This window comes from Ascidia mentula, chromosome 1 (genome assembly GCF_947561715.1).
Source record: "Ascidia mentula chromosome 1, kaAscMent1.1, whole genome shotgun sequence".
In the NCBI taxonomy this organism is placed as follows: Eukaryota; Metazoa; Chordata; class Ascidiacea; order Phlebobranchia; family Ascidiidae; genus Ascidia; species Ascidia mentula.
The window spans coordinates 19036219-19102666 of NC_138566.1; the positions used below are offsets into that span (position 1 = coordinate 19036219).

Sequence of the window (66448 nt, forward strand, 5' to 3'; positions counted from 1 at the left end):
GAACAAATATATTCAACCGTCAGTGTGCTGTAAGGGTGTGCGCCGTGAGACAAGGTTAGAGAAGACGTAATCTGCAATAATTAGGTGCCTGTATCTGACATGCCCTCGTGTTTGCTCAAATGGCTTTCTTATCTGCAACTGCTTATGACAGCATTTTTTAACCAGTGTTGCGAAGAATATGGAAAATGTGAATGTCAAAACCTATCCGATGTATATTTCGTTGTTAGTTGTACTACTCTGTCATAAGTTAAAACTGGCGTAAGCATTTGGCAGCAATCAATTTTTTTTGATTTGCCGTAAAGTCACAAGTTATGTGAAAAGGTTAAATGAGAAGGTTGATCACTGGTGTAAGTGTTAAATACGGGTTAAGCATCAATTTTACCTCTACGTAAGTGATTAACCTTTTGTTTTTTGTTAGAACACGCTTTAGGGGTTGGATACGGACAAGATGACAATTTAACTCGTAATACATTGCAACACAACTAATCACAGAATAAAATGTCTTGTCACACAAAGCAAAAAAAACCTAAAAATTATAAGATCACAAATCTTGAACCTGTGGCTCGTTCCTCCCAGAAAAACAAACTAACACCAGACAAAATTGCCAAAAAGTCTAACGAGTGACGATTAGTTGAGGTCATATCTGCACGTTTAACCCTTGGATGTCTAATGACAGCAATCAAAAAAACTAGGTAAGTGTTTATTAGTCAGCTTTATCCGTGACTTAAAATGAAAAAAGACGAAGGCATAATCATCAAAGGTATGCGTTACGAGTTTTAGTATAAACGACAGTGTTAACTTTACAGTAATCAATTTCAACCACGAGTGTAAGCGAACAGAAAAACAAATCTTGGACAGTGTCGTCAGAATTGCCATTTTCTGTAAACATGAATGACTACAAAAAACATGCATAACATATTTTTCATTAATAAGCTGGGGTACTAGTTACATAATACAAAAATCAGTAAATACTCATGCTGGAATAAAGGAGAAAATACACCGGACAGAAATATTTCCCTCAGTGAAGCCATTGGCTTCAAAGGTGGAGAAAGGCATTCTTTGGTATAAACGTGCGAATGTTGCACTTGAGTTCAAATTCTACCTCATAACTTGTTACGCATTGTCTTTCTTGCTTAGAATGAATAGCATAAGATCAATAACATTTAATGCAGGTTGTACTTTGGTGAATTTATCTGAGACGTCACCTGATTAAACCAGGAAATGTCGCAACAAAGTAAGTAAACAAGTGATCCATTTGACAGGACGAAGTTGCAGCCGTTCTGCATGACTAGTTGTAGCAGGGGCGGTGGTCGGTGGCGCCACGTAGTTGCAAAGCTCGCCCTTGCAGCAAGTCACTTGACAGTTTCTGTGATAATGGTATGTTAACCTTTGACAAAAACTACTTGGATTTGCGATTTCTTCCGTAGAGGCATCAACAGAAGTTCATCAATTACAAAGATATGAAGGAAACATACCCAGACTTTAACTACACGTTATCCTAAACATGGTACACAGCAACCATGCATCAGTAACAATGCTTCCTAGCCGTATTAGATTTGTGGTCGTACACAATACCCGAAATAAATTGGTTCCGACAAGGTTGAACACTTACAGAGCTTGTAAATTTAATGAGCCGACGACGTAGGTATTACAGTTCGCTTGGATATTGGTGCAGTTGGCTGGGCCACACTTGAAACTGTAAAACGTTTCGGGCAAACCTGCGGTAAAAAACAAACGCATTCTTAGCTCATGCTGGTTTAAAGCAAGCAGTATGATGGGGAAACCCACTTGACAAATATCAAATCTATCATTTGCTAATGCTTCGTCAGATGAAGAATGGAGGGAATTTCAACATTTAAGTTACGTTCGGTTCGGTTTATCGGACCGGTTGGGGGGAAACACTATGCACACAACGAACATATTATTAGAGTTCTGTTATAGATATTCCCTAATTTTTTTACACTTTCAAGACATACACACTTTAGGTTTTTATCAACTAATTTGTAATTTTCTAACAACTACGACTTATTTTACTTCTTGAAATATCTTGAAATGCATTCAAAAACACCTAGAAAGTGTTATTTGGTAACATAAGTCTTATAACAACATAAAGTTTCAAAGTTGAATAAACAGAGCCCATACCTGGATAGTTAAATGTTGCCGTGACACACTGAGAAGCTGTGCAGTTTATTTGTTTGACTTGGGATGACTTTTCACTTTGGGATCCCTCGTAACAACGTACTGCCTCGCACAATGTTGTTCCAAGGAGAATAAAGACCAGTGTCCGCGAAAGATTGTTCTTCGTCATCGTCATGTCAATTGCTTTTATGAAATCGCCTTTTTGACAAACGTACAGGTTTGTTTCGCGTTGTGTTTTACAAAATCAATACAGCACTACATAATATTACACCTGAGGAATGACTCCCAAGTGTTTAAAACGAAAACTGACAGAACCTTATCTACAACTTGCATATATAAAACCTGTGAGTCTATTTGATAAGGCTACTACGTCAGAGTTGACATTTTACCTGTGATAAACTTAGGACATCGAACTTTTAACCCTTTTGAAGCTATGTAAAGCACTGCTGGTGCAATTTCAACCTGTGATTATCATCAGTGTATCACACTGAACTATTGACAGCATCCTTTCCAAATTGCTTTTGTGTGAATCCACACACAAGGTACATTATCAGCAAACTGTAGATTGGATACGCCTCAACGTATTTAAGGTCACATGGATAATAACTTTCCATGGAATCCATAAGCTAACAGTAAAACAACAAGTGAGTGCACTGAGGCAACTGAAGGTGACAAATACTGCACTATCGCTGCCATGAGCTACTTCTGATAATTTATCACATAACTACCAATGGGAAGTCGCGTATAATTTCCTGACACCACATAATCCGTGCTTACGATCACCCGGTAGATTTCTGCGGTAAATGATGGCAGCTCAAATCATTTTGATTTTTTTTCAATTTTGCAACGTGCAGTTGGTTACCAGTAAAATATAAAAACAGATCACAAAGCAAAAGGGAACAAAACGCGTGCGAACACCAAATAACACAGTACACAATGTATGTAATAATAATTAAATAAAAATAGGTTTCAAGAAGCAGTACACTCATCTTTCCTCCTTTCCTCCTTATCACAACAGAGACTTAGATACACAGGCGAGCAAAACACAACATATTTTTTACACGATGACCTGTAATCTTTTTTGCTTTCTTTTGAACCTAGTCTTGTGGCAATCCAAATGCAAATCAACATTGGCAAAACGTAACACACTTAGCCCATGTTACTTGCCGCAACATCATTTTAGGCTAAACATGATCACTCGTCCACGCTCGAAAAACTTTACCCTACGTATCGGTGAATGACACACTTCCCCCACTCTTAACAGGACTAAAGGGAAAAAAATCGTTCTGTAAGTCATGTTTCACTAACTGCTTTTCGTTATTCATACCGGACCTGTCCATCAAATGACGCTTTATATACGCGTAGAATGACGGGCGCGGTTGTTTCAGTTTTGCTCAGACCATGTCAGTTACACATGGTTCTGATATGTCCATCGGTAGGTGAGTATTTGTCGCATGTCTACATATAAATTCTTGGGGTAAGTCTACATTCCGATGGTATCGTCATTTTTTTTCACTTCTCCCACTCAAACTGCAGCTTAAGTAACGTCCGTTTTAGCATCGACCAATTAGTTTATTGAAAAGTGGTTCAAAAACTTGATAAAAACGAACAAATCTACTGTCGTCTAATTTAACAGGGTCTTTAATGAGCCTGCTCCGTCGTCTGTATTGCTCTGATGACAATTCTTTTCGTATCGACATTGCCTCATAGCGAATAAAAAATATTTGTGCTAAAAATAAATTGTTAACGTCTGCAAGGAATTTGAGCAGGAAGATCACCAACGGGCACATCACTATACTTGATTCCAAGTAAGCATGAAAAGCTTCTTCTAGAACGCCAACACACTCCAATCAAACATCCATGCATCCTTCAGGCAGGCGCGGTTATTTCAGGTTAATTGTACCGATGGCTTACATTCCTTCACTTACCGACACAGGGCTTCAGGACCACGAAATCAGTTCCTTTTTGCGCCTGTGCGTTAAGGTTGTTTGTGGTAAGTTTACGGTGTTTTTGTACTTTGCATTTCCTTTCTTATTTTGGGCTTCCTTGGAAAAGTTTTCGTGTCTGCGCCGGAAAAGAAACAACTTGACAACATTGTGCGATGGATTCTTGGTAAGCAGCATTTGAGTTTCATAGTGTGACCTATAACACTGATAAACGTACAACAACGATACGCGCACACAGACTATATTTAAAACAACCTGAATCCTACGAAGTCCAAATGAACATGTTTTGGACAAATCTGTTAAAAGCGCATAAAGTGTTTACTGACTTGCAAAAAAGTGGTATGTTCTTTTAAAGGTTTTTGCCGTTCGTGCTGATTTTTCTGCTGGGCACCGAAAAAAGTAAGTTACATGACGGCACTCATAATATAAGAACTTAAATTTAAATTGATATCTTGAAGTATACTCTAGCCACCAGTAAGGAATGTTTATTTGTATTCCGAAGTCATGTTTTCCAGCAAATATTGAACTTAAACTAACAATCGTCGTTTCTGTCACAGAGATCTCCCAGGGACAAATGATCGATGTTGTTGAAAGGCGATCGTTGTACCGAAAGCAAATTGATCAACTCGAAATTGATAAAAATTGTAAGTCGTTTGTCATTATAGTTATGAGCAGTGGTGGGATTCAAATTTTTTGTCAGCCGGTTCTATCACAAAAGTCATATTTTTCAGCCAGTTTTGTTACAAAAATCCATTGACAGTAGCCAGTAATGCTAACCGGTTCGCTGATCTCAAAAATTTCGTGAGACGGTTCTATGTAGAACCGGTGCGAACCGGCTGAATCCCACCACTGGTTATAAGTATAGTTATAAGTATACTTCGCGTGTGGTCAAACCCGTGTTTGAATCAACATAACAATAGTTTTGATTTTCGCCACTGGTTATGTGCTTTGGTGAAGACGCCTTAAGTACAGTACTGTAAGTTACAAACGAATTGTATTGGTTATTTGAGTGGAAACACATCATGCTTGGTGGTTTATAAACACTCCTCTGACTCCCATAAACTGCCAAACAACTTTAAACCAAATGTATTTGAAACCAACGATAGCGAACCAACCAACAACTAAACAATTTGACTGTGGTAAAGCGCCAATCCAAGCACGTTGTCTCTTCCCGATTATTTCCTGTCTGCCTTTGCGGTTTTCTCCTCTTGGCGCTCACTGCTCTGGAAACGCATCATGCGTGGTGGTATTATTAACTTTCATATAACATGCTGGTATAGATTGTGTGGCTGCTGATAAGCTGTTGAACATCGCAATTTTGATGGACACGTCGATGTCCACCAATGGAGGTGTAGCAGGAGGCAATCACCAAGATTTCTTCAACACTGTTGATTACGCATTTCATTTGACTCGTGCTTTCGAATTAGATGCTGACAAAACACGGGTAAGTCATCGTAAACACGGCGTTCATGTTGACCATAGAAATCTAACTGTGTGGCATATTGTCCGCTGTTAAGGTGGCACTTGCTCGTTATGTGAACAAAACTGAAGTGATTTCCAACTTTAACGAGGGAACAAGTCACTCAGCTTTACAGCAAATATTCAGGCAACAATTGCCTCGGGTGTCCGGGAACCGTTTTAACACAGCAGAAGCTCTCACGTACGCTGCGGAAAAGATTTTTACAAGTCAAAACGGAGTGGTCGACAATGGCGCCACTAAGGTAAACAATTTAATGTTGAGATGGTGAGCTTAGTACTCATTTAAGCGAATAACTTTTAACTTCAAGTGGATGCTACAAATGCGTGGTTTAGATTTATCCCCGGCTTTCCAGATTCTTGTTCTGATCACGTTTACCAGAGTACAGAGCGATCTCCTTTTCATCAATGCAAGAAATAAAGTAGAGAATTCCGATTTGGTGGTATACGTAGCTGCAGTGGGAGAAGCGAGATTGTCGAGGGACCTGCTCATGTCGTTGGTGATCCAGGGTTTTACCGACTACATTGAGTTCGCCGTTTCGACGGAAATGGCCAGCAGCAACTCCATGAACATGGCTCTAATAGATTAGTGAGTTGCTTTAATTTTTTAAGCTTTAACTGCGGCAATATAGGAAACTTTGTCGACAAAATATTACAAGTCTCACTTTAGAAAAACTGTTTTTTGGACAAAACAGGTTTATATTGTTATAAGTAAAAGGTATATTTTAGTAAGACAACATGCAACAAAACCCTTGTTATATTCGATCAAAAAAATACGTTTTACCTTAACTATTCGTCGTCTCTTGTAGCCACGGAGGGTGTGACCAGTGTATTCCAAACCCGTGCGTGAACGGTACCTGCATGTCGCCCAAACGTTTTCAGTGCAAATGTGACGTTGGCTTTCAGGGATTGACATGCAATAGGACTGGTATGTTATTGTTCTTGTATTTGGAAGGTTCATTATATTTTACAAAAACCCAGTATGGAAAGAGCTTTAATCACATCGCCTTTATCAGCAGCTTAAAACGGCACAAAGTATACTTGAAAAAAACTTAACATTCGCTACTGGTTTGCAGATTATTGTATCCAGGCAAACCCATGTCACGGCGAAACATGTCACAACCCAGTCGACAAAATTATCGTCTGTACTTGCACTAAACCAGGCCGGTACGGAGAGTTTTGCCAGTTCGTTGATCACTGCGAAGCGGTACCGAATGCATGCCTAAACGGTGGCACATGTCAAACCAACAGATCCGTGCCAGTGACCACTTGCATGTGTGCAACAGGATATTATGGTAATCGTTGTGAGCATGAAGATCCTTGTGTATTGACCAACTACTGCCTAAACCAAGGAGCTTGTTCTCACGACATTAATACGCATCAAACTTCATGTACATGTGTGTTTCCTTTCAACGGTGCTAAATGCTCGAATTGCACGTGTCAGAACGGTGGCACTTGTACCTTGGCCGTTGCGTCTGGTCGCTGTCAGTGCCCGACAAATTGCAACGGAAGTTTATGCGAAAACTGCCTTCCCTACTGCACCATAAATCCGGGTGTGTGTCAGAACGGGGCAACCTGCAACAGCACGGGTCTGACGTACAAATGCTTGTGTCCAGCTAACTGCGTTGGAAGGCACTGTGAGACCTGCAGTGGCGGCACGTGCAATATGCCAAGCACACCTTGTCCTCTTGGTCACATTTGCCAAGACCTTCCCTCCGGCGGGTTTGTGTGCGCATGTCCCCAGGGCTGCTCCGGTCCGAACTGTCAGCAGTGCAGTTATTGCGCAACCCGGCCTTCGCCCTGTTTGAATGGGGGTACATGTGTCGACCGACCGCCGAACACTTTCGGTTGCATGTGCAAACCAAACTACTCCGGTCCTCTGTGCGAGGTTTACGTGTACTGTGAAAGCAACCCACAAGCATGCCGAAACGGTGGCACGTGTCAGAACGTGAATAACGACTTTGCATGTCAATGCCAACCTCACTGTAGCGGTCGCACATGTGACACGTGCCTTTTGCCGTGCGACCGGGATGCAAGTTTGTGTAAAAATGGAGCTGTATGTGAGAATATTCCGATGAGCTTGCGATATCCCCAAGGAGGGTTTGTGTGTCTGTGCACCCATGGATGTTCAGGGACGACATGTGAACATTGCAATAGTTCTTGTACAGGGGTGGTATGTCAGCATGGCGGTAATTGTATTTCATCGGGATTTGGGCCCAGCTATTGCAATTGCACGAAGCTCTGTTATGGCCAGAGATGTGAAAGATGCTTACCATACTGTGTGATCCATCCACTTGTCTGCGCCAACGGTGGTACGTGTCAGAACCTACCGGGTGGACATTACGCATGCCAGTGCACAGAGCAGTGCACTGGGCAAAACTGTGACGTTTGCCCTTGTCAATCATACCCATGTTACAATGGTGGGACATGCATAGCGACGCAGGGAACCAACCCCAGATGTCAATGTACAAGTGACTACACTGGACAAAACTGCGAGAGTGGTAAGTTTTTGTAAAACTAGATTGGATTATTGCGGTTATGTTTATGAATTATAACGTTTAGTATCATTAAGCTGTAGGTAATATTTTGAATTGTTGTTCAACTAAAGTAAATATTTAGCTTACCGTTACCAATGGGCTGTGCTTTGGTTTCATCAACTTGGGTTTTCGAATTCAGCTGGAAGTAACAACCCCAGAAACCCGTGTCTCCCAAACCCGTGCTTGAACGGTTGCCTTTGCACGGAATCCTGTCGTCATTCTGGTGGTTACGTTTGCAAAGGATCGCTAGGGTTTATCGGAAAAAACTGTGAAATCAGTAAGTTTTGGACACGTATCTTTATCATGTTAACGCTTCTCTTTATTTTCAATGTAAACGTTATTGTTTTATCAAGAACTATCATCGTCAAATTATCGGAACTTACTATTAATGGGACATATGTATTTACACTGATTTGTGAATATACAATTTACATCAAATCGTTGGCCAGTAAACAATAATTAAAACCCTTACACACACGCGCTAATACGCAATAACCAAAATTTTACTGACCTTTGTTTTGAAATAAAATGAAATGAATGTACCTATATCCTTAATTGACCATGCGTGTGATGTGATATTTATGATCCATTTAGGTCCACCCAGTTTAGACTGCCTTCCACAGTCTATTACAGTTCGTGTTCCAGAGGGTTTCGCAAAAGTGAAGGCACGTAGTGGTAACAGTAGGATGGAGATGTTCGTTGGAAGTTTGGATTCTGTAAACCCCGCTCCCGGATGTTCCGGTAAGTGTTGTAATAAGAAAAATTAAGAAAGTTTTGTAGCGCTCAACCAGTTTAAGCAAGGCATTTTTACACGACTCCTCCCGACGCAACAAAGTTTTAAGTTCACCACTGTTGATATTTAAGTTTTTCCGAGTTTTGTGAGCTTATCCCGACTCCAGGTGATTCTCCTGATTGGCAGAGCTATGTTTAACATTTTATATTAAAGAACCCATATCTGCTAACTTTGGAAAACATTTTTCGTCAGTAAAACTGATTCAATTCAATCTCTCTTCACCAAATCACAACATTGACCAGTTCTGTCAAACGAGATTGGGGAGAAAATAATGTTTTAATCCTTTGACGAGGACCTGCCTCAACAACAAAACAAAACTTAATTCGATTGTTCATATTATAGCCACCCAAACCATCAATGGCGATTATCGCATCACCATGAATCTTCCAACGGGGTGCGCTAACGTTAAAAGACAGAGAAGCGGATCCACGGATGCTGTGTCTGGCGAAGTCTGGATGAACCTGCTTCCCAACGGCCTCCAGGGCTACAGCTTGGACATGCCGGTGCCGATTGCATCATTCGAATGCGTCTACGGTGGAGATTTAACTTTCGTCACTTCTCTGCGACCTGTGTTAGTTGCAGTTCCTTTTGTTTGTATTAAAGAAATCCGGCTTTGTGTGGATTCGCACTACATTATAAAAACGTTCCGAAAAAGTGTTTGCCTGTTCGTTAATTGCTGTATTGATTGAAATCAATTTACATATTTTGGTATGAATGCTTTTTTTCAGTTTGGCGGAAATGCCCACAATCTCCGAGGAAATACGTTTCAAGCCACAAGTCAGTCTGTGCAAAACTTCTGCCTGTCCGACCACATGTCCGTCAGGGTTGTCGATAGATCGGGAAGCTGTGTACACTGTGGGTGAAATTATTCACGTCATGATCAGTTCAAAACGCTTGGGAAACTTTGACAACAGAGTTAGTGTACTCTGGTTAACCTTGGCTGCACAGCATGAGTTATCACGACTACTATTTCTCATTAGGCCGCAATGCACGCAACCATCTCTCGTCTACGCATCTCCTGTGAGGAGTTTCCTTCACCAAACACACCTGGCCTTGAGCTCGTGAGCGGCGGATGCACTTCAACCAGACCGGATGTTTCCAACGTAAAATTCTCGCTCGGTCGTAGCGGAATTGATGACGTCATCTGCTTGTCGTTTAAGGCGATGAGGTTAGGAGTGTGCAAGAGTCGCTTCTTCCTTCACGCCGATCTGCGGATGTGTGCCGCCAAAGACCTTTTGGTAAATCAATAGTTTAATACATTGTTCCTCTTTCGGCCTGATGTAAGCTTTTATGATAGTAACGGTGGCGGCATTAATCGTTTCCATGCTTAAAACATTGTTCGGGTCTTGTTTATGTGGCAATTTGAAACAAAATCAATTTTTAATAAAAAAAAAGTCAAAAACGTCTTAATGTACCCACATGCTGTTTTTTTAAATCAGTCATTCTTGAAACATTTTTTCAGCCCTGTCCTCGTGGATCGCAAGTGCAGAGGTGTGTCAGGAGCAGACGAAAAAGAAGATCCAATTCTCCTAGCGAACCGGTCATTATTGGTCCTTTCTACGTGTTTGATGCGCGAACTACTATTTCTATGCTCAACTACACCGACCACGAAGAACACGAGGTTGATTTGATCGACGAAAGTCCAGAAAGTTCCCCAGAGCATGGTAAGTGGGTCGTGGGTACTACTTACTGATGCGTACTGCAGTAGCGCTATTGTAAAACTCTTCAGTGAGAAAAAAAACCTGTGTTTCCTCGACAAAACATTTCAATCCCAATCAAAAGCTATAGTGTCAATACGTGAGTTTTTACCTTCGATACACAGACAACGAACATTTTTGTTTCAGATTACTCTATCATGTCGCCAGCCATCATGAAATACGCGGTCATAGCCCTGTTTATTTTCATAACCGCCGCCGCTTCAGTTTGTGTTGTATTCTTTGTGCGACGATCGTCGGTCGCCAGTTCGTCTTACAGGATATCCTGACATCATTTCTTTGTGTTTCCTTTAGCTGTTGTATCGTACAGCAATATGTGTATTTCAACGGCGGATAAATAAAATGCACAAATAAGCGGTGACGAGCATATTGATGAAAATTCTTCCCAAAATTCTTACCGAAACGGTTGAGAATCAGTAAGTGAAATTTTTCTCAAAACCAGTTGGAAACCCCCATGTCACGTGCCCACCAGTCATTTGATGTCGCGCATGGACTCTAACAATCCTCGGAAATAATTGCTGCGAAAGTGGGATATACTGTTTATTGCGCACAACGGCTGCCGATAAAATATGCTGTTTTCTTCACATTTACACGCACCCTATCAGAAGGATACGATATAGCGCTAATTAGATAAAAATTTGTGTACATAATAATAAAAACGTCACACCACCACAACAATTGGCTTGCATTGATATAAAGGCACTTAAAACGAAAACGTAGATTGCGGCAAAGCTCCACAATTTGTAAAACAGCATAGTGATAGGAAATTAACTATGTAGCAGTGACAACGAACAAATCTTAAAACCTCCGTTCAAAGACACACTAACTAATAATTTACACGAAGATTACCAACCCAAACACGACCACGCCAATCCATAAACTTGTGAAAATGCAGCTATTTTCCAATGAAATATAACATATTCGCTAATAACGACAAACACTTAACCTGTGTCACAACAGTTTGACGGCACACCTACAAAGCAAACCCTGCCAAAAAGCACAAAGTCCCGGTGACAACCCGACAATACATTGTTACACCTCCGGAATGACGCGACTGCCTGTTTTTACGCGAAAATTACAAGCGGGCGAATGCAAATACGCGCCAAAGTGGTTTCGCCGCTTGGAAGGGATCTTTTCCACTTCGTCTTTGACGAACATGGACGGTGGAAGGGTGCCGAGAGTTCTGAGTGGTTCAATGCTCCTCTGGCCGGTCCTCTGGTCAATGCACACCATACTGCAACGGTTGCAAAGACCCGCGAATTCAAACTGGCATTCGCTACCATCCGTTTCAATTTTTAAACGTTTCCACGATTCCTCGTCGAAAGGCGCCGATCCCGATACGATGAAGTTGGCCCTGAATCGGGCGGCTATGGAGTCGACATCCACAATTTCGGCGCTCCCGCTCTGCTCCATTGCGTTAAACACGTGATCGAGACTGGCACGTGACAGTAGCAGATACTGCGCTTCGTTGGTTAGGGCCAGATGGTGACCATCGGATGTGGTGTGTCCGTTCGTGGGCGGTTTACGCTTGCTTGCCCGACAGGAGTCCGGCAGTTTGCGCACAAGAGAGGCACTTTCACCGATGACGTTGGATAGCCAGTCAGAGGCCTCACAACCGCAGTCTATGCCAACAATTCTGCACAAATAAACAACAAATTTTTTGTAATTTTTTCCGGGTAAAACATACATTGCAAACCTACAGATGATGGACTTTATCCCACCGACGATTTTCAGAGTAAAATTACGGTATTTTGATTCAGACTCGATAAATCTTGTGGTTGTGTGAAAGTCACGTCCCTACTGAAGCCTCATATCGAACTTTCACATTAAATTTACATCGAAAAACTACAGCTGGTGCAAATGTGTATGACATGATGCTGGAATTTCTGAGAGTTTGTGAATAATTAACCTGTTTCGGGAATTCTACTCGGCATCATGCTCGCACTTTGGCGTCATTTCGTACATTCAATGGGATCACCGCATAGTTAACCAGTAACAGTTTCCATTTAACCCGTTGAAAGAAATATTTGTACCTGTCCCCGCACACTCTCGTATGACAGAAATCCGCGGTCACGTGATCGGAACCACTGCGTGGGCAGTCGAGCGGAACTTCGATGCTGTCAAAACCGTCGGCGCTGCGGAATGCAAACACAGCAAAAACTTGTTGGCAGAATTTGAGCTTTTAACGTAATTGCCTAAACGTATTTGTTGCAGCATTCGTTAAGCCTAACCGCTGACCCTACCTCAGGACAAGCACAGATCTTTCCAGGTCAACGTGGGGGTAAATCATTGTAAGTTTGGTGTGTCTTTTTAGCGTTAGACATACTCCGTACTCGTTCACTATCATCCAGTTTCGATCATACTTTAAACCAGTGTCGCTTATTTCCCACTCGTCTACCTATAAACCGCGATTGAAGAACAATCGTTGCAAAATAATCGTTACGCACATGTAGTTGGTCAGCTATCATTTTAACTATGTTGTGGTCAACGGAAAATCCTGATTCTTAACCGTGAGCTTGTTATTAAAATATCTAACGTTTGCAAATATGGCACGCTGTTAATTTCCTTTTTAAAAAAAATTGTTGGCACGTCGACGGTTTTTAAGTCGCAAAATAATGACATGCCCAGTAGATGAAAAGTGTCCAAAATATTTTAACATTTAAAGCGAAATAAATTCACTTACGTCCATTCCCTGGCACGACTTGACGGGATAAAGAGTGATTTTCTCTAACACAACAGCATCCGACTTCGCAGGTTCCATGTCAGATACAGTATCGTAAAACACTTCGGTAACCGGTGACTGTAACATACATTGCGAAAAGTCTTTGATTTGTGTGTTCAAAGTAATATTGTAACGCCATGTACTGTGATTTTATATTTAGGCATGTGTATGCATTCGTATGTTTTGAATACGTTGACTTGTCCGGTTTATCAAAAATAGCATATTTTATCATACGACCCGAAACAAATGTGCACCTTACCTGTATAAAACATTCACGAAGGAAAGAAACCAGCTTGTCAACATCATCATCTGTTGACATATAACCAACAGAAGCGCGAACCGCACCGACGGGATAACCGTCCACCAAATCAACGCTATCGCCACAAACATGACCACTCTGCAGTGACAAAAAATGTGACCCATATTAGATTGTAACATAACAACTTGGATGCACTAATTTGGAACTATAAAGCACGTTGAGCTCTTAATTGGCTGCTGCGTGACCAGCAATTTTTCAATTTCCTGTCTTACAAGACGTATTCTATTGGCCAGACAGGTTAAAAACAGGCTTGCGGTAAACTTGCTCGGACAAAATTCCAGAGCGGAGTTATCGGCAAGGGTCAATGAGACATAATATGACGTCACACAGGATACCTCGTACACGTGTTTCAGGCGTTGGGAATCGATTTCCAGGTGTGCGCTACATGCCCCCACATTGCAAAAACAACCTGCGCGCAGGTGAATGTTGCGGGACGACGCTAAGTGAACCACGTGATTGAATCCAATGAAACTGTGGATAAAACAAATCCGATATAAATTGTCGTTGGTACAATATCTAGTGTTCAAAACAACAATTTGAAATGGTCTGTACGGTCCCATACGGAAACACCACTCCTTTAACCAGACGGAATGTAAGTTAGGTAATAAATAAAAATACCTAAATATTGGTGAGATCGGTAAAATCAAATTTCGCCTAAAATTAAATTTTTATATCCTTGTAAATTTTAATTTGCCACATATTTTTATTCAATAACAGCAGGTAAAACTCAATTGCATGAATCAAAAACACTCGTTGAAATATAAATATTTTTGCTAATTGATTTGACAAGCTGACGTCACCTGTCATCGTCGCGCATCACATTGAAGGCCACAATGGGGCCCTGGGTAACGCAAGAATTGAAGTCTGTGTGACTGTAAACCTTGATAAGTGGTTTACCGTTTGCGTGGCAGAGATTCTGAAACGACCGGTACAGTCTGCAACAAAACACACAGCACTTTATTGGTTCGGTAGTTACTGACGGATTCTAATACTACATATGCAAGCGTTTGTAAGGTTTGTCAAGAAAGGTTGTTACTGGAGGTTCAATAGAAGCATGTCGGTCTTTTCATGAAACTTAAAAACGGAACCTAAGACAACTTTAGTCTTCTTGATAACGAAGCGCCTTTCAAGCATTAAGAAAGCAAGCTGAAAACTAACCTTTGTGTGAGGGCAAACGTATGTTGTGAAACTGAGATCATGGAGCCACAAATCTTGCTCAGTGCATCGAAACCATATTTTAAGGCAATGATATCAAGAAAGTTTGAACTGCCATCTTCCAACCTAAAAATGCGTTACTGGGATACAACGGCTTTTACAAAGCAAGCAACCAAGAAAAATTAAAAACAACCAAATTATTCCATGCATTGCCTATAACGGGAAATTGTTTCTCAGCTTAGTATTTGATTTTTAACAACCGACAATTAAATTACAGGTAGTTAGCTTCCTTTTCTATTTACCAAATTTCACCTTTCATGCAGTTCCTCACGAGGAATGTAGTAATCGCTTTGAGCTAAATAACCGTTTGCCGTTCCACCGCCAAAATATTTCTTTTCCGTTAAAAGCTTTCCAGCACCTTTTTTAACCAACAACGCCCCAAGCCCTGCATAACGATAGCTAAGATATAAAGCATGTCAGGAGATAAGTACACGCGGTTTTGTGCACAAATGTTACAGAGCAGCGGTAAAAATGAAACTATTTGAGGAATAGTGTTTATAAAACATTGTTTTAGTACTGCTATCAGTTACAACCAGTTTACACATAATTCACAGATCGAATGTGTCCAGCGATAGTTAGCTAATGATAAAAAAAATTTTTTAAAGAAAAATTGTTTCATACCTGTTGGAAAACCGAACATTTTGTAAAACGATAAGCACACAAAATCTGCCTGGTAGGTTTTGAGGTCGAGGTTGGACGTGGAAACAAAACCAGCGGCGTCCAACAAAACGGACCACGACTTTGGCCGTGCCTCTGTTCATAAAGATGCAAACATAAACACTGTAGCCAAAGCACAAAAATGCACTGGATCTAAAAGTCATGGACAGTTTTGTGGAGAGGGGGTAAACGACAACAAATACAGCTATATCAAAATAAAACATGCAACAATTTGTGACTTAAAATAAAAAAACTAAGGCTAGTGTGCTTGCTTGAGTGTTTGAAGAAAAATATGTTGCTAATATATAATTTTATAACTGTAGGCATTGCTGTCAAGTATGTGACAATTAAAATGTAATATTTAAGATTACATAAAATATACAATATTTGTCACAAAATTCTACAAACTTTTGTTAGTAAATGCAACTACATATTCCCTATATTACAAAGTGTATGCATGTTACCAGTAAGTTGCGATACTCCATTGCTTTGAACATGGCCAATCCACTCCAGTGGGTAACGGCATCCAGAGAAGTTGCTTTGTGCAGGAAAAGCAAACAAATTTACTGATCTACAAAACCACAATACTTTGACCCCAAACATGAAAGAAGATTATTATATATACCATCATAAGACTTACTTCCCACCATCTTTGACACACTTAACATTGCATTTTACACTTGTAAGGTTGTAATGGGAAAAGGTAAATACATTCTTGGCAGAATTTTCAGGTTGAACCCTGCAAGACATGCGTTTAAGTGAATGTTTGGTATTACAGTGATATTTTTACAACTTACTTTGGTGGAGAAAAACAGAAGCAACTTGCACCTTTGTCATAAGCCAGCTCCCGAACACCAACAATAGAGGTGTGATTGTCTTCAAGGTAAACAAAAGAGCTTTCTGCACATGACATAATATAGGTCAATACTGTTTGGGAAAGATCACTCATTTAAAATAAGGTTCACAGGCTTCGCAGCCAAGGCGGTACGACTAAGCTGGATCAGTATGGTATTACTTCTGCCATTGAAAATAAATCAATTTTACATTGTAACTTATATTTTTACATGTAATTTTGCAAAAGGTTTAAATGTAACTTGCCTTCATTCCAAGGAAGGTACTGGCCCACCATCTTCACTGCATCAGTACAACCAGAACAAAACACAACATCATAATCATCAAGAGTCACATTAAAATGTGCCAGGACTCTGCTTCTGACCTGAACACCAAAAAAGCGATGAGTTTTAATGTGAATATTAGAAATGCCCTGCCAAATTAACGTTGACAATTATTCTACCTGTAGTACAATGGCCCTTGTAATGTCGCTACTTGGGTTACCACTGTGTGGATTGCCATAGAGATTTTCCTGTAGATCTTTATTGAAGCTTTGCAGCTGACTTGAGGCAAACAAAGTGCTTCCAGCATGGTCAAAATAGAGACTATCTAAGCCAAAGAAATAACTTACATTGCACCAAGTTGTAAACCAATTGATGTAATGTATTTATACCCTTCTACTGAAAATTGCAAATTTTTTTTTCGATTAAACCAATATATTCACACACTTTTTACTTTGAAAAATAAAAGTTGCATACCTTTCAGTCTAGAAAATTGCTTTTCCCTGACAGAGTTTAAATTCCCTGGATATTTTTTCGTGGCAGACGGCATAACGCAATATAACTTGTACAAACAGCAACTTATGCAAAAGCATCTAGATTACCCTGCAAAATATGAAGTTTCAGCTAAAACTACTTTCAAGTGATATACATTAAAACATCATAAAAACTTTAAAACACATGGCAAAATTTCTTGGGCAAAAAAGTCAAAGAAACTAAAATCATGCACCCAAGAACTGAAGGTTTACACATAGATCAAAGCCATCCTTATCACCTGTAACAACTCTCTGACAAAAACGTTGTTACAGATCACTAAATTGATACACAAGTTTGAGTAAAAAGAATCTTAGACGCCCAAAGGCAATGTATTGCAGAAAATTAGCATGTTATGCAAGAGCCCGAAGCGTCAGTTATATAACACCATAATTTTTTTCTGTTTGCAGTTACGTAACAGCCACAGCTATTTTACTTTACAGGGTCTGAAAAGAGATAACAACATAGGATAAATAGAGATCAAGGTGTATGTGGAATCGGTTTGCATGAAAACTATTGCGTTGAAGGTTGAAGGTTAGGAGAAAAGCGCTTCTTGCCTAATTTAAAACATTGAACTCAAACTTAAATTGTTCAACTTCATTTCGGGAAATCACCGGAAAGATGAATCAATCTTGAACCTTAGAATATATTTGCATGCTTGACTGCGTATTCAAACGCATGAATGCCTTCATATGAATATGCGTCACTTAATAAAATATCCTCGAATGCCAATAAATTGCTGCACATTTACTGTTTTGATCCAACAAAGTACACGTGTGCGAGTAAATTGCAGCAGCTCAGAAAATTGTTTTTGTTAAACTTGATTAATTACTTATTGTAAATTAATAGGGTCACGTATTTGGCGACTGTTAACAGGCGTAAAACGTCTATTAGTTTCATGCGATTGTCATGTTTAGAGAAATAATTAACCTGGCATCAATACATTTGGAGAGTTGTTGTTTGTAAACACCCCGATTTTTTTGATGAAATCGTGGTTGTAAAAGAGATCATTTTGAATGTCATTTGTATTGTGCCACCGAAAAGAGAAATTAAACGCACCCACAAAGTGCGCAACAACTTCGTTAAACATTTACAAAATCATCCACATAACTGCTGGGATTCGCATTTCTATTGTTCAAGCGAAAAGATGGACAAGAGGTTTTACTTAGATACAAATGATTTACGCCAGAAGCATGTTCAAAAGCGTAATGTTACCTGTCGATACAGACTGGAATAATTATGCACTTTTAACTAAACCAGGTATAGCCGCCGTGCACAGGAGTAAAGTAAAATTGCTTTGGTCACGTCAGCAACCTCTCATAACTTTGTAAACACAGTCGTTAAAGGGGAGTGCGTGATTTTTTAGACAAAGTGACTGATCTTTGTTGTTCGCTGTGACTAGAAGAATCCAAATTAAATCATAACTTTCGATTGAATGTGTATATGACAAGGACAACATGGATATGGGAATGGATATGGATATGGGCAACTCGTCATCAAGCATGATGATGATGTACTTTAACTTTATGATGCCCTTTACTGTTGTGTTTGACGGATGGAAAATAGACAACCAAGGAAGTAAGTGTTGTGACGTTTAAAGCACTTTTTTCATAGGTTAACAACAATACATGACAGATAAAAGTAAAACTATGAAAAATTATGTAAACCAGCAGTTCTTCGCCCGCAACTTGTGTTTGTCAATGGGTCCATTCAAAATTGTTCTTTTTAAACAATGTTAAAGATAGTAAAGTTAAAACAACCCAAACTTGACAGCTTTACTGCATAATATACATTTACTACATCACCTTAAAACGTTACACAGGTTATACTTTTTGTGATGAAATTATTTATGACAGCGACTTTAATGCTTTCATGCAGTATGTGTTTTTTCGAGATTACAATTTTATAATAAAAACATAACACAATGATTAGCTAACAATACCAAGTATCTACGCCATATTGTGCAGAACTGATCGGTTCCTGCTTTGGCGTCGCCGGCATCGCGATGATTTACGAGATTCTGAAGAATTTTCGGCAACTCTGGGCGAACAAGATGACTCGACAATCTCGCCGCGTTTCCACCCAAGTAAAATCTGTTTGTTGGCGAGTGAAATTAACGCCTGAACAAATAAAAATTGCGGCCCTGGGTGATCCCGCAAACGCAAACAATTCGGTGGAAAAGTATATGTAACAGTGCGAGCTTGTCACGCATACGCAACCCGCAAGCAATGGTTTGGTGGCCGGATGTTTTTGATTGAGAGGCTCTTTTCGTTTTGATCACGAACAAATGTAAACTATTCTGTCACCAATATCGCCAAAATTCAACATTACCTTCATAGATCCGTACTGTTCCTTGGGTCACCTAAGTGGATTAGTGGAAAAAATTATTTTGCAACATGCTATTTCAGTGGAACACTGTAAATTATCAAATACAAAGTGATTTAAAATAAAAAAAAGTAAAATTGGTTCAATAGAGATCATATGCCCCAAAACATGTTTTGTCAAAGTCGGGTTCATTTCAGGATATGTTTTTCGTACGTTGACTTGTTCGTATTTACAAAGCAAATACAATACATGGCGAGGCAGGTTCAAAGTACGTATACAGTAAACACGTCTCGTGTCAGTACCTTGTTTAGAGAAAGTGTGTATGTAAAGTAAGATTAACTCGGTATAAACACCAGGTTTCACCTTCTACATCCGATTGTTGCCACGACAACGAAGATACAAGTGGATGTTCTCCGCCAACTTCGCCAAAGTTTTGGCTCGCCCACCTTTTCCAGAGCATTCTGCATATGATACAGGTTGGAAATTGGCGTTTTAATGCAATTTAAATGTATTTGCTCACGTTACACTTTTATTCGTACGGAAAGGATGTTTAACTAAATTGAACTCTTTTGATAAAGGAAACTGAAACTTAATCAAAGAACATATACGTTGATGTAAGAACACATATTACATTTTGATCTATATAAAAGTTTTTCAGATATTCGTGGCTTACTTACTCATGCTGATCGTAATGACATTTAACGTGTGGCTCTTCATCTCCGTCATTCTTGGCGCTGGATTGGGACACCTAGTGGCAGGTGGTATTTATACTAAGCCCGACGAAAATAAGGCGTCAAAGTCACAGCTCATCACAACTCGTGTCAAGGAGAAGAAAAGCGTAAGACCTTCTATTGCTACCAACATTTTTGTGATTTCAGTTATGTGTACTTAACAACAAATTGGACAGATTAAGGTCAAAGTGTTTCGCTCGCAACATTTATTAGCAAGTTTAAATATAGTAAAACTCCATTTTGCTCAAATTACTTTTGGGGTTTTGATACAACCTGGTGCCTTCATCAGACGTAGCTTACAACAAAAGAATATACTAAAAATTTGGATGGGAGAGACCAATCTTGTTGTTGTTTATAGGATCCAACCAAACCCGAAAGTTCAAGACAATACGAGGAAACTTCGACTTCCAGTTCCGAATTTGGATCTTATGACAATGCTGGCAACACAATTAAAAACTAAACTACAATCATTCAAAACAATTGATCACTTTTTAAAAAAGTACAACAATGTTTTTTTCTTATTTTCATGCAAATGTAATAAACGCACATATATAGTTTTATGTCATTGTTACGGGGTTGAAGCCGCTGTTTTAGTTACACGTGAGGCTAAAGAAAAACTTAGTTGATTATGCGATTATGGATTATCGAAGCTTGCTGATATGATAACTTAAGTCATGTGCTGTGTTCACGAACATTTTTCACTCTCTATAAATCAAGTCGTCCTTTCGTTTACTATTAAAGGGTGTGATAAAAAGTGATTGGTGTGCTGGAACACTCTACAGTATATCAATTCTAATTTAAAATGACTATAAAACCTATGAGGTTTGCAGGCTTGGCAGACCAGGCATTGCAGCCTAGCTGGATCAGCCACTTTTTCCTGACAAGTCGGAGCAAGATTTGAAAAATCAAGCTCCGGGTGAGGTTTGAACTCACGACTCTGGGCTAACTACAGAAGCTCAGTGGTTTCACGGGGTATATTGTGGCCAAGGTACACTGGTGCGCAAGCGCACAACTTGCCAAACAACCTTCACATATACGCAGGGGATCTCTGGCTGATCCAGCTAGGCTGCAATGCCTGGGCTGCCAAGCCTGCAAACCTCATGATCGCGATACGTTAGCTGTGATCGCCAAGCAAGGACCTGCGCAGTGGGGCGATCCTGCCAATCATGCCATTGCATGAAATATTACTAAAACCTGACTAATGACGTGGGAAAAAAACGACATTAACTGAAATGTACAGACTTTTGGTCCACATTTGTTTAGTTAACATTTTCTAGCATGCTGTTGAGAAAGGTACAAACTGAATTGAATCCAACTATGTATGATTAACCAAGCACAGCTGTCAAAATTTTTTGGCAAACGTGAAAACAACTGTTTCTAATATTTTACCGGAAGATATTTTAACTTGAGACAACCTTTTAGAGTTATTTCAATAATATTGTGATTTTTTCAAAAATTTGGAACATTTTATGAACAACTTTTTTGCGTAGTTCCTATGTTGAGAAATATGAGGCTAAAGCATTCATATATCGGCCATTAAGTTTAGTTTTTTTTCCCCATTTTGAAAAAACCTTTCAATCAGCCCGACACCTAACGGTTGACTGTTGGCATAACAACAAAAATTTACTTTGTAAATGTCTGGTCTGAATTTGTTTTCGTATGTTTGTTACTTTCACGCATATTTATTTAAATTAAAGGCTGAAAACATAGACTAATGCAATGTCAGAAAAGCCTGCATTTGAAGAAGATGCCTTTCAGGCGTTGGAAAAAGATTTTCAAGATGTGGTCAGCGAGCTTATGGGGGACAAAACTCTGGAAAGGCAAGTTGTCATATATGCGAAAATGTGTATATGTCTTCATAATATGTCGTCATATGCTCAACTTACTCATATTCTCCAACATTGGCAACCATTGTATCTCTGCTGTCTTCACCAAAACTGTTATATACATTTAATAGGTTTCGTCTTGAATATGAAAAACTCCATAAAGCTTTGAAGAAGTCCCATGAAAGCGAGAAACGTCTGATGAGCAAATGTCGTGAGCTGAATGCTGAAATTGTTACCAATTCATCTAAAGTAGCTCAAGCACTAAAACTTTCCCAGGATGACCAGGTTGCTGTTTTGTATACTTTCTTAGCAGTGAAGTTCCTAAAAATCTACATGGTTTTCATTATTGATGTATTCTCTGCTGATTTTGCTTTCTCGCCAGTTTTGCATAAAAAATGGAAGATCCTTTGTACTATAGACCTTTTTAAAACAAACCCTAGTTTTTTAAAAACCTCATTTTGCAAGTTCTGTCAACTCGAGCATTGGGATGGGAAACACTGCTGAAGACAACCAATGCCTTGTTTACTGTTGTTTACTATGTTTAACAGTGTTTGTTGTGATAGGCTACAATTCAGCAACTCAAGCAGGAATTGGAAAAAGCTTGGAAAATGGTTGATGCAGCAACAGAGCGTGAGACGAGAGCACGGGAAACAATTCAAAGTCTGAAAATGGAAATTGCTAATCTCACCAAACTTGTAGAACAGGGTGCTGGACTCTCAATGGGCCAAGAACACAGGTATACATATAATGTTATGTTTCATGTAAAAAAATTGGTTGTGACAGTATTAGCTAAAGTGTAGTATACTGCATTTTATTATAATCTCTTTAGTGTCAACGAGCTCATCAAAATTAAAGAGGAAGTAACAAAGGAGCGAGATGATCTGTTGAGTGAAATTGCCAACATGAGAGACAAATTGACCGCTGCTTCTGCAGCACAACTTAAAGCTGAATCAGATAGAGAAAATGCGGAAGTTAAGATAGCTGAGGTAACTTCATTGTTTTTGAATCAAGTTTGTACCTTGCTTCAAAGCTGTTTTTGTATTTCACATTTCATTAATATTATTTTAACTTGTATAATATGAGTATATTTAATTGAACTTTAGAAACGCAACTTTTATTGTTGTGAAAAATCTAGCCATACGATACTATAATTTTTTTTCTGCATAAACTTTGTAGTTTAGAAAAAATTGATACAAAGTAAGGTTGAAAAAAACGTGCTTCCAAAATTTGACAATACTTTATCATTCCTTTTTTGGATTTGTGCAGCTACAACAAGACATCCAGATGAAACAGAATGAGGTTCAGAGGGAAACAAGGAAGCGAGAAAAGATGGATAAGGAGCTTGCCTCTGAGAAAAAGGAGCTGGAGGGCAGAGCTGGAGAGATCAAGTCCTTGCAGAGTCAACTACAAAGAAACAAAGATGACAACATTCGCCTTGAACAACAACTCAAGGAACAAAGGGTAAGAATCTTTATTTGCAAATTTTAAATTAAAACCTAAATAACTTCTTCAAAAATCCACTGTGTACTTTGAATCTTACCGTTTCAATTTGCAAGCACTACCAGCCACAAATGTGTACATTATATATATGCAAGATTTTTGTTTGTTTATACAATTGTCCATTACACATGAATCCTTATATCATATCACAATGTTCTTTATTGCCGATTTTCAGATTCTTCATGAAAAAGCAGTTCGTGACCTGGAGTTGACAAACTCTCGCTTGACCAAACTTCAACAAGATTACCAAAACCAGATTGATGCTGCTGACTCACTTGCAACCGATAACCAAAATAAAGCTGCAGAACTTAAGGTTGTTTACATCTCACATGGTAAAACCTACCAATTTTACCAAAAAATTACTTGCAGAGTCACCAAAGTTTGTCATAATGCAAGTAAACAACCATCTTTGTCACTTTTAATGACATATTCTTTCCTATTTCAGACATTGCTATATTGTTAAATTTTTAACTCTATGTAATTACATTTTCTTTCAGGCCAGAGAGGATGAAATTAATCAAATGCGACAGGAGACAACCAGGCTTACAAAACTTCGTGAAACCATACAGAGGCGCCTGCAACTAGTCGAGGAAAGTAAAGCTGATGTTGAGGGACAAAAAGAAACATTGAGGGGACAAATCAGTGGATTGGAGCGAGGTTTGTCCATGTGAAACCTGTGTGAAGTATTTTGCAACTTTGATTTTGAAAAGGTTTTTCTGTATTCCATTTAGTTTTGAACCGATTTATATTATTTTTGCAGAACTCGATGCAATGAAGAAACAGGCTGAGGTTGATCGCAAAACAATGGACGAACTTGTCAGAGAAAGAGATATCCTGAACAAGAATTGCCTCAAGGTATTTACAGCCACAATTGCAACTGTGGACCAGTTGATAATGTATTGTCACACTGCCATCACTACATTTGCCTGTTTTGAAACCTGTCATAATTTAAACTGAGCATATGTATAAACAGTTGCCTTATCACAATTTTTCTCATCTGCTTTAAATAAATAAACTAGACTTCGCTAACCCTTTAGCATTTGTCTACCAGGCAGCCAATGCAACTCAGAAACAGTTGAACTTGGTTCGTCTCCATGAGCAAAGCAAGAAAAACCTTGAACAAGAGATTCAAAACTACAAAGATGAGGCCCAGAAGCAGAGAAAGATCATTTATCAGCTGGAAAAGGAGAGAGATCGATACATCAATGAAGCTTCTGACCTTACCCAAAAGGTAACTGTTGTATTTGATTTGGTTGTCTGAAATACGCTGCTTGGTGAAGCTTTAAAGGGTTACATTGTGTTAAGCAAATCAATTTAATAACGTATCAAAAATTTGGGGCATTAAATACAGCACCCTAGTTTACTGATTTTACACATTGTTTTGGTTTTAGGTGCTGCAACACATGGAAGATGTAAAAGTGCGTGAAATGCAAATATTTGACTACAAAAAGAAGATTGCAGAGGCAGAGACTAAACTTAAACAACAGCAAAATCTGTACGAAGCAGTCAGGTCTGATAGGAATTTGTACAGCAAGAATCTTATTGAAGCACAGGTAATGTGGTTATTTGTCCAAATCACAATTCAAACTTTTTGAATAGTCTTCTGCCAGTTGTATTGTGGTCTTAAAAAACAACAGTTTGTAGATAGTGTTCACATTTCACTCAATTACCTGCATAGTAATTACTCTTTTTTTGACAATTTGCTGTATTTACGAAACTTATATTTTGACTTGTGGTTTAAGGATGAAATAACAGAGATGAAGAGGAAGCTGAAGATCATGAACCACCAGATCGACCAGCTTAAAGAAGAAATAACCACTAAGGAAGCAGCTTTGGTTAAGGTCAACCTTGACCACACTAGAGTGGAGAAAGAAAAAGAAGCGCTGAAAGTAACAGTTTTTTTGTGCTCTTTTCTTTTGACTTATATTTTCAACGTATCTGTTCCAAGGCCGAACTTCAACGAATGAAGCAGCAAGCGGCAGAGAGCAAGACTCAGTTGGAGCAGATGGAGAAGGAAGTTGCCAAGCTACAGCAGGTCATTCGCGAGTCGGATGCTGAGAGAAAAAGACAGATGAAGGAACTTGACCAGGTAAACTTTTGGGGTTGACATGTTATTTTTTTTATGTTACGTAAATTTTTCAATGATAATTTTCACAATTTGACTTTTGTTTTCTGCTTTATTCCTTCATGTCCGATTCATGCGACTATAAAACCTAAGATTTTAGTATATTCTGTGACAATGCATAGATTCAAACCAATACAGAAAACGTTACAAAGCCCATTGTGACGTAGGTAATCAGCGAGCGTGACATCCTGGGAACACAATTGGTGCGACGCAATGACGAACTGGCTCTCCTGTACGAGAAAATCAAGATACAGCAATCCACCCTGAATAAGGGAGAGATACAATACCGGCAGCGGTTGGAGGACATTCGTATCCTCAAGCTGGAAATCAGGAAGCTCAGGAGAGAAAAAACGACCCTCACTAAGAGTGTTGCTAGCGTTGAAGACTTGCGGTAAGCCTAAATAAGGGGTTGCGGTGTTTGTCTTCTTGATGCAATGCTAATCTTGTATAATATCTTGCATTACAAATCATATCACTTTCCAATAATATTGCACGTTTCGTTTTCAAGCTATAAATCTCTTGTTTTTAAGTTCTAAAAACTTTCAGCTTGTTCTACTTTTTTGTCATGTGGTGAAACGGAGTTTAAATTTGTTTGTAGTCGTGAGGTATATCACACACAGCGGGAGCTACTCCGAGAGCGGACAAGATGCAAAGCACTTGAAGAGGAACTCGAGAATCCGATGAACATCCACAGATGGAGAAAGCTGGAGGGATCCGACCCGAGTGCTTACGAGATGATACAAAAAGTGCAGGTACAAATACATTGGGAATAGAATAACTTCTTACACAGCTAGGAGTCCATCATTTTTTCGATACATTGGTTTCTTTTGTAGGCTTTGCAAAAGAGGTTGATCCAAAAAACTGAAGAAGTTGTTGAGAAGGAACTTCTTATACAGGAGAAGGAAAAGCTTTACATGGAGCTGAAACATATCTTGGCTCGACAGCCAGGACCAGAGGTAGCGGAACAGCTACGCATTTACCAAGAGACTTTGAGAGGAAAAACCAAGCAAATGAAGGTACATATAAGTGGCTATGGTTTCAAAAATTGTCCATCACGTTATTGTCATTTAGTAGTTTACATCATAAATGCGTGAATATCTGCGTGTTAAGTTATCTGCAGGGAGTGACACCGGTAATATGGTTGCTTTCCAATGCCATCAAATCTCATGAAAAAATTATTTTGAACGATTCCAAAGTAAACTCTGTGAGCTGCATACAGATGGCTACTGTTTTGATCTATAACGTCTCGACAGTACTTGGTACATATACAGCTCACGGAATTGATATTATTGGCTTAATGCTTATTTATATAACTCCAAAATATCTTAACTCCCCTGATTGCTATGCCTCTTTCACTTGAAAGTGTAAGGGTATTTTACTGATAATACTACTGTATCGTTAATGCGACTATTTCACTGCTTTAACAGAGATTAGCATCGGAATTGAACATGTACGAATCCCAGTCGTCTGAATATAAATATGAGATCGAACGGTTGGCGAGAGAACTGCAGGATGTCAAGAAGAAATACTTCCTACACAAGAAAAAGGAACAACAGCAAAAGTAAGAACACATTCGTTTGCCGCAAAAATTACCGTTTTGTTTGTAAATCAATAACATTGCTGTCGATCTCATCAATTCCACAACCATTCATACCACTTACTGCTTATTAATCCGGCTGTTTAGCTGACAAGATCGTTGTAAATCACACCTTGCACTGTTGAGACCTTTTATGTCGAAACCAGTGACTGTGTCTGCAATTCACCATAAAAGCATGATTGACTTTATTGCTTATGTTGATTAATCAATTGTTTCAGGGATCGGGATAGGACCTTGGCACAGGCAGGGGCGCCGTCGATTCAACCGCAAAGATCGGACGGGCCTCGTTTTACTGGCGGTGGCTTCAACCTGAAATCCCCGCCAAAGGCTGCGGCCTAATCTGCTCTTCCGTCCTTGCTGTTTTGCTTAAAAAAGTCTATCGTATATTTGTCGCTTTTAGGTACTGTTAAAACAAACTGGCTTATCTGTGTTTTTGAATTAAAATAAATAAACTTTCTATGTTTTATGTTTGTCTTCTGACACATGTGACGATAGATGTTATTTTTGAAGTAGAAAGATATGACGTGCAGGTATTTAAAATATAAACCAAATTGTTTCATAAACTATCCGATGCAAAACTTTGTATTAGTTTTTGGCACAATTGCATGAGCGTATAAGCAAGAAAGACAAAAGAACTACGAGAAGTTTGGGTAAATGCATGAGCTCACAAATCTACACCAGAGTCCAATATACTACCGAAATGAATTATAGGCTGGACTAACAATTAAACGCGTTTAGCTGGAAAGGATCAAACAAACAAACACAAATAAAACAAAAAATACAAGTGTTCAAATTAACGTTGCGCAAAATGCATAGAATAAATTGTCCAGAGATCTTTTTCAGTTATTTGTCGAACTGGCGGCGTTGTCGTATGACCCGAATTCAGAGCTTATGGTTTCCCTGTATTCTTCTCCTTTGCGGTTCAGCGTCGCCTTCTGCAAGAGTCACCGAGCTGTTAAAAGGGCAAGCGGTATCCCCAGGCCCGTGAATTGTCAAGAAAAGCAAGTTTGATCTTACGTATTTTGTTTCCTGGACTTCTGGACTGATCAGACGAGTTGATGATTCTGTAACCTCTTTCGGAGAAGCGTAAACAGCCACAGCCACTAGGTGACCCACACCGGCGCCGAGTACGAGAGACACAAAGAGCCACACATTGTACGACATTGCAATAAGCATCAGCAAATAACCCAAAAATATCTGCAAATAATTTGATAACAAGTAAAATCAGGAAAGTAAGTAGTTCAGAAAATATATATATCGCAATGTATTAAAAGCATCGTCTGTTCCTATTACAAGTACACGTATCCTCACTTGTGCCATGTGTAAGACGCTTTGAAAGGTGTGAGCAAGCCAAAAGTTAAGGGACATCGGGGGACCGCAGTCGTTTGTTTGGTTTCCGTCGTTACAGGCATAGCAGAATGTGGGCATCGACAACTGCATAAAAAGGTATATAAAAGTGATATTGCTCCTTCTTGTAACATGTGATAAGCTTCTACCAACCACAAGTTTGTTTTAGATACGTACCGGTTGTGAGAGGGCCTATATATGTCAAAGACCGCGTTTGCTTGTATTGACATGCGGGCAGGATTTGATGCCTTATCAGCTATCATATTGCGCGTGTATACATGGCATGCAAACAATAACGCCTATAATAACATATGTTGCTTTATTAGTAAGGAAATCAATTCAACGCACTGTAACTGTCGTTTTGGCGTTACGAGAAATTATTGGGATCTTTACTGTTTCCCTTTAATTGCAACTTTTCCACATATTTTTTGCCTGTTATCTAAAGTGAGCTGTATAGAAGTCTCTTACCCTTGGTGACTGTTGGGCAAACCGGTGCGTCATTTTAAACGTCCAAACCCGTCGCAGGTTCTTCACAATCTCGTACACAATGGACATCAGCGCAACGCCCAAGCAAGAGCAAATCAACTCTAAAGAAATATCCGGTACAACTAATTACTATCAGCAGCGGAAGTTGATGTTTTTCGGGTACCATGCTCTTTGAAACCCGTAGTACACGCCAATTAGGGGTCTAGAATAGAGGTAGCTGTAGGTTACCTCGTGTAGCTTTCAATTACATTATCAAATCATTTGGCAAGTATGTTGGTTATTTTTACACACAAAAAAATCTTGTGGTTGCAACGACAAAAATAACAACACAAAGCGAAGATAAATCTGTTACGTACGTTCTTGCGTAGCAACTGTCCACTTTTCAAATACCAACGTGAACGGCATCATGGCGTTAAAGTAGTTCATACAAGTCATCGAAGTGTTCATCTCCACACTTGCATGTATTTCCAAACAAGCGATATGTCCTAGCTATCCCACTATGTTATTCTCCAGTTAAAATTAATACACTTTTCCTGTTTCATTGCAGGCCAAAACAAAGCTCAATGACTTTGTTGTAATGGCAAGTACTTATTGCTCCACTGCTCTGAGCACTTATTCCATATACAAGCATAGATACTTGATCGTCAAAGCGCCCTTCAGCAAAAGTTGAACTGCTGCAGTACGTGTTTCATGCGTAAATTCGCAGACTGACCGAGCGAGCGAAATGAATGATTATGATCAAATTATCATAAACGTTATCTGTCCTCGCATCCGCGAAGTATCCATCAGGTGATTTTATATGCCATCATTTTTACATAACCACGCTTGCTCGCTCGTGACTGCACAGACAGGCTGTAATTGCTCTGCAAACAAATTAAAACCTTGAGAATATCGCCTTCTGGCGTACGACGTAACGATCAACAAACTCCTAATCGAGTGTTTTGGTTATGACGACAGAATTCATTTCATCTTGCTGTGCGGATATAAACTGTTCAAATACAGCCTGTCACATCACTTCCTAATTTAAAGATTTTTTTTTCAAAACAGACATATGTTGGTTGGTTTACTACAATTAGACAGAATTAATCAACTATGCAGTAGCAAGCCAACCTACCAAAATTGCTGACAAAAGGAACTAATGGTTTTCGAATTTTTTTTATTGTCATGAGCGGTTGTGAATTTGCAAAACAACATGTAAAACCAATTATGTTTAGTCTGGCAGTTGTTACATTTTTGTCCAAGTCTCCACAGTACAAGATCCTACTGCCATGTTAAATCCTCCCTAGACTTTTAAACACTCCCCCAGGAGTCCAAGTTTATCCTCCTTAGTTAAGTACTATGCAGATCCTTAGTTAAGATCCGTTAAGGTCCGAGTCCATAGTTATCTACCATGCAAAATGGTAATGTTCGTTATTTGACTGTGCTGCAGCATTGTATACCTTTTTAGCTAGAAATTTGTTGTTAATTGGCAATAACTGCAGTTTTGTATAAATGTGCTTGAGGCAAATTTGAAAAAGCATTAAAACAACTTAAAACACAACATGGCGGAATGTTTTAAATCAATTAGCAAGATAGAAGCAAGCCTAAAAAAGTAATTTAAACTGCTAACCATAGTCCCCAAGTGTTATCCAGTATAAGACATGTATCCACGAACAGCTCCAACAGAGTGCATGTGGTTCAAACTAAAGGTCTCCAAGACTACTACTTAGCAAATGAACAAAGTTATTTCAAGAGACAGCATAAAACCTTAACCAATTCACACAATGAAAAACAAAAACATACAAAATTTTCTGTGTCCCTGCTTAGGTGACACACTAAGCTAGAGACATGTTACCAAATCCTTAAGCCAAGAATCATAGACAGTTTGTGGGGCTGGGGCATTCCAAGTGTTTAGTATGGTGACCTTGATCTTGATCGTCTGTCTGGTGAGTGGTCTCTGGACCTGGATCTGGATCTTGAGCGATTGCGAGGTGAGTAGGATGGTGACCTTCTTGGACTTCTAGACCTTCCTCTGGATGTTGATCGTGACTCCCGATCCAACTTCACCCTTATGTAAGAAGTTTCTCCCTGCAATATTATGTGTAGAAAACAATTCAAAAGACGTAATGGATCTTGCTAAGTTATCTATTTATCCAGATTTGAGTAGATTTTCATGTTCAACTTCTGCATATACAGTTGGAGTTAGATACAAGTGTAATGGCAATTTTTATTCTTCAGAATGCAAAAGATGTATTACCTGTGTTCTCTAGTCAGACATTTGAAAGTCAATTTGAAACCTTTGCCTACCTCATGTGACTTAAACTTTGTGTCATCCAAGTGGCGCACAGCAAACTTCATGTCATCTTTGTTCACAAAATCCACAATGCCGCTGCCATCCTTGTATACATCAGAGTAAGACACATCCCCAGCCTCTCGCATATGGTCCTTTAAATCTTGCCAACTTCCTGTTGGCGGAAGACCTTGACCAAAGAATAAACTTTAAATTGATCAGTGGTTCCAAACCTTTTCTTGTCTGCGACCAACTCTTGAAAAAAGTTTTGTGTTGGAACCATCCAATAAGATATTGTGACAACAAGATAATTTAAAAAAGAAGGATATATCAAGAAACAGGGTCATTTTTTTACCTGTAACCAAAACCCTGTACTTTGTTCTCTGTGAAGGCCCACCACCTCTGTCACCACCACCTCTGTCGCCACCACCTCTACCTCTGAAAGAGTTATGGTCAGACCTTGCAAAAAAGTTTGATTGTTTAGGGTGTTCCACGCGCACCCGGTACCCATCGAAGTTGTATCCATTTCTGCCACTTACTGCATCATCTGCATCCCTGCAATGAAGTGATAATTAAAACAGAAGGATTTGTAAAGATAAGCTAATTTAAAACATGTACCCAGCAAAATGTTACATGTTACAGCCCAGTGAAATAAAGCACTCTCACTCAAATTTATTAAGGGAAAGACTTACCGCAACTTGTTAGTGCAATTGCATGTAAGTTGCCCGCCTCCAAAGCAGGGTTAATGAATGCGGAAAAAAGTAGCATGGGTTGCATTAGAGCATGTATGTTAACAAAATCACAATACTTCTAACAAATAAAAAAAATTACCTTGCATCTTCGAATTCAACAAATGCAAATGGTGGACCGCGGCGATTCTTTAAGGTGACGCCACGAATTCGACCATATTTATAAAACAGATCCTCCACTTCTTTTTCACGTACATCTGGCGGCAAGTTGCCCACGTATACACGGCTATCACCGTGACCACCCATTATTACTACGACAGATATGTAACAGTGTACAGAATAACAAAACTACGGACTTCAATTTGACCACGCGGATATAACAAGCAGCCAGCCAACAATACAAATTGCAAAAGTAACAGAAAGAAAGAAAGCAGTCAAGTTATTGACACGTGACCGTGGCCACTCAACCATAATACCAAGTTTCGATCTTCGATTGATATTAGTTAACTAATTTCAACGTTTTATTTACCATTGCCAGTAAAACAAAATATTGCAAACGGGCGTTTTACAAAAAGGCTTTTTATCAATGGCTGTACTGCTTGTGACAGCGTTGCATTCAGAAAGAGACGAAAGATTATCTTTACCGACATACGATCTAGGAAGGCGTGTAACTTCTTTAGCCCACCTCAGATCATCCTGGGAACGAATCCGAAATAGATTTTAATTTCATTTTACTTTTACAGTGCGGGACAAGCGCATAAAGGGCGCCATAGCCAACCTTGACCAATACTGCTAGATTTGCGCCACCTGGTGAAGTTTCTGTCGCGGGAAATTTGTTTCCTACTAATGGTTTCATTTCGTTTTGTTGTGAGTTTTCTAGAGCCAATAACATGTTTTAAGTGGGCTGCATACCCAGCCACTGCATGAACACCACAAAGTGTAAGTCTTCGGCTATGGCCTAATCAAAAGCATTTTGCATGTTTTTGTATATGCATTGCACTGTTTCAAAATTTAATCCTCTGTTCTAGCCTTTGATTCAGGCGGTTTATTAATATGAATTTTGATGGCTCCATTACCCCACCCCTAACTGATGATGAAAACGAAAACCTGGAGTCTTTGGAATTGGATTCTTCCCCAATTTTGCAAAAGAAAATGAGACTTGACATTTTGAGCACTGATGGGCTTGCAGAGGTACCCAGTAGCAGGATTGCAAATGACAACACAGTTATTGAGCATGTGGAATTGATTGGTGGATTATCTGGAGACAACATACACATGTAAGCCACATTGGAAAAAATTTCGGATAAATCCTCCGCACGCTTTTGCGAACATTTGCCGATAATCTGCGCAATATTAATTAGCTAATGCATTAACATAAGAAAAAACATTACGATTGTCCGCACAATTAACGATCGCCGAAAAAAATCCTTCACATGCAAAAAGAAACTTTCTAATCTGGCATGTAAGTGCCCAATGATGCAACTTTTGTTTTCCATGACTGCTGTTGTTCGATGGTGTTTGTATAATTTAGCCTACTTGCAATCAGGGACTTTAGATTGGGTTTGTTCTGTGATTAAAAGTGTGTAAAATGTTGAAGCAAACCCATGCAACATTTGATATGCAAACTTGAAGTATGATTGATAAGAATTGTTCTTCTGGCATTTAATTTTTTTTTTTTTACTTTAGAAACTTAAATGCCAGAAGAACAATTCTTATCAATTAGTATGCCTGGCAGCAAAAATAGCAGTATATTTGAAGTATGACTATTTTTATTCAATATATTCATTCCAAAATCGACCTTTTCTAACGTCACTTGTTGTGCGTGACACAGGTGGAAACTTCTCTGTTGCAAAATTACGTTTGCAAACATTTATTGTTAAGAATACATGTTTCACTTATTCAAATAGAATCTGCCCAGAGCTGTCTGACTTTTTGCTTACGCATTCCTACATTTTGTAGAATTTGTATGGAGGAGAAATTCAGAAGTGAGACAGACGTGAAAGGAAGGTTTTACAGAGGTGAGCATTGGTACTGACCTTACTGATGGAATTAATTTTTAAACAAATGTGCTTGTAGCACAATCTGGCCACTGTTAATTCTGATTTTTATTTCTTAATAAGACACTTAAACAGAGAATAACATTATTTTGTTTTTAAGGTTTAACGCAGCTTCAAGGCCTGCAAAATTTGGAAAATGACAGTTCTATGCTGAAAGATGAAAGTGCCACCCAGTGTCTTTTAAAATTATTTAATGATATCAGTCTTTTTTGTAGTTCTCCCCACCCAGAAGGTTAGAATGTTTTATTTGGCTCAGTATTAATATATTTTGAGTTTGTGATCTAAAATACAAAATGCAAATTTAAATTCCTATTGTAAACAACGCTTTAAAATTCACAAGAAATAAACCCCAGCTTTGAACAAATAAGACAGCCAAAGCTGAGATGCTTGATACATGAGCTGACATTTCAAACACAACTGTGTTCATCGTCAGCACTACTTTTGATGTAGCACTGATGATGAACACAGTTGTTTTTAAAATTTATGTATGGCATTGTGCTTTCTTATTCCAAGTAGTAAGCTCCAAGTTTACACTTAGGCACATCCCTTGTACATATATTTTTTAGACTTAGTTTACACCATAAAGAAAATGTTGTGTATGCTGTGCAATGAACTGTCATCAATTGATCGATACACACAAACTCCAGCATGCCGAAGTTATATAAAGAAGTACATAAGATCAAGTAAGTTCCAAAATCATCTGTAAGGGTATGTTGGCTACTTTGGCAGTTGACCTCTAAAACTTTTTAGGTAAACCAACATTTCTTCATGAGTGCGATGACGCAAACCTAATTGATTACTTTCACTTCTACATCAAAAGCCATACCTGTCTCATTGAAGTTGTACATCTTCTTCCAAATACACACCAAATATCAAAACTGGAAGTATGTATTGAGGATCTAAATATTGCTTTCTAGATCCAGTTGTTCAAAAGCAATGCATAGGGTGCAGCAACATGTCTATGTTTTAAAGTGTGATTGAGAATCATACAACATTTTTCAGATACTCCACTTCCATGGACAGCCGTTAAGTGAGTACACTGAAGTTGGTCACCAAATATGCAGCAAAGTTATCTTGGACTTATTGTCGACAAGCACAAATCTTTTCAAGCAATTTGTTGGCGAGGATAATAGTAAGTTTTTTATTTTTACCGAAATAAAGTTTCATTGGTGATTAAATGCAAAATAAATTTAAAAGTTTTGGCAGATATATCTTCCACCTAAAAAGCATAGAACAAATTGACTATTTATTCACATAAGATTACATGTTTTGTGTTTAAGCTTCATTCATGTATTGGAAAACTTTGCTATCGAAGTCTCCATTTCCATGTCAGTGTTTTCAAGATTTTCTATCCACTAAAATTGCCAAGTTGGTTGGTGAACAGCAATTTTGGATTATCCTGAACACGTTGTTGTCAAACATTCTTTTAAACGCCCAATCTAAAAACAACGACCTGACAAACATCACAAGCACGATTCAATTTGAAGGCCTTTCCTCTGCCTTATCCTTTGCATGGTGGTGGATGAGAGATATGGTTTGTGTTAATTAGTACTTTATTACTATGCCAATGACTTTATGTTTAACTACTGCTGTTCTTTTGGACTGGGGATGCACAACTCAAACCGTTATTCATGCCTTATTGGTTGTTAACTATCTATCGCATGCCAAACACTTGTTACAAGTGACTTGTGTGATATTTTTTAGGGGCAATGTCCTAAAAAAACATTGTTGGTCAAATTCACCACCACATGCCATTTTCTAACCGGTGGTCTTCTAATTTTGACATACATGCCCATCCATGTAGTGCACCCCTGATATAAACCAACTACTGCATACAAACAATGCATTTGTGAGGCGTCACAAGATCGTTCTCTTCCTAACTTACTGTTATTTACATGCTTTTTTCCATATAATATAGAACCCATTTATAAACAGCAATACAAAGTCCACAAAAGATTACACAAATACTGTTACTTTCATAATCTTAATTGGATTTTTAACTTCAACATGTTTTTTTTCTGCAGCCATTTGAATGTGATGCAAAATATCCTTTAAACCTTGTCTCTCGCCTTTTGCGCTTATCCTTACGAAACTGTGAATCAGAAGACGAAGTTCTTACCTTTCATCTCACCTGTTACCGAGACGTCATCAGGCACATGCGAAAACAATCAGCTCTACCTGTATGGAGTAGTGCTGAGCTTGCACCTTATCATCTTTTGTGGCATCATTACAGTCCAAAGTTTTTGTTGCCCAAAGCTAGAATCTCCACTGGCATAAGTAATCTTTTAATTTCTTGTATCGTGGTGTATTAGGTTGTTGTATCACTGGAGAACCGAGTTTTGTGCTTGAAAAAATTGCAAACCACATATACTTCTGATCTAATAAAGACCAACTGCTGGTTTTTGTAAACACATAATTTATTAAAAGTAACGCTTTGTGTTAGCATGTTTAATTTTTACATATTATTTTACAACTGGTTAAAATTATGTAGCATCAGAGAACCACGTTGACTTTAACAGACAAATTGTGAAAGCCAACAAAATATATAAACCAAACTTTCTTGGTGTAAAATTGCGTATATATATCCTTATAATGATGGAGCTACACCAACCGCGTCAATTAAACTGATGATGGCATAAGTCTTTGCTAAAGTGTTTTTAAACATGACAATGTTAATAGCAATATGGGCCAGTATTTTTATACTCAGAATTATATTTAAATGTTTTTAAAATTTCAGACTAAGTGATAAGTGAATTGAATAATTCGTTGAAACATCTCAATTCCTGTTATTTACCACTTCTACAGGCATCCAGCAGTACTTTACTAAAGAAATGTCAGTTGAGGATTTGTTGTCCAAATGTCGCAACTTAACCAACTTTGACTTCAATACTTCCTCCCACGATGATATTGACAGCTTCATCGTCTTCCTTAATGTTCTTTCTATTGTAGCACAAGAAAATGGTGGAGAACCTTGGAGTAAAATTAGTGACAGGTTTGAAAATGTGACTAAATGCGTTTTTTGTTAATCTATGATATCAATCCAGGCATCAAATGGATTGCTGTCAGTAAATAGGTTATGATGAGTTTTGAGTGAATGATATCCAACTAAAACCACCCTAACTATTTGTAACTAATTAAACTATAGAGAAATAAAAAACATATACTCATTGCTTGCTTGCATATGTGTTTTTACACGTAGTTACACAACTGTGGTTTGCAGAGTTTATAACAGATTTTTGCCTTTTTGTAATAAAGGTTGTTATCAAAAATCCAGTTGTCAACCTTAAAACACATGGATGAAGGGGCTCTACACCGATTCTTCTGTCTTATACTTGTGTTATTGATGTCATTGTCAAAAGTGAATGCTAAAAATGCACTTGAAGAGTGGTTAACGCTGATTGAAAACTCAAACCTTGCTGGTGGGAAATTTGCCTTTTCCACCCAGAAAGTGCTTTCAATAGGTTTGTTTTTGCATCTACATCATTGTGATTTGCATATTTTTTTTTATTACAACAACAAAATTCAGGAAAGCAATACATAACAGCCTGTCGTCAGACCTAATCTTTATTTTTGCTGTGCAGGATTTTTTTCCATTGTGTCTATTTGCAATGAAAAGCAATTTTCATTTGAATCTATTGCCAAAAAGATGGCCAAAAGCTTCTCTGTCATTTGCAGGTACTTTGTCCCAACAATGAAGTGTCATTCCCAAACAATCGTACATATATATATATATATACATCACATTGGCTCTATCTGTAATCGGGGAATCAAAACATATAAACTTTAGAAGTAGACTAGAATCTAAAACAACTTGACTTGTTTAGGTTGTTAACAAGTGATGCTAAAGCATCCCAACGAGAAGAAATATGGAAAATATTTACTTTGTATGTTGAAAACTTGGTGTCATTGCTTCAAACCTCTACAGTGCATTGCTTGGGCCAGGTACATAATTTTTGTTTTTAGTACCGGTATGTGTTTATGTGAGCTGCAGGCAGATGGCCACTGTTTCAACCTATAAGGTCTTTGCCACTCTTGTAGAAGATCTTGCCAACCAAATGGTCAGCCAGTGGTGACAAGACAATCACTGTATAGTTGACTTTTTTTGCAGGCAGAGTTATTAGAGCAAGGCAGTATTAAGATGGTTCTTTCTTCTTGTCAACCACATGAAGAGGCATACATTGCATCTAATGTGTTTGAAATTCTAACTACTTTGAGGTATTTTTGTGGAAGAAAACGTTTTCTGCATTTAAAACATAATTTTATGGACTTCAAAGAAGCATGTTCATTACCTGTAATAAATCACAAATTCATACAAATCATCTATGTGGATTTGAACAATCAGTTATTTAGTCATAATCTTATCCCATGCCTGTTCACTATATTTTTTTATCAACTATGTAGTGAATGGACAAAGGGAAAAGCTGTCAACAGCAGTGTGGTGTTGCTTTTTGATTGTATTGGCAAAGACATTATAGCATGGCTGAAGAAAGTATGTTCATCGAGTGAACCACCTACGGATTGTTGTGACATAATTTGTCATTTATCCACCCTGTCTAACACAATGTAAGTTATTTAAGCAAGAAAAACATTAATCACATCTGAGGTACCTAAATATATATTTGCTGTTTTTGCAACTTGTGGTTAAACACAGGGCATCAAAAGCACCAAAACAAATTACAATCCTTCTTGATCACATTTGGATCATTGTTAAATTCCTATTTAGAACATCCTGATATAATGAAAAACTGCAATTAATGCAAACGATACAGATTTTTTTTAAATAAAGTTGTTTTTTTTCGAATTGTTGAAGAGCAAACAAAAGTCCTTTGTCTTTCAGTTGTTTTAGATATATAAATATATCGCCTATAATTTGGCATCGTCAGAATTGTATTGATACTGTCGATGCTGAATGATAGGTGATATATATATATCTAAAACAACTGAAAGACAAGTGACTTTGGTTTGCTCTTCGACAACTTGCTACTAAATCAGATACCAAGTCTTTGTTACCATAAGACTGTCAGTAGATTCCCATACATGATTTTAAGAGTTCTATTTTTCTCCAAGGCAAATACTTTTGTGAAGACACAGCAACAACAATTTATAAATCGCATTTTTAGTTGACAACTTTTTCATTGCGTTTGCGACTTGTTTGTGATCTCCATGACATGTATAATTGTAGAAACATAAAGGATTCCAATTCATCTATATCATTTATGTGTCTGTGGAAATTCTTTGCAAGTGAAGGCCGAGTGAATCCTGCCATACGGTGTGCGTATCTAACAAATATCTTAAACAATGAATTGTTAACTAAAGAATCCTCACATGAGTTTGAAGAATTTGCAGTACAAGGCTGGATAAGGTGTTGTTACAGTCTGAATGAAGAAAATCTGCAAAATCTTAACAGGTATATATAGCAAAGTGTCGTGATTAGTGTCACTTTAATGTGTGTGTATTTTTGTATATTTTAGTTAAGTGTTTGTTATTTTCTCAAATGTCTATTGGTGGTTTAGATTATCCTGGTGTTTTTGCCAGTTCTAAAAATAGAAAGTTCTTTGTTATGTTGCACAGTTTACAAATAATACTTCACTTGGCTATTTTTTTATACCTACCAATTAAACTGATAAAAATGCTGGTTATTGTGTAAGCTGCAGACAGATGGCCACTGTTTCGACCTAAAAGGTCTCATCAGTGCAGCTGGTGTGACTTTCAGACGACTTTGCTGACCAAAAGGCCAAGCAAAGACTTCCACTTTGTGGTGACTAGTCCTTTTAGGTCGAAACAATGGCCATCTGTCTGCAGCTTACACAATTCATTGGCTCCACTTTGCTTATCCTGGTTATTGTTTCAATTTATCACCTACAATGTACAACCTTATCACCGTTAATAGGGAAATAGTGAAGCTACATGTAATGCGTGAATTCAGTCCAGAGGAAGGAAATGATTTTAACTTAAACATCTTTGTAACGACTCTATTTCAACGATTCCAACAATCCAGGGTAAAGGAATCGGAATCTAAAAAAATATTTTTACCAAATTTTGCCGTTTTTCATTTCAGAATTTTAAGGATCGTGTGTCTGTTTCAACTACGGCCTGTCGGTTGTTCATGCCAACTGTTGAAAGTGCTGTACGTGCTATCAAAGCACCTTCTGCTGATGTAAAAACAGTCATGTGTGCATACTGTTGTGTTGGCAGAATAATGCAGGAATGCACAAATCTGCTATTTTCAAGTGTAAGTAATAACAAAGTTGTTACCGGGAAACATTGGCCACTGGCGATGACACTCAGTCCCAACCTAAATTTCTTTCCAAGGGAAAATCGTCGTATGTATCGAAAGTGATGGAAAACTTTATTTTGTTATCAAATGCAATTCCGCTTTCTTCGTTTATCAACAATGCACTTCTTCATACCTTGCACAAGGTAATATTAGCTTTGCAACTGTGCAATCAAAAGCAAAGACTAAGATTACGATTTTGATCATTGTACTAAATTCATCAACATGCACAGTTCAACTTTATTGCATGTCAAGCTTTTTGTTCAAATTCAATCCCGGTTATTTGGTTTGGATAATAACTTGTTAACATTGGTTTTTAGTTTATTTTGGGCTTGCTTACTTTGGGCAAAAAGTCTATTTACCTGCAGAAAACCCTTACTGAGATTTTTAAACTGCACTTGACACGGTAAGTGCTTTAAATATGACCAGCAAACATCCTTTTGACTGAAAGTTTTCTTCGAGGTGGTCGTGTTTTACAACTGTTGGAAGTTCGAAATACCCTCATCCATTTTTAAAAATTCTTCTTCACCCAACTCTTACACAAGAGGACAAAGATTTGTTTCTTAAATACTTGCTTGTTAATTGCACAAGCAACAGCGCTGTAGACAAAATGACTATTGTAAGTGTGAAAAGTATTTGGTGTTTTGTTGTTTGAGTTTGTAAAGTTAATTAAATGTATTTTAAACACAATACCATAGGCAGGGGCACCACTTGGACATAATAATTTAACAGAGTTATTTGGGGATGTTTTATCTCTCAACAACCTTAGTTTTCTGTGTAGATTGTGGAGCTACTACATTTTTGGCTTGCGCAACAACCAATGAATGACCAGAGTGATCCAGTGGAAAGTGATACCCTTCCTGGATTTATTCCATTACTACAGCAAGCACGGATACAACTGCGATTTAATCAGACATTGGTGGACAAAACCAACAATATTTTGCATAACATAAGAAACGCTTCCTGACAGAGCTCTAATTTCACATTTAAAACATATTGTCAATAAAATATAATTGTATCGTCCCATGCCAATAATTGAAAGAAAATTGCACTGATAACATAGGCTAGAAGGAACAATAATTTATAACAACAAAATTAATACAGAAATCACAGTGCAGATTGGGTTTGGATGCTTCCATTATCTATTTTGAAACCAAGATATCAGGCAGATTTTCCAGTTTGATGTCGAGCAACATTTGCCCATAAGCCTTTCCCTGGGGGTCCATCCTGAGAGAAGCTACACCACCACCACCAAGACAGTTTTTCATCAAGAAATTAAAGCCGTTGATTCCAGGCAATTCGTATCTTATAACAGCTGGCTTCTCAGCATCTTGCTCAAACAGGTGCTCGAAGTACTTTTCCACTTTTTCTGCAGTCAAGTACTGTCTCAGATATGGCATGTATGAAGGGTGACGTGCCACTACCCCTATGTTGGCATGATTGCCTTTGTCACCACTGCGTGTGTAGGCCAAATCTTCCAATAGGAAAGAGCAACTACCAGACTCTACTGCTGAACTTTTTTTGCTTGTGGGCTCCTCTCGGTGCCCCAATGGATTGTCAGGAATGAGATGATTGACATCGATTTCTTTCTCTTGATAGATCACTTTTGCTGGCTGCTTAACCTTTGGGTAGAGGAATGAGTAGAGCTTTAACACTGGGGAAACTTTTGGTCTGCCGCCAACAATACCACAGAGACCAGGTGCCATTCCTTAATCAAAAAATATGTATCTGTTAATCTTTTGTAAATAAGAATGGTCATGTGAGCTGAGCGAATGAAGGCAAACTTTCAAGTGAACATTTTTTGCCATAGAGCTTAACCACAATGTGAGTAAAGATATTTTTTTAACATTTGCAAATTCTTTAGTTTGGTGAAAAAAAAAATAACAACCTGTTCCAGCTGCTGCTATTTCCCTTGCAAAAAACTCAAGAGCCTTTTTATCATCATGTTCAACTGCTATCCAAACCACAGTCTCCCTTGGGCCTTCTTTGTCATCTCCATACTGCCGTTGGTTTTGTCCGAAACTTGTTTCATCACCAACTGCTTGAATGTGGACGCGCCGAAAATTGGACATGCCCAACTTTGAAAACAGCGTTCTTACTCTCCTGATTAAGCTACTTGCCGTCCTGTGTCCTGAAAGTGTTATAATCAGTTCAAATAAAATTCCATGCTTATTTATATATGTTAGTTTGCATTGGCAAGCCAAGTTTTACCAAACCAAACTTGCCAAAATGTTCAAAACGTGGCTGACAGATATTTACCAGAACCAAATATTGATAGATACCTTTGGCAATTGCACGTTTTCCTGCTACACTGAACACAGCAGTGGTCCTGAATCCATCCAAGTAAGTTGCACAGACTTTAAAAGTTTCTGTTGGAGGTAGTCCCTTTGCCCCTTGAACAAGAACTTGATCCTTGCCCACCTCTGACATAGTCACATTTGAAAAGTCACACACAACATCTGGTAGAATGTATGCCTTAGGATCACCAATCTCATACACTAATTGTTCAGCTACAGTAGCTGGGGTAACCATTCCTCCTGTAGATTCAGGTTTTGTAATGATAAAATCTCCATTTGATTGGCAATCAGCAATTGGAAAACCAATATTTTCCCAATCTGAAACTTTCATCCAGTCAGTGAAGACACCTCCTGTTGACTGGGCTCCACATTCTAACAGATGTCCAGCCAGACTACCGGCTGCAAGCCTGTGAATAAAGAATAATAATTTGATGACTTGGATAAACACTGCTTTTTCATTACACAACGTTATAAGATTAGCTTTAAATACATTGGATTTAGTGCATATATGGTCTAACAATATGTATAGTTGTACTTCTTTAATATGAACAACCAACATATTTTCAGATGCTGTAATTTATGCAAGTGGGAGTTAATTTTCACACATAAAAGTGTCATCAACATGATATAACCTGTCATAATCCTGTATTTTCCAACCGAATGAGTGCATGAGGGGAGCAAGGACAAGTGCGCTGTCTGTACATCTTCCTGTGATCACCACATCAGCCCCTAAATCGAGAGCCTGTCTAATTGGTTCGGCACCAAAATATGCATTCATGCTCATCACCATCTTTGGCAAAGGCTCATTTGTGGCAAGTTCCCTAATTGATGCATCGAGTTGTTTTGATACATATTTTTGCATCATGTCATCACCCATTACTACAGCCACATTAATGTCTTGACCCAGTTTGGCAGCCACATTTTGCAACATCATAGCACAGGCTTGTGGGTTTGTGCCGCCAGCATTGCTGATGACTTTGATCCCTTTCTCCTTGATGGCCCTAAGACAGGGGCCAATTGCATGGTGGACGAAATCCGGTGCATAGCCCATATCTTTGTTTTTCTGCTTAGCACCAGTAAGCAATGACATGGTTATCTCTGACAAATAGTCAGAGACCAGATAGTCAATGTTGCCTTTTTTCACCAACTGTTCTGTAGAAGTGCTTGTATCTCCCCAAAACCCAGAGGCACAACCAATGCGCACAGTTTTATTTGAAACAAACCGCACATGACCATTTACTTTAGGGTAAGTTGAATGCAACCTAAGACCAGCAGACTTAATACTTGATAATCTGTGCATACTGCCAACTACTTTTACTGCTGTGAGAAATAAGCAAATGAATTGTTTGTACAATTTATAATGTCAAAAGCAAGTTTCAAAATTTATTTCTAACTACCAAATAATACATTGTTTGGTTGAAATACCATGTTCAGTTACACAAGAACAGTTTGTAAATCACTTCTTACACATGTTCAACATTTTGAACCACTGCGCACATGCACGATCCAAACTTTAAGGAAAAACACAACTATGGTTGCATTAAAGGCAATTTCCGAAATTTATCCAAAATGAAAATTTTCGACCATTGAGTCATTCAAGTTAGGCTACATGTAAAAAGAACATAGGGACACATCTGGTACGAATCTGCATTCACGTCAAGCAATAATTACAAAACCAGCACTTCAAACAAACGAGGGGTGTGTAAACAACAGTTCATTGTAAACCCAAAGTTTGACTAACACATGCAAATAGTTATGCTACTTCCAGTTTGGATGGCTCATCAAAATTATCAGTCAAGTCCGGCACATCTTCATTGGCATTTTCATCTCCAGCCACTGGGAATGCAGTGTCCTGATTCGCCGCAGCTGATTTTGGCACACTGGTTGCGAGCTTTTTCAAGTTGTTAATATTATCGGCACCAAGCTGATTCAAAATGCTTGGCAACATCTCCGTCAAATGCTTGTTTTCAGCATGCCCAGTCACCGCAAAAGTGTTGGCCCCTGGTGAAGCCTGAACTTTTGGGTTGTTAAAGTGAATCACAGTCCCATCATCCTTTATCATGTTAACTTCTTCAATACCGGGAATGTTATTAACAGCCAGTTTTTTTAACGAGCTTTGTAGTTTTTTGTCATCGGTGGTGGCGGTCCTGTGAATAACCTTCTTCTTCCGTCTTGCAGAGCCCTTTCCGCCGATCCTGACTTGCTCCTGTAGTTTACTTAACTTATCTTTATTCATATTGGCGCGTGTGTGAACTTCGAATATGACAAAAAACTCCTTTTTCCGACAAGTAGCAGATATCAAATCTCAAAACGGCGAATTTTACCAACGAGCCCAAATGTGTGGTCAACCGGAACAACACGTGCTTTGGGCGTATGTATCTTGAGCAAAGTATTTTCAGAATTTAACGTTTTTGAATGAACTGCAAGCCCACCTTTGCGTCGATTGCACAAATTAAAATTATTTAATTGCTTGTGTCTTAATTTAACAACGTTTTGCGATGGAAGTGGTTAATTCTTCACCCCAATTAATTTTTTCCCACCTCTTGTTCTATCGCTTATTTACGCAGCCAAGGAAAAATCAGTCGATTTTTTATTTCTGTTTAAATGCTAATAAAAACATCAACACACAAATTAGCATTTTAGAATTAACGATAAAGAAATGAATCGATTCTTGCGAGGCAAATCGCCTTCCTTCCTTTGCAAAGACTGATGTGCGATTATTATTAACAATAATATTTGCTGTCAGTTAACTCATAATTTCATCAAACTTTGTATTTAAACTATATTTTAAATTGCTGCAATGTGTCTCTCGACATCACCACTAATGTTCATTAGTTTGGATAGAAATGCTTTTTACACTCATCCGATTTGAAACGTGTGTTCATAGCTTTCACGTGTTGGCAGCAGCTGTCAATTAAAAAAATGTTTTCAAGACCCAGTGGTTTACGTAAAACAAAATTAAATTTTTGTTGGTTTTAGGTTTTGCAAGTACAGCTTTTCGGATATTTAACCATTTTGTGTGAATCAAAAATACAATGCCGAGTGCCAGGAAACATCGACGGAAGAAAATGCAACAAGTTCCAAGGAACAGAAAACAACTGCGGAAAAAGGAAAAACGGCAAAAAAGCACCAACATTGCATGGTACGAAGTCATGATGTTTTCCTTGCAGAATTTGCAAGTAAATGTCTTATAATTTGTTTTCTTTCATGTATTTGTCAAAAGATCTTATTTCAATTTTGTGTAAACAATTAAGGTTTTTAATTTTTAATAGTCCTTTTTATATATAATGTATATTTTTGACATATATATGGATATATTATGCAAATGGACAATTTCGTAATGCCACTATTGGCTGTGATTGTTGATGTTTAAATCTGGTGAACATTATTGGTTTGATAGCTAGCTTTTTTTGAAGTTTAATGTGTATAAATGTATTATTTCAAAAGCAAACAAATTCGAGGTTCTTGGGATGCCAGCAAGACTATGCAACAAAACATGAAGGAAATGGGTTTAGCTTTTAATGCTAACCAAGCACTTCCTATACCATCCAAGTTGCCAAGTCCAAGGATCATTCAAACAGCAACTAAACCAACGATTAAAAAACCAGCTGTGCTTAGAGGTATGGCCTTTGTTGTATAAAAAAAAACCTACAACTTGTATGTACCGTCATTGAAAAATATGCAGCAATGGAAATGGAAGTTGAGCTGGGCGAAAAGGAAGGGAAGCTCCATATTCCATCAGATGATGTGCAGTTGTGCACTTATATGTTGGACAAATACAAAGAAGATTACAAGGTAAAACCAAAATGATTTATTTTATTATTATGAGGTATTTTATTTGATGGTGATACTCACAAGTTTTAGAAATTATTGTGTATATAAATACTTATTGTTGGGTGCAAAATTATAAAAAGTTAAAAAAAAAAATACTTATTGTCATACTCTTAATTGGTTAATTCCAAGCCCCTTTTAAATTTTGTCTACACTTTCCAGCACAATATGACCTTCACTGCTAATTATTAACTCAGTATAGATTATGTTTGCAAAAATGTGATACATTGTCTGAACAGATTAAGAGAAAAATGTCATGGGACAACTTTTCTGGAGTTATTTTGAATGTCCGAACAGTTGAATTTGCTAGTGCTAACTTTGCACTGGATCTTAATTTCTACGTTGAATATAGGCGATGAGCCGCGATCGCAAGAATGTCTTTCAGCTCACACCCAAGCAAATGCGCGACAGAATTCGAACATTTAAGCGCTGCAAGGTTCAGTATAAGAAATACCTGGAAGGCAAGCAACCCCCTGTCGCTGATGACGTTGAAATGACGACGTAGTCCACCTTTCCCGGAGGAGCAAAAGGCGATTCGTATGCAAAGCGTTAGAAAGATATTGGGCTGTATGTCCTTGGTGTGACACTGCGTTTGGTTTCACGCAATAACCTGCAGTGTGTGATTTTGAAAAAGGTCGTTTCTGTACAACAGAACTTTGACTGTACATGCCGATCAGGCTAAAATATTATTTTCGTTTCCTGTATTCGGAATCATTTGTGAAAACATATTCAGTTGCTTGTGTACGAAGTATTATTGTAAACGAAAGTCAAATGATAATATGTTTGCGAACTCTTGACAAAGTTGGACCGAATCATTATCAAGCTTGATACCGAATCAATGTAATGAACCATAAAAAGGTTAAACTAATGCAATAAAATAGTTTTGAAAACGCGCTGAAACAAATTATGCAGGCGCATGTCAAACATTTGGCACTTCATGTGGTCACATCTTCCTACATCTGGCAGGATAAAATGTCAGAGTGGAATGCTGTACGATTCGCTAACCCCAGCGAGTTGGTTGGTTTCGAAAACCCGTTTCAGAAGTTGGCCGAGGTTGTTTTTCATTTCCTTGTCCGCTATTACCACCATAAACGGGTAAGCGGCGTACACCGATAAAGAAGCCACGCAAAAGACGAATTCGAGGGCTAGGTTTGCTTCACTCGTTTCCTCCGTGCCCGTGGCGAGACTAAGATGCAACATGAATACAGGCAAGGTGGTAACTGTGAAAATGAACAAGGTAGAGGTGAGAGTGAAGAGCGCTTTGGTGTTCAAACGGCTCGGCTGTCTTCTGCCCCGCACTGCTTTCTTCCGAAATGTTTTTCTTCTGTGTGGATACGACCCGCCCCGTCCTGTATACAAATTGTTTTTTGTTATAAGTGGCGCCAAAAACGCTCGATCCTGGAAAAAGTGGAAATGAATATCTCCACATAGAAATAAATAGTTCTTTTTGTCGCAATTACTTGCGAATTGTCAAAAACCTGCACCTTTATGTAGAAAAACTAAAAATGTCATCTTATCGTCCAGCTTACCTTGATCATGGTACATGGATGATGACACGGTAATGAGTCGATTGTTCTTAACGTTCTTGCAGTTAAACTGACGCTGCACCGCCAGTTTCTCGCTGTCAGAGGCCTTCGCCACTTTTGTGCACGTTTTCCAATCTGCCGAACCGTCACAATGTATCGTAACTTCGTCGTAAAAAGTGGCGACCAAGCTTTTCTTGCGCGGGGGTTCCTTGGCGTTTTTCTCGTAGGACGCGCGGGTAAAAGAGATGTCGGTGGACTTGCGCTTTCGGTTCCTCTCAGCTTGGAAGGCCGATGGCGCGGTCCCGGGCTCCTCAGATTTTACATCAAAATCGTGGTCTAACCGTTGTTTCACCACCTCGCTCAAAGTGGAACAGCGAGGTTGGAAATGTTTTGCTCCAGATTCCAAAGTTAAGTCTCTCATTTTGATTTCTATTGCATTAAAGGTATGGATACATTAATGCCGTAAGACATATCGTAGTGCGAAATAACTTTGGTGTAAAAAGTTTAATTTGTCATCAAATGAATATATATCATACCTACTAAAAAACTAAAATGTACCTGCAGGCTCCCTTTCGATATCCCAAGCAGTAGGAATCTGTTTTTTTTGTGCACAAAGTGTCGGGTGTTCGGAAAACGTGCCCAAGTTCATTGGTGCTGTTTTTCTCTGTCCTGCCACACTCGCACAAGCAATGTAAAGCATTCCTTTAGTAAAAAAATCAATTACTATAAGACAACACAGTTAAGGTAAAATTTTGTTCACAATTTTAAAAGTATAAATACTGTATAGCCTTCACAGATTAAGCAGTGGCAGTGTGGTGAGTCAAATTAGTATTTCCAAGGTGTAATGAATATTTTGGAAGTTTCATATTTCAATATATTTTTGTTTTACGATTTTACCGATGGACTGACTGCAATGTAGCTGAATATCGCGGTACTGTAATAAGTCGAGCAACACAACACCATTGTTACGCACGAAGGGCAGGTTTGTTTGGTTTTAAGTTTCGAAATCGAGCACAAGACGAACAGTAAAATAAAACGTTTATTTACCATCCACGAGCGCTTATAAACATATACCTATCGTTTTTCATAGAACATTTGCTGTGATAGACAACATTAACGATAAATTTCGAAATAGATTGTGTCGTTTGATGTCATGAACATAAATTGCCATTTATTTACGCTTCGATTGAAATCGTTTTTTTCTATTTTTCCTTTGAATTATTTCTTGTTTTAATTTGGAAAATATTCACTTCAAACGTCAGACGTTCTTGGAAGTGGATTTGGGAGACAAGGTTTCCGATTTTTGCCACTAATTGTCAACTAATCAACAGCAAACACTCACCTGAGCTACTGGCCAAAACCAATGTCCATGCAAAACCGTAAGAAAGTAGTGCATCGGCATAAAGAAAGCTTGTCCATTTGCCGCCATGGGGGCGAAACATACATAAGGGTGCGTTTAGTAGGGGTTTAAAGGCCACACTTGGCTCGTCGGCCAGGAAGAAGGGAGCCGTAGAAAGTGTTAGAGCTAAAAGTATGTTGAACACAGCAGTGGTGAACCTGAATATTGATTGGTGACTCGAGGAGTAGGACATCGGTTTTGCGATAATAAGGCACCTACAAGAAACAAAATAGATTTTCTGTGTGGGAGGTGCGCGGCCTTTTACATACATCAGCAAATTAAAGGGGGGACTGAAAATGCAAAAAGTGATTTCGAAAGACCAAAATTGTAGTCGAACAACCAAGATAACTTACTGTGGTGAGTGGTCACACATAAAGTGATATATTGATAAACATGCACATATATTGTTTTGTTTTTTTAATTTGCATATAAACTGTCCCCCGGCTATTTGGAGTGTCATTTATACAGTAAAATCAAATTACATGGCAAATTGTTTTAATTGCATTGTTTGTATTTTGCGCGAAAACCTGCATTAAAAGCATAAAAAATGTGGAAATCGGTAAAACAGTACAGATTATATTTTGCACATTTTCCTCACGAAATCAATGACCTCTTCCAGCAAAACTTCTTTCGCGTGACACAAGTAAAAACTTCGATTTACACAAGTATTTAAAACTAACCTGTCAACATAGCCGCAACACAAACTAAATGTTGATACGCGATGGAGGAAGGAGGAGAGGACACCGGTGAACTGACACAAACCCCCACCTCTCTCCGTGGAAGAGATCAAATCCCGGTCCGCCGCAGCAGCCAAAGTAAATGGAAGCAACAGAACCCCAGCGCACAGACCGTACGCGCAGATTTGGCAAAGTCCGAGATCAAGACGGCGCTCCGAAGTTGCGTAAACTGCACCCAGGAGAATTAGGTTTTCTGCTACCGTTAAGATGATTAATACTACAAGGTATACTGAGAGGAAAGCGTCTTGAACATATTTTCCTGAATTTTCTGAGTCATCCATACCAAGCAATAAACAATGTGGCTTAAATTCTACAACGAGGCTAACAACCCATCCTTAACAGTTTCGTTGTTCTTGAAAGCGGAAGTCATCACTTCAGTATTTGGTAACAACGCGGGACCTACAATTGAATAAAATAACTGAGGATGTTGCAGCAGGTTGTTGAATTCTCTCCTTTAGGCAAACCTCTTTTTTTCCGCATTCTCGGTGACGAGTCGTTGTGTATAGATACGTGCGATGCCTTGCAGAAACAAGCGCCCCGCAGCTGTCAGATCGATTTTTTGTGATTTTTTTGTGATTTTGCACCTGCAGTACAAACATTTCACACCATTCACAACATCGGTCAGTTAGAGCACCAATGACGATGTCGGCACATCTTTAGGAATTCTCCATGGTAACGTCACAAATTTGATTAGACTACTTCTTTAGCTGTGCAAAAAACAAGAGTATCACATCAAATAAATTTTCTCCAAATCAACAGAAGAACTGACTCTATCGGTTTCATCCGCGCTAAATAACATTCCTGATTGAGTGTTGCCAGTTAACTATAGTGCAATAGCCTACATTTTTGTGTAACCTCCATGAAGATTGAATCACCAAAAGCGTTTGGTCCCCAACATCTGGCTGTTCTATATGCGTATGTAAATATGATGGTGGTCGCTGAAGGTTCGTATGCAAAAGATATAGTCGAACTTTCAGTTTTTTGTGGTTGGTTTTGGTTCAACAACAAACTTACGTCGTGATTTATAAGAGGTGTCAAGAAACCGCAATTTAATTTAAAGTGATGTAGCCTATCAGGCTTATCAGATGTGTTGTTTTGATTTCCTTTTCTAACCTGAGAGTGTATGGTGCGGAAATATTTATCAAAAAGGATCTATACCGTAAACCGCCAACATTTCGCACTCTTATGCGCCCAGGGCTTCATCGATTCTTGACTCACTGGCCATTCGGTGACATTCGGCATAACATTAACAGTCGGCTTCTGATAACAGCATTGATCCGGCACGAATTAGACGACAATGGCGCTGGGGCGCGGAAGCAAAAGTGCCTTTCCTTTTCTCGGCACCATCAGCTGTCGTTTCACAAAAGCTTTTTAAGTGAACCGCTTCCTCCTTTTCAGTCAATACAATGACGAGAAAGAGACAACGGCAGGAGATTGATTGCCTGCATTTGATAAGGAGTTCAGGTAGTTAGATTGCAGACACAAACCGATCGATGCATGTTAAGTTACACATTTTCCCCTGGTTTGGCACTATGCTCGATTACACGTTAAAATAAAACAGCCCCTGTTAGGTATAATATTTGGTTTGATCTCAACAACCTAAAGCAATTTTTCAGCTTTTGGTAAAGTTCATTAAACTTTTAAGTGTAAGTGCTTTTTTGTCATAAATAGAAAATCGACCAAGAAGCGGTTCAAAATCGTTTAATTCGAAAATCGACTTCAGCTTTTATTGCGGTCATTCCTATTTATTTTAGTGTTCTGCATATGTAGGGCAACAGGCAATGTTCATGGTAACATATAATGACAAATTAATTGGCATTTGTTTTCTCCCGAAACCACCGACATCGAATCAACGACCTCTCTTTACGAGGAAAAAACACGCTACTGATTTGAAAACTACTGCTCTGCGGGAAAACACGCGGAAACCGCCACACTACAACATATTAACCCGCGTTCTTTCCAAACTGCAACCTTTCCCATAAGACCAGGACCGTTTTGGTCCTAACGTAGGGGTATGGCAATGGAGAGGAGACTAATTTCCATCTTTGGATACCTAGGCCTGCATAGGCGGGAATAGAAGCCAAAAGACGGTGACTCTTCCGCCAGAGGTCATCCGTGACGTCACTGGGCTCTGCGATGACGTGTGTGAGGCTTGTGTCTGTGCGAAGTGTCTCACTGGCGAGGTGCTCGGTTTTGTTGTATCTGGATTTCAAACCAATTGTTAATATTTTCACATATCTCCACCGAACGTGCCATGAATGGTGACGGAACACAAATTTTATCGTCAAGTAAATTAATATTTTTGCGGCATATGTCATATGTAACACATGTTACTCCATCTATAGTCTCATGACACATTGACATTGATCCTGATATTATAAGTCCTGGGTATATCCACACGCAAAAAGCATCGCTGGCGTCATGAATACTACTTTACAATTCTATGTTTTGTATATTTCTGAATAATCTGTCCTTCTGCTACACTAAAACGTGATTTTTATTGACCAACGTTTCTGACAGTCAATTACTCATATGACATATTTGCTTTCAAGAGAACATAACCCACCTCCAGTAGGGACAATTTTCTCCAAATTTTGAAATTCCGGTTTGGGCGGCAAGATTACAGATGTGAACGTTTACTTGTGGTGCATGGACATCACATGACACCTACACAAGAATATTTCGAAAGAGTTAAGTGCAGTTTTTTAATGTGTACTTTTATTATGGTTAATATGATTTGCTGTAATCATTACGAATAAGGCTGTGGCGTTGAATTTCTCATTGTTCCAAAAAGTTCGCAAAGTTTTAGTCATTGGGCAAAAAAAAAAACTTAATCAACAATAACAATAAAATTCATATACTTTTGTAGTTTTGTGTAGAAATCTCACCAGATTATGTAAGTTCTGCATGGCATTTCCTCCAGGATAGTTGACATGAGCTGCAGAAAGAAATAATAAAGATGCGACACCGTTGACGACAAAACTTCCCAGAGATGCAAAAAAACATAGTTTCCAAAATGTTGACTTTTTTGAACGCCGATATCTACACAATTTAGTTTATTTACATTTTATGTGTAATGCTGTTATGTTTAATAATATTTAAATCAAGCCTCAATATAGCATACAAATTGGCATATCCAGAAGCTGCAATGACGTTGAACATTGGTATGATGTAGATGACAAAACGAAGTTCTTTGTGAGGCAAAATGGAAAACATACAAACAAATCCAGTTGCAGGCAACAACAACAGCAGGTTTCTGTATCCAAAAAAACAATTAAAAAACAAGTCAGCAAACCACAGCACTTCTCACCTGTATGGGTCACTCCTCAAACCCCACGGTATAAGAACAGCAGACGACAATAAGCATCTCGGCAGCGCAGAAGTAAAATACCTAAAAGAAAAATATCCTTCAGACAAGGAAACAGTTGTTAAAACAACCAGTGATGCACCCAAACAGCATTTTTTTTGTCCGGTCGAAACCGAATATTCGGCAAGATTTGCCGAAGAAAAAAACGGAATAATTTTGTTCTTTATCTCTTTACATGCAATTAATTTAAACAAAACATGTACTAGATGGGATCTACTCCTATCATCCAGCCTTGAATCGACACTTAAAAGAATCACCCCGACTTCTGTATACCAATTGCATAAAGTTGATTTTCATTATTTCTGTACCAATAAACAGACAAAATGAACAAATCGTACTTTAAACAATGATTCCAACCTATACTAAATTTTGCGTATCAACGTAAAAAAAAGTTTTGGTTTCGGCCGAATATTTCTGCAAACCGAACTTTTAATGCATTCATAATACCAACCAGTGCCAAGGTGAAGTCCCCCATGAGCTGCTTTTGTTCAGCACCACATTGAACCACATGACTTCACCTTCGGGCCAGAGCCAACGGCCCCAGAACGTGGAATCAATCAGTATTGTGAAACCTAATGAACACAAGTTCGCCTTATTGTGCCAAAACTGACTTGTAGTTTGGTTCACATCAACATACTTTACCTACTATTTATCTGCAATCAGAATGCAGTTTCGATATGTAGATATACATTAGAGAGACTCAAAATTAATCTGTATTAGATGCAGATTGACACTTACTAAGCATCAACAAGCTTCCTGCAGCGATGTTTGTCATAATTTTCCATGTCACTTCCCAACGGAATATAGAAATCAAAAAGCAAATGCCAAACAAAATAGCAAGTTCAAACCTACAAGAAAAGGTCTGTTTTTTTTCGGTATTATAGGGCGTCGATTTTTTATAGCGTGTGGAACATTGCTGGTTGATAATTTAACCACCTCACGGACGGGCGAAACGGGATTTCCTCTGTTCATGCGTGGCATGGTCAAACTACAGTTTCGGACATGTTTGTTGGAAATACCACTCTTTCCGAGGGCATTACACAGAGGTATTTGTAAACAAGCAATACATATTCCATAAACAAAACGTTTCGTTCACCACGTGCTTCGGCAATGCTACACGCGTCCCAAAGTTTCGAAATTCACGGTCTTTAAGCAAATCTACCAAAAACAATATGCTGTTAGTGTGTATAACAATGTTTTTGCGGAAAAACTAAATATTAGTGTTATAATATTGCAAAGTCTTCGTGAAAACTTAAGTTAAATTAGCCACCTATGAAATGAGGAAATCCCGTTTCGCGCGTACGTGACGTGGTTAAAATACGGTACAGAGACAGTGGGAGAACAAAAATCTCGTAGCCTGGGAACCAACGGATAGACGACCAGGCGCATTTTCAATCAAATCAGTGTATTCGATAAAACTCAACTATAAATAATACTGGTATTGATTACATTATGGGTTTTATCCTTGTCGACAGTGACCTGTTACGAAAAAATGAACCTTGTTTGGCAACAATGCAACATTTTCTTCTAAAAATAGAACGTGTTTCATAATAACATATTTGGTAATATTGGCCAGTTTAGATACGATTCGTTTTTTAGCTGAACGTTAAAGAAACTTTTGGTTTTCGCATGGATTTCAGGTTTTAGCGAAAACAGACAATACGTATGTGACAAGTGGGTGGGAGGAATGTATTTTGCTACCAGACTCTACGTCAAAAAATTGACAACTAATTGTAAACCGGTAAACCGTTGGCCCTTTGAAAAAGAAAACAGATATGGGTCTAAAAACTGTGAATTTGCGTGACAGATATTTTAGGCTAAACAAGTTCATAAAAGAAGTATTATTGTACAATAGCTATTCAATTTACGGACTTTGGTTGATAACAATAGCATTCGTATGTTCGTCGCCCTTGTCAAACAGTGGCGCCTTCTGTTAAAAACTTACAATGGTAAAAAAGTAAAAATCGACGCCCTGCGAAATTGAAGGCAAAATAGAACAATAAACTACCTGAAAATTAATACTCCAACGCAACTCCACCAAATGAATCTAGTAATATCTCTGTTTAACCATGACGCAAGTCCAAGTAAAGCTGAAAAACATATTTTCGGATTTTATATTCTACCAACAGGAACAATGCGGAAACTTTTTTCTTACCAGCAGATAATGCAAAGATATTTGGGAGAGGTCTTGATGCATAAAACAGAAAATGAAACTGAGAAATGGTGATTATTGCACAAAACCTTGAAATCTCATTTCCAAAGGCTTTATCCACAGATTTGAGAAACTTTAAGAATCCATAAAGTACAAGTGTTCCCAAAATCATACGTGCTGCATAAAATAAAACATTGATACAGCAAGACAAATCTGAGTTAACAATATGGTATTTTACGGTTCTTCAAATATACACCGGATTAGCAGAGTTTTCTGGGTTTGCAATTTTCTAGCCCTGGACTAACCCGAAACCCCAACCTTGATATACACAGAACAGAAACAAAACACATAAAACATGAGAAACCCTGCCAACCTCAAAAAATAGGTATGACCTAATAGACAGAAAAACAGAACTTTGCATGAAAATATACAAAAAGAACTAAAACAGGGAAATAAATCTAAATTTTATTGCCAAGGCTGTCTTAGTTCATTTAAGGATGACATGAAACTATTCCATGGAACCCTTGGGAGTCTGCAAACCCAAGGTGTGGAACCATAGAGTTAAAGGAAAAAGTTTTGATCCTTAAATGATATAAATTTTAGTTTGCATTATAATATATTGTGCAGACATACATTAAAAAAATGGCACTGATATCTAGGTAATAATGCAAAGTACCGGTATAAAACAAATTAGTGGGTTCCGGTACCATGTTAAACATGGTTGAAAGGAAAGTGAATTGATACAGAACATACCTGTGTATTGAGAAAACAGTTTATTGCAACCAGCAGCTTGCGAAACAACAGTAAAAGGATATGAAATTGCTGCAATCAGCATAGGTCCTATGAATGTCCTTGGTACAACACCAGGGAACTTTTGATGGTCATACTAAACAACAGCATAATGTTATTCCAAAAGATGTGTTTAAAGAATATGCGTGGAGCTACTTACCAGTGTCAAATTTCCACCATGGTAAAGTATGTCATGTATTGCTTGCAAATTAAAGCTTTCCTCGACTTTTGTAAACGGGCATATCACAACATACCCAAAGACGGCAGAAAAGAGCCCAATCTTGATTGCGTATTCAACATTCATTGATTTAATGTGCTGGCACTTCCACAATTAAAATCCAACACTTTTCTGGGGAGCATCCACGTAAAGCGTTTTTTCTGGTGTTCTTTTATTGGGGAAACCACCCATTTTGGCGCTTTTTTAAAACGCGATGCTTCTATGGTTTTATGGGCAGTGACTTTGTAAAACTTGGACAATACATATTTCTGGTTGTTTAATTCAACAAAAGATTAGTTCCAATCTCTTTTTCAATTTTACCTACAATATTCAATAGTCTTTGCGATTCTTATTTCAGTAAAAATGAATTTCTATGTAGCGTGATTCAATCAAAAATAATTTTGTTTGATGTTTCTTGTTTACGTTTTATAGTTTCGGAATTTTTTTTCAAATTTTGAACAGGACTGAGGTGAGAGGGCTATATGGCCTGTAGCTACAATTCCTGTTATTATACCCGAATAACAAAGCTATATTCAACGAAAAGAATTGTAATAGGGGTACCACATCTAGTAAGGCTTCTGCAACCAAGGATTGTTCATCAACCCGATTGACGGCGACCCAACAAGCGCTGCCTCTAGATCAGTGGTTCTCACAGAGGAAGGTTTGAGAAACCGGCGTTGTTGCATCCTTGTTGGTCGCATTGATAGGCTATTCCACTTACAAAATGCATCATAATCTTTTGTTTTTGAATCACCAAACTCCATAGGGCTCGGTACGAAACAAAGTTTGAAAAACAATGCTCTATATGATCCCGTTCACCTTCGATTTACACCACCACTAGGGGCACCTATAGGTCTGTCGATATGGATAATAAGCGTTCTGTGGACCGAGTTTTGTTTTTATAAGTTTTGCTTTGGCCAGCACCAGCAGGTCGCCAAACGTCCTATGCCTCATGTTGTAACATATCACATGTTATAATGCGACTGGCGATCCTATGACAGACGGAGATTCGAGGTGATTAACCTTCACGTGGGAGCTTGTATTGACGTAAGGTTTATATCCGATATTAACAGTGTGTATTTCAATTGTATTTTTAGTAAGTTATTTGTTGTTCATCCGCTTGGTAGGCTAAACCCTTTTTTGCAGAAAACAAAAATGATTTTATTGTGATTTAAAAAGGCACGAAATTTCTTCCGAATGACACCCTAGGTTTAATCAATAATCTAACTTTAACAGGTCTATTTTTACATTGGTTTATTTTTATTTTTAACTTATTTGGTTTAAGCTTTACAGGAGCGAATACAACACCGCGCCACTACATGAATTCAAGGGACAATGACGTCCCAGGAATAAAGTATTTTTCGCACTGTTGTGCTCCACCCACATAACAAATTGTGTGCAAAAAACCTTTAAACCAAAAAAGCCCTGCTAACCATGAAAGTCTTTGGTTTTTGATCTGCTGTGACAACACAAATTAGTTTGGCCCCATACGTCATCAGCTGAACGAAGTTAACGCTTTACTAGCCTGACAAACCCGCTAAAACGTTTGTGTTTTCTCGTGTATTCACAGGTTTGTGTACGCAGTGATAAAAATATGATTAGGAAAATGCGAATATATACGATACCGGAACTTAAATGCAACTTTGTGCTTTCTTTAGCACCAAACTTCACACATTAACTTTCAAAACTCGATTCACGAATTTTAGGAATATTCTCTGGATCAGAACTGGTCGGTGCAACTTCCTCAATAGAGTTTGCGGGGAAACCTGCTTCTCTGTTGCAGTTAAAAATGAGATTCTCTTGAACAGCATCTTCCTTGTCGTCATCAAACCGGGTTTGTTTTTTGTGTTTCATCCTTCGATTTTGAAACCACGTTTTTACCTGTTAAAACAGCATTGGTTTTCATTTGCGCAATTGAATCATAAATTAGTCGCATTTTTTGTCCGGTGAAAAACATGAAACTAAAATTTTTGATTATTGATAAATGATTATAATAAAATGAAGAGGTTTATTCATCTTTAAAACACAGAACATCATTATTACAGGACAATAAACTCTTTTTTATTTAACTATAAGATCTACATCAATATAGCGCCTACCTACATCACTCGGAAGCAACAATTAGTAACTTTAATCTGTATACTGTACCTGCGTCTCAGTAAGGTCCAACGTATTGGCAAGATCGATCCTTTCAGGCGTGGAAAGGTACTTTTGTCTCGTGAACACATTTTCCAATCCTGCCAGTTGTTGGTCGGTGAACACAGTCCGTGCTTTACGTCTTCTGCACTGTCGCAAGGTCATAGTCTCATGGTCGTTGAACATGGGACCGTTCATCTGTAGCTGAACTGTAAAAGAAGTTGCACATATAGGTTGCAGGAAATACAAAACACAAATACAAAAACTTATAATTTTCGACTCCACAAATATCACTTATACCACCAAACAGTTTTGTATTAATTCGTAAATTAAGTTATAAAGTTTAATATATAACGCAGTAATGTTTCATACAATGACATGATGGGCAGGATCGCCCCACTTCAAAGGGTCGTTGCTTAGCGATCAGTTTTAACATATATTAGCAATCTAAAAGAAAACGCACTGCACCAACGGTTTATCTGTTTGCGTTTTGAGTTACTGCTGGGGACAATTATGTGAACCACCCGGTTGCATTTGCTACAACCAATTTGGACTCGCTCATGCGTCAAACCTGACGACTACCTGGTCGATGGACGTCGGTGAATGGGTCGTTCATGGCCCTATTTGCTGCTCGAATACGTTTTAATGAGTTCTTGCTGATCGCCTAATTGGCATTCAACGAAGTAAAGGCGGCTTATCCATGCACACAGCGTGCAAGGGGAGACGAGGTAAGTTTGAGGGGGTGCAAAACGCCGTGACCGTCCCTGCGGGAGCTTGGATTAACTTTCTTTTGTCGCGGGCAAATTACTTTGTCACTTGATGTCTTATAAGCAGGGAACGGGTTGCCGGCAGCACGACCGGCTGAGTATCGATCGAAACGGAAATCCGATGGTTTGGTATTACCTAGTTATGGGTGATTTATGGAAGGTACAAAGTTGTCGAGGTATTTTGATTTAAGGATTACAAGTAAGAATCATATGCGTTGGGAACTTTTAAAAAACCCTGTTGTAGCAATATAAAAAAAATCTAATATTAATTACCCATATCAAAGATCTTCCGAAACATAAAAACAACACCACCTTATATCATCCGCTTTAACCCAACAGTTATTATATGTTGGAAAGGTGTCATACAAGATAACGCAACGCTGCGTAATATCAAAAAATGCTTTAAAATCGTGTTTTAAAACATATTTGTATGCAGTTTCACGCACACGAATTAATCCGGACATTTGATCGCATAAATTGACAAAGCGTGTTACAACAATGATGCAGCTTTGCGGATCTTCGGGGATATTTTGCCACCAAATTTATGCGCATGGCTTGAAAAGCGCAATAGGAAGTCTCGGGCCCTCCGTTAATCGCTGCAAATATACAGCCTGGTCGCCCAGTCAAATATCAGTAATCCGCCGCATTTAAACTATATGATCGATGGAAAGCATCTTGCTTAGCGCATGGGTTCACGTCAATAAGAGCGAGTAAAATGGATTATTGTTTCACTCGTGAATGGACACAAACGCCATTATTTCGCCGTGTTATTTTTTTTGCAGGTGGCCCGTGACATGTATTTGCTGCGAAACAGGTGCCTCGTCACTCATGTAATTATAAATATATTTTTAAGCCTTAATTGACAATATGTTCGCTTCGCAAAATAATTTTTACCAATGACAATCTTTTAGGGCCTTTTGTGTCTCTTCGCAATTTGCTCCACACCCCCTAGTGATCGAATCTACTTTTAACTTATATACATTCTTGGGAGAATCTCGCAACATCTGCAAAAAATATGCGGCAAGTCGTATATTGGCATTGCTTACCAGATGAATTGGCGCCGCCATTTTGTACAAAGGGCAATCCCACAGCCCGATGAGGACCGCGAAGATAAGCAAAGCTCGCCGCGGTGGAAGACAGTTTTCCACTCCAGTGCTGCGCCGCCAAGTTTGTGAGCATTGCGGCTGAGGAACTTGGAACAAGACTCGGTTTTCTGGCAAAGGTGGGCGATGGGACAAAGTACGTGAGACCATCCTTCGTCGGTGGCTGCAGCATTCCAGTTAAAGCCGGTGTCGGGTTCGGTTGAGATCCGGTGAAGGCCTTGGTTAAAATTGATCTTGTCTGTGCAGCCGAACGGAGGCATCCCTTCTCCTCGTCGCTACTGTTTCCACTGGAAGTGCCGCTGCTCCCGTTAAAACTTAAACAAAGATCAGTTTCCGCGTTCTTACGAGCGCGTTCCTGATGTTGAAATGAGAGATGTTGAAGCTGTGCATACTTGACGGCTGCCGCTGCTGCCATGACGTAATTCGTGTTGTCGGGATAAGAAAGATACTCAGGGTTACCATTTGCGAGTCTTTCGCCCTCCATAGGAAAGAAATTGCGCCTAAAATAGGAACTCATGGTATTGGCTGACGACAGGGTGTCAGTTGTGCTTGGGGGACTTTCGGATCTGGATGAGGATAACGACTGATTGTTTTCGGATGCCCTGCGTCCACTGCTGTCCTCCCAGTTCCCAGAAGACAACAGGGAACGCAGATCGGAACAATTACCCTTCGATACGGGTGGTTCCTGTGACGAAAAAAAGTTGATTTAAATAATAATATTTTTGAAATGAATCACGCAATTCGCGTTTGAGAGGATGTAAAATTTTTTGCATCGCGCGGGTTTTGCGTTGGTGTAAAAAATAGACACATTTTTTTTATATTTAAGAATGATTTAGTGTTGATATTAGTTAAGCTTTAACCACATTTTTAGTTTAAAATAAATGTTTAATGTTCTACTTCTACAAGCATGCAAATTTTATAGCACTTCGTGTAATAGGTTGGTTTTTGTTTGTGCTTACATAGTTCGAATAAATTGCTTCAAATGGAAAAACAGCACATATTTGTTCACTTACTACGGCCAAAATGTCTTCGATCCGGAATGATTTTTGTTGTTTTCTTCGGTTGTTATCTTCCGGATGCGAATCGTTATACGCAGTACTTGCCATAGTTATTTTTACAGAGCTAATCACTTATTTTGTCTGGAAAATGACATATTTCTGAATTTGCACTTTCGTACCCAAATGACTCATATACTTTCATTTCGAACATTCTATCTAGAAAACTTGCAAAGCAGTACAGGAGCCTTGATTATTAAAAGTGTCGGCAGAATAATTAAGCTACGCTTTAAAACACCATAGAAAAAGTCCGCATAATTTGCTCTTTGCAAACAAAATCTAAATTATTTTGTCCCAAAATCGGTGACTAACTTCCCTGATAACTGAAAATGTTGAGAGCTAATTAAACAACAACCGAGCAGATATGCAATTTCTATTCGTTGTAATCTGTGCCGTCATATTGTTGCGCAATCTTTGCTTCAACCTCTTTCAGTGCAATCTATGGCAATGCTTGCACGTGAACAACCGCTTATACGTATAACTGTTCATCCAACCTTTTTTCCCATCAAACGTTTTTTCACATCAGAGCGCCGTCTTTGTGGTAATACGCATAACGCTGTAATACGCGTCGACGGCGACTTGCTTGTGTAGTGGCGAACCGGCAAGGCGTTAACGCTAATGCCTTTATTAATCGCCCTGGTGCTGCGATAATTAAAGAGCGCACAAACCCGCTTACTGGATAACAATTCGCGGTCGGACGCCGCAAAACAATTAACATTGCCTCCCATTTAAGTCGTATGTCCCCAGTTACTGGGTTTAACCCTCGGCTTGACGGTTTAGTGTATTGCGGGTCGGTTTGCAATAAACGGCTTGGGCTATTTACTCGGACATATGCCGAACTTGGGCTCTGATGAGCGTCAACCTTATGACAATGACCAATTGTTTTAATGACTGAAAAATAGTAGTTTATTGCACATGTAAGTACTGACGTTCTATCTTAGCAAAATATAAATATTAGATATACAAGCAAGTGGAGCTGATAATATGATTTATGTGAGCTGCATACGGATGGCCACTGTTTCAACCTACAAGGTCTCATCAAAGCAGCTTGTTGTGACTATTAGACGACTTTGCCGACCAAACAGCCAGGCAAAGACTTCCACTTCGTGTTGACAATATTTAAATATAAATATTAGAGCCACATTATCAAAAGCATAGGCATCTATTTTCTTTTTCGCTGGGTGTCTTGTAACGTTTTTAGAGACATTTCACTTTCTATCCAACAATGTTGAGTTTTATTATAATTGACACCGTTGAACACGTAACACCCCGAACCGTCGCAAATCGACAAACATGATTTGATCCGTATAAAGTTATTACAGTTCACTTTTCGGAATCGTGTGACACCGGGTGACCCGTGTTCTCTAAACCATGTGACCGTTGCGGGGCGACCAAAAGTCTGCTATCCATGTTCAACAAAACTGTTTTCTTCAAACGGACCTTTACGTTGCTTTACATTTTTTCCTGTTACTGTTTCTAACGAACCGTTTAACTTGACAATGATTTAAAAAAAAATTAAAAAAAAAATTAATGAGGGGGAAAGCCCTTTCCATGTACAGGTGGTGTGTATAAAAGTGTCGCTATATGCATATGATGCAACACTTTATTTCTCACAGAAACAAAACAGCACACTTTGGTATGTGATGTACTGCTTCAGTATTGCTTAAACGAGTGATTGCTTCATGCACCCCAGTGTGAATAATTTTTTTGCAGCGTGAGGAAGCAGTGTAAAAGAGAGTGAATAAAAAAATTATCTGCTGATGCGCATTTTGTGTCCATCAACTAACTTTGGTTGTCATCTGATTGGAAGTTATCTGTCAGTATTTCTAAGATTTGTGTATTCTAGATTTCTATTTTGCAACATATTTTAGGCGACAATTCTTGTAGGCCCTCAGACGCCACCTCTAAAAAAAGTCGCACAATTTCTCAAAATAAAATGCTGGGAACGACATTGCGGTGCATGCAATGCAACACATTTCAGTGGAGGTTAACGTTACGAAAACGGGTTTAGGAAACATTGCGTTACATCGTAAATCTCAAAAATCTATTTGCTGAGTAAAAATAGCGCCCCATGCAGCTTGGCGGTCGCCTGCGTTTCTTGGCTTGGTGAGCAATGTAGTTAACGATAATCTACGTATACAGTATAGTGTTACAATACAGTAGCGTTATTAAGCGACATTCCGTGAAACTTTTCATTAGAGATCGGACCGTAATTGAAACTTCACTTACTTGGTGAGTGTTGTATTTGTGATCCACTTTTTCTGGCCTCACCTCAATTAAACTGATGATCTAAACCTCATTGTTTTTTGCTCTCTATTGTTTTTTATTGCCCAACAATCACGCAAACAATGCGGATACGGAAAATACTACTACACCAGGTCACAATGTTTTTTTCAAACTTGACCCACATATAAGTCTGTGTAAAACAGAAATCTGTGCGAATTTTAATGATTAGGCGTGAACAGAGCAACCACCTGTTATTTTTGTTTATATATTTAAGTTGAAATACTACACGAAATCGTAGCGTTAATATTCGCACATATTTCTATGTTACATAGGCTTATATGTGGATCAAGTTTGGAAAAAACTTTGTGACCCGGTGTAAAAGTATCTACCTATCTTAACAGTGCAACATAAGCATGCTTATTTTAATATTGCAACAAGGTGCGGGTAACGGTTGAATAGAGGTGTGCTTCATCTTGCCTGACTTCTCTTCTCATTGGCAAACCCGAAGAGTCCGAATTGCGTGTGGTTGCCTGGTAAAGATCCCAGAGGAGTGTTGTAGCAAGTGAGCGAGTAAGGCCAGGTTGTAAAAAATAGTTTGGGAAAACTATTTTCAAAATAAATGTTTCATAGGTGTAACGATTTTGCCAGCTTTTTATAGTCTGAATTAAGAAGAGATATGATACACGTTATTTTAATATCGTTTAATAGCCGATATAGTTCGGATTTAAAAAATCGTAAGTGATCTCAAAATGTTCATTACTTCATTCCCTATGTTAATTTGTAACACTCAACTAGGTGGTACGCGTCGAAATTGTTTTACCTCCAAGTGGTAAGCAACCACAAAAAAGTTGGGAATCACTGATTTTTGAAAGCATAAACTTTACAACTTTTAAATATTAAAAAACATTTTACATGGTAATATTTTCATTCGTTTGTTTGACTTGGTTTGCGTTAAACGCGCAAAGTATCATGTGGTCCTTGTGAAGAAAAAGCAATTAGAAGAAATTCCGTTTGCGGCGTCGTACGCCTAGGAGCACAGAAGCAAAGGTTACTGGGTGAAAAGGGATGAATCGATGGTGCCTTCTGTTCCTACTATTTCTGCGTTACTGATAGGTATTGATAGACAACACCTGGCGTTTTCGCGTTAGAGTCCTTTCTGGCGACTTAGCAATTGCCCGCATCCTTAAATGTAGGCATTTACGCTGGCGGCAGGTGTGGATTTACAGGAGCTCGACTACATCAATATTGTAATTGGGCAAACGCATTATTTTTCGTTATGTTGCGTGCTTAACTTAATTTTCTTCGTAAAAATTGTTTTGGAAAAAAATTACAGAATGGCAGTAAACTCATTTGACCTGATAGAACTAACACGTCACCATGTTTAAAGGCATAAACGTTAAAACTCTTACGCCAACAACGGATAAAAAATACTGGCCAAGAATACTCACACACATAAGAATATTTGTACACATGTTACTAGAGATGATGTTTAATAGTAAGTTAATCGCGTGAGGGAATAACCACCAATCGTAAAGAAATTTTGCCAAAAGGGTCTTTGCATAACCACACATTTTCCACTTTATCACGACAAAATTTAATGCGTGGTTTTTGTTTTGTGGTTATTGTTTGTGGAAATAGATAGCTAGATATAATTCTGTAATTTCTAACACAAATATATTTTTTGTAATTTGTTTTAATCATTTTTAAAGCAGCACAAGACAGGCACATTTAAGGGTTTAAGGGCACTTAAATTTGAAAGGTAAAAATAATCTCTGCCAACAAGGTACTGTAGCTCCGAGTATGTTTTGGTTTGGTGCAAAATGAGTGTAACTGGCTCTTTGCATGCCATATAGGTTGTCAACCACTGGTCTAGGAGCACAGAAGTAGGGTTGCTATGGGTATAGGGGACAATCAGTGTAAATAAAAAGCGGTTAGAAACAAGTTCCGTTCGTGGCGTCGTGCGTCTAGGAGAATAGGAGCAAAGGTTACAAGGTGAAAAGGTTTAAATCGATGGTGCCTGCAGTTGCTACTATTTCTGTGTGCTGGAAATGTATTGACAAACAACACGTGGCGTTTTCCTTTTAGAATCCTTTTCTTACGACTCAGTAATTGACAACTTGAATGTTATTCGTTGGAGGCAGGAGCGGATTTAGAAGAGATGAACAACATCAATATTGTAACCGGGCAACCGCATCAATTTTTTGTTGCGTGGATGGTTACAGAAAAATATTATAGAATATAAGCAGTGAACTATTTGATCTGATGGAACTAACAAAATCATTTTTAACATCACTCATCAATGAGAGGGATGGGGGCTATTTTTTGCATGGTTTTGTAGCTGGCAATGAACATCGCAGGTCGGCCGCACAACCAAGTTTGTTCTGTGCTTTCGTCTTTCCACTCACAAGTGCAAAACAACTAGCCAGCTAGCTATAGCCTTAAACTACTTTCGTCAATT

At 38.5% G+C, this 66448-nt stretch overlaps 13 protein-coding genes across 15 annotated transcripts; 5 read left to right on the forward strand and 8 right to left on the reverse strand.

Annotated features, from left to right (window-relative positions):
• Positions 1-721: 721 nt before the first annotated feature.
• LOC145912121 (uncharacterized) lies at positions 722-2406 on the reverse strand. The gene is made up of 3 exons (XM_082999540.1): positions 2143-2406; positions 1613-1718; positions 722-1366 (listed from the first exon to the last, which is right to left on the reverse strand). The coding sequence occupies exons 1-3, from the start codon at positions 2312-2314 to the stop codon at positions 1210-1212; spliced, it is 435 nt and encodes a 144-aa protein (XP_082855666.1). The 5' UTR covers positions 2315-2406; the 3' UTR covers positions 722-1209.
• Positions 2407-4044: 1638 nt separating this feature from the next.
• LOC145889004 (uncharacterized) lies at positions 4045-10875 on the forward strand. Its single transcript, XM_082979876.1, has 14 exons — positions 4045-4132; positions 4643-4729; positions 5366-5529; positions 5603-5806; positions 5918-6150; positions 6371-6489; positions 6638-8062; positions 8238-8375; positions 8693-8839; positions 9234-9462; positions 9620-9806; positions 9872-10129; positions 10354-10555; positions 10736-10875. The coding sequence occupies exons 1-14, from the start codon at positions 4045-4047 to the stop codon at positions 10873-10875; spliced, it is 3621 nt and encodes a 1206-aa protein (XP_082836002.1).
• A 258-nt stretch (positions 10876-11133) lies between these two features.
• On the reverse strand, positions 11134-17236 carry LOC145901709 (molybdenum cofactor sulfurase-like). The gene is made up of 16 exons (XM_082989477.1): positions 17109-17236; positions 16814-16959; positions 16614-16735; positions 16317-16415; positions 16160-16258; positions 15984-16090; positions 15484-15615; positions 15115-15247; positions 14806-14928; positions 14448-14582; positions 13983-14118; positions 13588-13725; positions 13290-13406; positions 12850-13004; positions 12640-12741; positions 11134-12242 (listed from the first exon to the last, which is right to left on the reverse strand). The coding sequence occupies exons 1-16, from the start codon at positions 17179-17181 to the stop codon at positions 11639-11641; spliced, it is 2421 nt and encodes an 806-aa protein (XP_082845603.1). The 5' UTR covers positions 17182-17236; the 3' UTR covers positions 11134-11638.
• A 1389-nt stretch (positions 17237-18625) lies between these two features.
• LOC145889009 (protein SLC31A2-like) lies at positions 18626-20678 on the forward strand. The gene is made up of 5 exons (XM_082979888.1): positions 18626-18740; positions 19130-19248; positions 19844-19963; positions 20146-20325; positions 20577-20678. Exons 1-5 carry the CDS (start codon positions 18626-18628, stop codon positions 20676-20678), a joined length of 636 nt encoding a protein of 211 aa, XP_082836014.1.
• Positions 20679-21885: 1207 nt separating this feature from the next.
• Positions 21886-27726, forward strand: LOC145896812 (cilia- and flagella-associated protein 58-like). The gene is made up of 17 exons (XM_082985129.1): positions 21886-22038; positions 22176-22329; positions 22608-22780; positions 22874-23030; positions 23311-23505; positions 23720-23857; positions 24042-24201; positions 24305-24399; positions 24596-24775; positions 24936-25097; positions 25287-25433; positions 25493-25633; positions 25837-26060; positions 26268-26421; positions 26503-26685; positions 27097-27230; positions 27485-27726. The coding sequence occupies exons 1-17, from the start codon at positions 21938-21940 to the stop codon at positions 27603-27605; spliced, it is 2619 nt and encodes an 872-aa protein (XP_082841255.1). The 5' UTR covers positions 21886-21937; the 3' UTR covers positions 27606-27726.
• A 2523-nt stretch (positions 27727-30249) lies between these two features.
• LOC145896041 (serine/arginine-rich splicing factor 1B-like) lies at positions 30250-32456 on the reverse strand. 2 transcript variants are annotated; one of them, XR_014401645.1, is made up of 5 exons: positions 32200-32456; positions 31724-31923; positions 31386-31558; positions 30709-31166; positions 30250-30484 (listed from the first exon to the last, which is right to left on the reverse strand). XR_014401645.1 is itself a non-coding variant. In XM_082984847.1 (4 exons), exons 1-4 carry the CDS (start codon positions 32361-32363, stop codon positions 30990-30992), a joined length of 714 nt encoding a protein of 237 aa, XP_082840973.1. In that variant the 5' UTR covers positions 32364-32456; the 3' UTR covers positions 30250-30989. The 2 variants fall into 2 exon arrangements, 1 of the variants encoding a protein (XP_082840973.1); XM_082984847.1 differs by having other exon boundaries at positions 30250-31166.
• A 471-nt stretch (positions 32457-32927) lies between these two features.
• On the forward strand, positions 32928-41499 carry LOC145898652 (protein MMS22-like). 2 transcript variants are annotated; one of them, XM_082987194.1, is made up of 22 exons: positions 32928-32996; positions 33086-33334; positions 34017-34075; positions 34215-34346; positions 34681-34797; positions 34865-34998; positions 35117-35246; positions 35395-35648; positions 36139-36391; positions 36920-37106; positions 37370-37575; positions 37696-37789; positions 37939-38056; positions 38223-38329; positions 38516-38677; positions 39297-39521; positions 40005-40113; positions 40173-40346; positions 40427-40534; positions 40709-40794; positions 40851-41007; positions 41170-41499. In XM_082987194.1, exons 2-22 carry the CDS (start codon positions 33111-33113, stop codon positions 41353-41355), a joined length of 3222 nt encoding a protein of 1073 aa, XP_082843320.1. In that variant the 5' UTR covers positions 32928-32996; positions 33086-33110; the 3' UTR covers positions 41356-41499. The 2 variants fall into 2 exon arrangements, with proteins under 2 accessions (XP_082843320.1, XP_082843329.1); XM_082987203.1 differs by having other exon boundaries at positions 40757-40794.
• A 22-nt stretch (positions 41500-41521) lies between these two features.
• LOC145898667 (uncharacterized) lies at positions 41522-43995 on the reverse strand. The gene is made up of 4 exons (XM_082987215.1): positions 43318-43995; positions 42671-43092; positions 42277-42519; positions 41522-42096 (listed from the first exon to the last, which is right to left on the reverse strand). Exons 1-4 carry the CDS (start codon positions 43983-43985, stop codon positions 41531-41533), a joined length of 1899 nt encoding a protein of 632 aa, XP_082843341.1. The 5' UTR covers positions 43986-43995; the 3' UTR covers positions 41522-41530.
• A 32-nt stretch (positions 43996-44027) lies between these two features.
• On the reverse strand, positions 44028-45022 carry LOC145898676 (transcription factor BTF3 homolog 4-like). The gene has a single exon (XM_082987227.1). The coding sequence runs from the start codon at positions 44919-44921 to the stop codon at positions 44439-44441; it is 483 nt and encodes a 160-aa protein (XP_082843353.1). The 5' UTR covers positions 44922-45022; the 3' UTR covers positions 44028-44438.
• A 646-nt stretch (positions 45023-45668) lies between these two features.
• On the forward strand, positions 45669-47332 carry LOC145906933 (nucleolar protein 16-like). Its single transcript, XM_082994390.1, has 4 exons — positions 45669-45827; positions 46133-46305; positions 46371-46480; positions 46869-47332. The coding sequence occupies exons 1-4, from the start codon at positions 45721-45723 to the stop codon at positions 47019-47021; spliced, it is 543 nt and encodes a 180-aa protein (XP_082850516.1). The 5' UTR covers positions 45669-45720; the 3' UTR covers positions 47022-47332.
• Positions 47203-50459, reverse strand: LOC145889037 (uncharacterized). The gene is made up of 5 exons (XM_082979917.1): positions 50122-50459; positions 49385-49656; positions 48601-48744; positions 48046-48471; positions 47203-47865 (listed from the first exon to the last, which is right to left on the reverse strand). The coding sequence occupies exons 1-5, from the start codon at positions 50457-50459 to the stop codon at positions 47492-47494; spliced, it is 1554 nt and encodes a 517-aa protein (XP_082836043.1). The 3' UTR covers positions 47203-47491.
• Positions 50460-51901: 1442 nt separating this feature from the next.
• On the reverse strand, positions 51902-56823 carry LOC145906088 (dol-P-Man:Man(7)GlcNAc(2)-PP-Dol alpha-1,6-mannosyltransferase-like). The gene is made up of 11 exons (XM_082993475.1): positions 56647-56823; positions 56451-56583; positions 55701-55874; positions 55554-55635; positions 54284-54393; positions 53997-54117; positions 53489-53569; positions 53303-53434; positions 53067-53220; positions 52745-52845; positions 51902-52380 (listed from the first exon to the last, which is right to left on the reverse strand). The coding sequence occupies exons 1-11, from the start codon at positions 56788-56790 to the stop codon at positions 52122-52124; spliced, it is 1491 nt and encodes a 496-aa protein (XP_082849601.1). The 5' UTR covers positions 56791-56823; the 3' UTR covers positions 51902-52121.
• A 1554-nt stretch (positions 56824-58377) lies between these two features.
• On the reverse strand, positions 58378-61815 carry LOC145889047 (uncharacterized). Its single transcript, XM_082979929.1, has 5 exons — positions 61723-61815; positions 60653-61394; positions 60552-60554; positions 58852-59048; positions 58378-58584 (listed from the first exon to the last, which is right to left on the reverse strand). The coding sequence occupies exons 1-5, from the start codon at positions 61813-61815 to the stop codon at positions 58378-58380; spliced, it is 1242 nt and encodes a 413-aa protein (XP_082836055.1).
• Positions 61816-66448: the final 4633 nt, after the last annotated feature.

Excerpts from the sequence above, each read along its gene's own strand:
- LOC145889037 (XM_082979917.1), bottom strand. The coding sequence starts at position 50,459 with ATGGATGACTCAGAAAATTCAGGAAAATATGTTCAAGACGCTTTCCTC. Across the intron at positions 48,745-49,384 it reads GGTTTTGGCCAGTAGCTCAG|GAATGCTTTACATTGCTTGT; the intron begins GTGAGTGTTTGC and ends TTTTTACTAAAG. Across the intron at positions 48,472-48,600 it reads TATCGAAAGGGAGCCTGCAG|AAATCAAAATGAGAGACTTA; the intron begins GTACATTTTAGT and ends TTAATGCAATAG.
- LOC145906933 (XM_082994390.1), top strand. The coding sequence starts at position 45,721 with ATGCCGAGTGCCAGGAAACATCGACGGAAGAAAATGCAACAAGTTCCA. Across the intron at positions 45,828-46,132 it reads AAAAGCACCAACATTGCATG|CAAACAAATTCGAGGTTCTT; the intron begins GTACGAAGTCAT and ends TTATTTCAAAAG. Across the intron at positions 46,306-46,370 it reads AAAACCAGCTGTGCTTAGAG|CAATGGAAATGGAAGTTGAG; the intron begins GTATGGCCTTTG and ends AAAAATATGCAG.
- LOC145889047 (XM_082979929.1), bottom strand. The coding sequence starts at position 61,815 with ATGGCAAGTACTGCGTATAACGATTCGCATCCGGAAGATAACAACCGA. Across the intron at positions 61,395-61,722 it reads TCGAAGACATTTTGGCCGTA|GAACCACCCGTATCGAAGGG; the intron begins GTAAGTGAACAA and ends TTTTCGTCACAG. Across the intron at positions 58,585-58,851 it reads TGGACCTTACTGAGACGCAG|GTAAAAACGTGGTTTCAAAA; the intron begins GTACAGTATACA and ends CTGTTTTAACAG.
- LOC145896041 (XM_082984847.1), bottom strand. The coding sequence starts at position 32,363 with ATGGGTGGTCACGGTGATAGCCGTGTATACGTGGGCAACTTGCCGCCA. Across the intron at positions 31,559-31,723 it reads GTACAGGGTTTTGGTTACAG|GTCTTCCGCCAACAGGAAGT; the intron begins GTAAAAAAATGA and ends TCTTTGGTCAAG. Across the intron at positions 31,167-31,385 it reads CAAAGTTTAAGTCACATGAG|GGAGAAACTTCTTACATAAG; the intron begins GTAGGCAAAGGT and ends ATAATATTGCAG.
- LOC145889004 (XM_082979876.1), top strand. The coding sequence starts at position 4,045 with ATGGCTTACATTCCTTCACTTACCGACACAGGGCTTCAGGACCACGAA. Across the intron at positions 4,730-5,365 it reads ACTCGAAATTGATAAAAATT|ATTGTGTGGCTGCTGATAAG; the intron begins GTAAGTCGTTTG and ends ATGCTGGTATAG. Across the intron at positions 6,151-6,370 it reads AACATGGCTCTAATAGATTA|CCACGGAGGGTGTGACCAGT; the intron begins GTGAGTTGCTTT and ends CGTCTCTTGTAG.
- LOC145898676 (XM_082987227.1), bottom strand. The coding sequence starts at position 44,921 with ATGAATAAAGATAAGTTAAGTAAACTACAGGAGCAAGTCAGGATCGGC.
- LOC145912121 (XM_082999540.1), bottom strand. The coding sequence starts at position 2,314 with ATGACGATGACGAAGAACAATCTTTCGCGGACACTGGTCTTTATTCTC. Across the intron at positions 1,719-2,142 it reads GGCAACATTTAACTATCCAG|GTTTGCCCGAAACGTTTTAC; the intron begins GTATGGGCTCTG and ends TTTTTACCGCAG. Across the intron at positions 1,367-1,612 it reads TCATTAAATTTACAAGCTCT|AAACTGTCAAGTGACTTGCT; the intron begins GTAAGTGTTCAA and ends CCATTATCACAG.
- LOC145906088 (XM_082993475.1), bottom strand. The coding sequence starts at position 56,790 with ATGAATGTTGAATACGCAATCAAGATTGGGCTCTTTTCTGCCGTCTTT. Across the intron at positions 54,118-54,283 it reads AGGAAGCTTGTTGATGCTTA|GTTTCACAATACTGATTGAT; the intron begins GTAAGTGTCAAT and ends TGTGTTCATTAG. Across the intron at positions 53,435-53,488 it reads TTGAGGAGTGACCCATACAG|AAACCTGCTGTTGTTGTTGC; the intron begins GTGAGAAGTGCT and ends TTTTGGATACAG.
- LOC145889009 (XM_082979888.1), top strand. The coding sequence starts at position 18,626 with ATGGGAATGGATATGGATATGGGCAACTCGTCATCAAGCATGATGATG. Across the intron at positions 18,741-19,129 it reads GAAAATAGACAACCAAGGAA|AACTGATCGGTTCCTGCTTT; the intron begins GTAAGTGTTGTG and ends CATATTGTGCAG. Across the intron at positions 19,964-20,145 it reads GCATTCTGCATATGATACAG|ATATTCGTGGCTTACTTACT; the intron begins GTTGGAAATTGG and ends AAAGTTTTTCAG.
- LOC145896812 (XM_082985129.1), top strand. The coding sequence starts at position 21,938 with ATGTCAGAAAAGCCTGCATTTGAAGAAGATGCCTTTCAGGCGTTGGAA. Across the intron at positions 23,031-23,310 it reads CGGAAGTTAAGATAGCTGAG|CTACAACAAGACATCCAGAT; the intron begins GTAACTTCATTG and ends GGATTTGTGCAG. Across the intron at positions 26,686-27,096 it reads GAAAAACCAAGCAAATGAAG|AGATTAGCATCGGAATTGAA; the intron begins GTACATATAAGT and ends CTGCTTTAACAG.
- LOC145898652 (XM_082987194.1), top strand. The coding sequence starts at position 33,111 with ATGAATTTTGATGGCTCCATTACCCCACCCCTAACTGATGATGAAAAC. Across the intron at positions 34,999-35,116 it reads ACCAAATATCAAAACTGGAA|ATACTCCACTTCCATGGACA; the intron begins GTATGTATTGAG and ends AACATTTTTCAG. Across the intron at positions 37,576-37,695 it reads CCAGAAAGTGCTTTCAATAG|GATTTTTTTCCATTGTGTCT; the intron begins GTTTGTTTTTGC and ends TTTGCTGTGCAG.
- LOC145898667 (XM_082987215.1), bottom strand. The coding sequence starts at position 43,985 with ATGCACAGATTATCAAGTATTAAGTCTGCTGGTCTTAGGTTGCATTCA. Across the intron at positions 42,520-42,670 it reads AAAACGTGCAATTGCCAAAG|GACACAGGACGGCAAGTAGC; the intron begins GTATCTATCAAT and ends TAACACTTTCAG. Across the intron at positions 42,097-42,276 it reads AATAGCAGCAGCTGGAACAG|GAATGGCACCTGGTCTCTGT; the intron begins GTTGTTATTTTT and ends TTTTTGATTAAG.
- LOC145901709 (XM_082989477.1), bottom strand. The coding sequence starts at position 17,181 with ATGCCGTCTGCCACGAAAAAATATCCAGGGAATTTAAACTCTGTCAGG. Across the intron at positions 16,416-16,613 it reads CTTCCTTGGAATGAAGGCAA|CTCTTTTGTTTACCTTGAAG; the intron begins GTTACATTTAAA and ends ATGTGCAGAAAG. Across the intron at positions 13,005-13,289 it reads AGTCGTGCCAGGGAATGGAC|GTAGACGAGTGGGAAATAAG; the intron begins GTAAGTGAATTT and ends CGCGGTTTATAG.